Genomic DNA, 72,089 nt, shown 5'->3' with positions numbered 1-72,089 from the left:
TCTATTCTCTCACAAATGGTGAGGACACATACAAGCGGATCTGATGACCAAGCACCCGTGCCCCCTGCTAGAGACGCGAGAGGCCGGGGTAGAGGCCGAGGACGTCCATGTGGTGCAGCCAGAGCACCCGTACGAGCTGCTATAGAGGAGCCCCTAGTAGCTCCAGCTGAAGGGCAGACACCTGAGGCACTTGTTCCAGCACCAACCCTCCAGGAGACTCTACCCCAGTTTCTGAGCATGTTCAGCACCTTAGCTTAGGCTGGATTGATTCCACTTGCTCCTACCACATTCAGGCAGGGAGAGGAGCATAGACTCCCGTCGCCGGTACTCCAGAGCAGCGAGTTCAGGTCGACAAGGTTCCAGAGGTTATACCAATACAGCCGATAGCTCCAACTCAACCCGAGGTTAGGGCAGCAGCTTTTGAGGTGGAAAAGCTCAGACATGAGAGGTACAAGAAGTACCACCCACCTACCTTCAGTGGATTGGCTACAGATGATGCTCAGGGTTTTCTGGAGGAGTGTCATTGTATTCTCCGTACTATGGGTGTAGCGGAGACGAGCGAGGTTTCTTTTACTACATTACAGCTTAGAGGAGCAACATATCAGTGGTGGCATGCTTATGAGTTGAGTAGTCCGGCTGAGGCAGCTTCACTTACATGGACTTAGTTCTCAGACATGTTTTTGAGAGTGTATGTCCCTCAAAGCCTCAGGGACTCATGGCGCGCGGAGTTTGAGCAGCTGCGCCAGGGTGCTATGATTGTGTCAGAGTATGCAGTATGCTTCAGTGATTTGGCCCGACATGCACCGGCCTTGGTTACCACAGTTCGAGAGAGGGTTCAACGATTTATTGAGGGACTCCACCCTAGTATCAGGATTAGTATGCCCAGGGAGTTGGAGATGGATATTTCTTATCAGCAGGTCATGAGTATCGCCAGGAGATTGGAGGGCATGCTTGCCTGGGATAGAGAGGAGAGGGAGGCCAAGAGGTCTCAAGAGACTGGTTGTTATTCTGGTGCTCGTGCCCCAGCAGCTCGCCATGGTAGGGGTTATGTGAGTCGCCCCGTCCATTCAGCGCTTCTAGCCGCTAGTGGTATTCCGGTCCCTTCTAGGCCCCAGGAGACATATTATGCATCACCAGTATCTAGTATGCCTCCTGCACGGGGTGTTACTAGTGGCCAGTCCAGCAGACTTGGCCCGAGCCAGCCACAGCAGACACGCCCTCCCAGAGCTTGTTTTGAGTGTGGCGACACTCGCCATATGGTGAGGGATTGCCCCACGATTAGGAGGGGTGCACCTCCACAGACTTGTCATCCACAGCGTGCTCCACCGGGTCCTTAGGCTATGATTACAGCACCAGCTGCCACCCCACATGCTCAGCCAGCTCGAGGTGGAGGTCGGGGAGGTAGAGGTTTCCCTAGAGGGGGAGGCCATGCCAGATATTATGCTCTTCCTGCTCGTGTAGAGGCAGTTGCTTCTGATTCTGTCATTATTGTTCCAGTCTGTCATAGAGATGCGTCGGTATTATTTGACCCAGGCTCTACATAATCCTATATGTCCTCTTATTTTACCCCATATTTGGGCGTATCGCGGGATTCTTTGAGTTCCCTTGTTTATGTGTCTACTCCTGTGGGATATTCTCTTGTCGTAGACCGCGTGTATCAGTCGTGTTTGATTGCTCTTAGTGGTTTTGAGACCAGAGCCGACTTATTATTGCTCAGCATGGTAGATTTTGATGTTATCTTGGGCATTGACTGGTTGTCGCCCCATTTTGCTATTCTTGATTGTCACGCTAAGACCATGACGTTGGTTATGCCAAGTTTACCGCGGTTAGAGTGGAGAGGTACCTTAGAGTATACTCCCACCAGAGTTATTTCATTTCTTAAAGCTCAACGAATGGTTGAGAAGGGGTGTGACGCGTATCTAGCTTATGTGAGAGACGTCAGTATTGATACCCCTACAGTGGAGTCAATTTCGGTAGTGAGGGACTATCTAGATGTGTTTCTAGCTGATCTTCCGGGCATGCCGCCCGACAGAGATATTAATTTTGGCATTGATTTGTTGCCGGGCACTCAACCCATCTCTATTCCTCCATATCGTATGGCTGAAGGAGTTGAAGGAGCAGTTACAGGAGTTGCTTGATAAGGGCTTCATTCGGCCCAGTGTGTCACCTTGGGGTGCTCCTGTCTTATTTGTGAAGAAGAAGGATGGTTCTATGCAGATGTGTATTGATTACCGCCAGTTGAACAAAGTCATGGTGAAGAACAGGTATCCATTGCCTCATATTGATGACTTATTTGATCAGTTACAGGGTGCCAGAGTGTTTTCCAAGATTGACTTACGTTCAGGATATCATCAGTTGAAGATTCGGGAACCAGATATCTCGAAGACTGCTTTCAAGACCAGATATGGTCACTATGAGTTTCTTGTGATGTCTTTTGGGCTGACCAATGCCCCAACAGCTTTTATGCACTTGATGCACAGTGTGTTCTGGCCCTATCTTGACTCATTCGTCATTGTGTTTATTGACGACATTCTGGTATACTCCCGGAGTTGGGAGGATCATAAGCAGCACCTGAGGACTGCATTTCAGACCTTGAGAGAAAAGAAGTTATAAGCAAAATTTTCAAAGTGTGAGTTTTGGCTAGACTCAGTGGAATTCTTGGGTCATATAGTATCGAGTGAGGGGATCCAGGTGGATCCAAAGAAGATTGAAGCAGTGCAGAGTTGGCCCAGACCGTCCTCAACTATAGAGATCCGGAGTTTTCTTGGTTTGGCGGGGTATTACCGTCGATTTGTAGAGGGTTTCTCGTCTATTGCAGCACCTATGACCAAGCTGAACCAGAAGAGTGCTCCGTTCAGGTGGACAGAGGAATGTGAGGAGAGCTTTCAGAAGCTCAAGACATCTTTGACTACAGCCCAGTATTGGTATTACCTACAGGTTCGGGGTCTTATACTGTATAGTATGATGCATCGCGGATTGGTCTCGGTGCGGTGTTGATGCAGGATGGTAGAGTGATTGCCTACGTATCCAGACAACTGAAGGTGCACGAAAAGAATTATCCTGTCCACGACCTTGAGCTAGCAGCTATTGTTCATGCCTTGAAGATATGGCGACATTATTTGTACAGTGTTCCTTGTGAGATTTACACCGATCATCGGAGTTTGCAGCATCTGTTTAAGCAGAAAGATCTTAACTCACGTCAGCGGAGGTGGTTGGAGCTTCTTAAGGATTATGATATCACTATTTTGTACCACCCTAGGAAGGCCAATATGGTGGCCGATGCTTTGAGTAACCGGGCAGAGAGTTTGGGGAGTTTAGCATATCTACCAGCAGTAGAGAGGCCATTGGCGTTGGATGTTCAAGCCTTAGCCAGCCAGTTTGTGAGATTGGATATTTCTGAGCCGAGTCGAGTATTGGCTTGTGTGGTCTCTCGGTCTTCTCTATATGATTGTATCAGGGAGCGTCAGTATGATGACCCCCATCTGCTTGTCCTTAAGGACACGGTCGAGCACAGTGATGCTAAGAAGGTCACTATTGGAGATGATGGTGTATTGAGGATGCAGGGCAAGCTATGTGTGCCCAATGTAGATGGTTTGCGTGAGTTGATTCTCCAGGAGGCTCACAGTTCGCGGTACTCTATTCATCCGGGTGCCGCAAAGATGTATCAAGACTTGAAACAGCATTACTGGTGGAGGAGAATGAAGAAGAACATAGTAGAGTATGTGGCTTAATTTCTGAATTGCCAGCAGGTAAAATATGAGCATCAACGACCAGGTGGATTGCTTAAGAAGTTAGAGATTCCGGAGTGGAAATGGGAGCGGATCACTATGGATTTCGTTGTTGGACTCCCACGGACTCCGCGGAGGTTTGATGTAGTTTTGGGGATTGTAGATAGGCTGACCAAGTCGGCTCATTTCATTCTTGTGATGACTACCTATTCTTCCGAGCAGCTAGCTCGAATCTACATCAGTGAGATCGTCAGGCTTCATGGTGTACCAGTATCTATTATCTCTGACCGGGGTACACAGTTTACATCATAGTTCTGGAGAGTTGTACAGCATGAGTTGGGTACTCGGGTTGAGTTGAGCACAACATTTCACCCTCGGACGGACGGGCAGTCTGAGTGTACTATTCAGATATTAGAGGATATGCTATGTGCGTGTGTGATAGATTTTGGGGGTGGTTGGGACCAGTTCTTGCCACTTGCGGAGTTTGCTTACAACAACAGTTATTAGTCCAGCATTTAGATGGCACCATATGAGGCTCTGTACGGTAGGCAGTATCGGTCCCTAGTGGGTTGGTTCGAACACGGCGAGGCCAGATTATTGGGTACGAACTTGGTTCAGGATGCCTTGGAAAAAGTGAAGGTGATTCAGGATAGACTTCCCACAGCCCAGTCCAGACAGAAGAGTTATGTGTACCGGAAGGTTCGCGATATGGCATTCATGGTTGGAGAGCGAGTCTTGCTCCGGGTTTCGCCTATGAAGGGCGTTATGAGGTTTGGAAAGAAGGGCAAGCTGAGCCCAAGGTTCATTGGTCCATTTGAGGTGTTGCGTCGAGTTGGGAAGGTTGCTTATGAGCTTGCCTTGCCTCCCAGTCTAGCAGGAGTTCATCCGGTATTTCATGTTTCTATGCTCCGGAAGTATCACGGCGATCCGTCCCATGTATTGGATTTCAGCTCAGTTCAATTGGACAAGGATCTATCTTATGTTGAGGAGCCAGTGTCTATTTTAGACAGGCAGGTTAGAAAGCTAAGATCAAAGAACATTGCTTCTGTGAAGGTTCATTGTAGGGGACAGCCGGTCGAGGAGGCGACTTGGGAGACCGAGTAGGATATGCGTAGCCGTTATCCTCATCTTTTCACCACTTCAAGTATGTCTCTATGCTCGTTCGAGGATGAACGTTTGTTTTAAGAGGGGGAGGATGTAACGACTTGACCAGTCGTTTTGAGAGTAATAGCTCCGATCCCCTATTTACTATTTCCCCCGTACCTTTTTCTGCTTAGGTGACTTTACGGGAGGTTTTGTTTTTGGTTTCGGGGTGTTTTGGGACACTTAGTCCCTAAATGGAGGTTTAAGCCTTAGGATTTGTACCGTAGTCGAAACTGTGTGAAGACGACTACGGAATGAAATTCCATCAATTCTGTTAGCTCTGTTAGGTGATTTTGGATTTAAGGGCATGTCCGGATTGTGTTTTGGAGGTCCGTAGCTCATTTAGGCTTGAAATGGCGAAAGTCTAATTTTTGGAGTTTTGGGCCAGTAGTGGAATTTTTGATATCGAGGTCATTTTCCGATTCTGAAAGTTAGAATAGGTCCATAATGTTGAATATGACATGTGTGCAAAATTTGGTGTCAATCGGACGTGGTTTGGTTGATTTCGGCGTCGGTTATCGAATTTGGAAGTTTCAAGTTCTTTAAGTTTGAATCAGAGGATGATTTGTGATTTTAGTGTTAGTTGACGTGATTTGAGGGCTCGACATAGTTCGTATGGTATTTTATGATTGGTTGGTATATTTGGTCGAGGTCCCGGGGGCCTCGAGCGTGTTTCGGATGCTCAACGGGTCATTTTTGGACTTAAGGAGTTGGCAGGTTTTGCTAGTGTTCTGCAACTGGTTTCCTTCATCGCGATCGCATGATAAGGCTCGCGATCGCGTAGAGTAATTGGGAGACCAGCTGGGTTATCTCTTTGCGTTCGCCAAGAATGGGACGCGATCGCGTAGATTCGTCAGGTTATGCACCGCGAACGCGTGGGGTAGGCCGCGTTCGCGAAGAAGAAATAAGGCAACAGTGGAATTTCTTCGCGATCGCGTGATGTCAGTCGCGATCGCATAAGTCTGAGGAGCTATTTCATCGCGTTCACGTGGAGAGTTACACGTTCACGTAGAGTAAAATAATGGGGCAGCAAAGTTGTTCTTCGTGATCGCGATGAAGGAAACACTGGGCAGTGTTAAAGTCTCCAAAAAACGGGGGTTTTGCCATTTTATCAAAAACTTGAGTTGGGAGCTCGGATTTTGGACGAGGTATTGAGGGATTTTCAGAGATATCGATTGGGTAACGATTCTTAACTCCTTTATGGTTATATTCCAGTAATCTATGGTTGATTTTATCATTTAATTTCGGATTTTGGGGTTGAAATTGGGAAAATTTTGGAAGAACTTTTTCAACAAAGATTTCGAGTTTTGAAGTTGATTTGTGGTCGGATTTGAGTAAATTTTATATGGTTAGACTCATGAGCGATTGGGTGTTCGTATTTTGTGACTTTTACCCGATTTCGAGACATAGGCCCCACGGGCAATTTTTGAGTTAATTTTGGAATTTTTATTAAAGTGTTGATTTCATTAATTAGAGGAGTCTATTATGGTTGTATTTATGATATGTAATTTCTTTTCGATAGATTTGGGCCATTCAGAGCCGGATATTCGTGTGAAAGGCATTGTGACCGATTGATTGAGCATGGTTCGAGGTAAGTGGTTTGCCTAACTTTGTGTGGGGGAAATCCCCTTAAGATTTGGAACTATTGTGATATGTGAGCACCGTGTACGTAAGGTGACGAGTACGTACACGGGCTAGTTGTGGTAAAACCTGATTTTCTTACTGAGCAGCAACATGTTTTCCTGTTATTTTGAGTTATACCATTTTAATGAGTACTAATCTATTTTCATTCTTAATTGAGTTATTCCAATATGTGTAGCTATCATGTTTAGTCTAATACAACATGTCTACGTGTCTTAATTGTTTATGTGAATTCTGTGCAGCATGCTTAGTGAATTTCCTACTTTTTCCCTGACTGGTACTTAGTCTAAATTGTAAGAATTTTGTGATGTAGTTATATTTCTATCATTTGCGCTGCATATTTACGTTGGGACTACGGAACGGTATAACGGGAGATCCCCTTGTACTGCATATTTACTTTGGGACTACGGAACGGTATTCCGGGAGATCCCTCTGTACTGTATATTTACTTTGGGACTACGGAACGGTATTCCGGGAGATCCCCATGTACTGCATATTTACTTTGGGACTACAGAACTGTATTCCGGGAGATCCCAATGTCTTGCATATTTACTTTGGGACTACGAAACGGTATTCCGGGAGATCCCCCAGCACATTTACGTTTTGGACTACGAGACGGTATCTCGGGAGATCCCCTGTTGTATTTTCTGTGTACTGAGCTGTTACCTTCTATGATTTTATTGTTGTTAAATTTCAGCCTTTATTTTATTGCGGTATTATACTCTATATTATTTTTATTATATATTTGTCAGTAGGGCCCTGACCTGACCTCGTCACTATTCGACCGAGGTTAGGCTTGGCACTTAATGGGTATCGATTGTGGTGTACTCATACTACTCTCTGCATATATTTTTCGTGTGCAGATCCAGGTGCACCTTATCAGCCTCACTACAGTGAGCCGGGACTGCTTTGGAGACTTCAAGGTATATATACCACGTCCGCAAACCTCAGAGTCCCCTTCTACTCTTTCTCATGTCCATTATCTTCTGTATTTTTCTTGTTAAATTCTGATGTATAGAGACACTAGATTTTTCCTTCTGTAGTTTGTGATTCACGATGTTCCGGGTTTTGGGATTTGTTGTGTATTTTTGAATAGTTGGTTAAATTTATATTTTTATTTCACTATTCCGCAAAAATATTAGGCTTACCTAGTTATAGAGATTAGGTGTCGTCACGACGTCACACGGAGGGAAAATTGGGTCGTGACACCATGTAGTAAAATCTATCATAAAAATAAGTAAATAGAAATGATAAGAATTATTATCAATAAAAAAAATGATGGAGTACAAACTCGTGTACTAGTATCCTACATATAAACATGTCAATACAGAGAGTCACCATGTAGCATTATTACTATGTGATCTGTTACTGCAAACTAATGCATGATGGTTATATAAAATGTACGCAAGAATTGAAACACATCTCTAAATATACTTAACTTCAGAAAGCAAATAATCTTAAGTAATAACTATTGCTGGCATATTCTGTTTTTATACAGAAGAAGTCAAAATAGGCTAGTAAAACATAATGATACCACTTTGTCAATTATCAACATAAAAAAATATTTCATCTAATTAGATTAGGCCATCGATCTTAAAATCCTCGTTCACACACAAGATGATTCTAAACCAAATGTTACATTATACTTAACATGACCAGAATTTCTTTTTTTAATGTTTCACAGAGATCTTTTAATATCATGGCAAATTAATGATAGCATGATGTTATAATTGTATAAGATCAATCTTAGAACTAGGAACAAAATTAGCGGCCATATACAACCATACATGCATGAAAACTTAAAATCAAAGCTTACTGTTGTCTAACCAAAGCAACTACAAATCTTAAATTTTAACATAAGCTAAATACATAATTTATGGTAATAATTAAAAATAATACTCACTGCTGGACAGTAAGAAGCAAACTAAATATTAATATGATATACAAAATGCCCAGGTTTTATTTGACTCAACCAAATTGATTCAACATTGTCGGTTATTCATAGTTCCATCATGAAATGGCTATCCTTTCAATTTGGTTAGAGTTTCGTGCTGATAACGTATTATAAAATAAAAGTAATTTAGTAAAACATGAATAAGAAATGTTGTTATGAAATAAAAGCAATTTAGTAAAACATGAACAAGAAATAGAGATAGAGAGAAGGAAGAGATTTTCTACTTCAATTGTGTGTATTTTCCTATCTATTACAAGGCCTTTATATAGGCATGAAAAGTGAAGAAAAATATGTCATTGAATATGTCATTAAGCATAGAAATATATTATTGAATATGTCATTAATCATTTGAGAAGATCATGAAGGAAGAGTAGACATCCACCATAATTTAATTTTTCTTGTAACACTAGCAAGTGACATCTTGTTTCCTTCTCTTTTTAGCTCCAATAAAACAAAGAATACGAGGACTTCGAAATACAGTGATCAAAAGTCTCGGTTTCAATCACGATCTCGAGTTCGAACTTGGAAAATAAATAAGTACAAATAGGGTGTGCGTCCCTTTGGTGAGCTATATATGTTCGGTGCAAATATATATATGTGCGGTGGATGGAGGCCTGGTTGGATGTAGGTGCTTCGCCTTCAAAGTAATGGCCACTCAGTCAGATTTTATAGGTTCGCCTACAAAGGTGCTTCGCCTTCAAATTTTATGGGTTCAACTTTCAAGATTTTTAGTTGAGGTGTCAAATGGGCGGGTTAGGTCGATTTTTGATGGGTCAAAATGGATTGAGTCAATAATTAGGCGGGTCGTTAAAATTTATTTGGGTTAAGATGAGTTGGTTCAAGATGGGCTAAAATCCGGGTCATAATCCAACCCGCCCAACTCTTATTAAGTTTAATTAATATGTGTTATTTTCTTATAAATTGTATAATTACTAAATAAGACTTTTTTTCTTTTGTTATGGTCATATATAACATATCAAACAAAAAAATAATAATAATTCTAAGATATTTTGACAAAGTTACTTATGGATCAATTTGGGCTAAATATTAGCCCAACTTTAAATGGGTTGAGATAAATTGGGTCAAGATGAGCTAAGTTCAACAAAAATGGGCGGGTCAATAACCAACCCAACCTTAGGCGGGTTGGGCGTGTCATTTGGATTTGGGCCAAATTTGACCGCCATAGTTTTAGCATTGAACCAATTATAATTTTAAAGTTATGAGTTCATATATACTATTTTTGTAATTTAATAAATTTTTATATATAAATTTTTACTTTGCATCGAAAATTATGAGTTCAATTGAATCCGTCGCTTGAACACTATGTTCGCCCCTGCACTCAATGCCTATGTCTTACACATTTTACTGCACAAGATTTTTACCTGAAAATGTTTGGTATGGTTTCAATTATTGTCATACAATTAAGGATTTGATGCCTCAAGTTGCTGCTTTTAACATGGATGACTATATCAAGTATCTGGTTTATATGCGTAGTATTCTGGCATACAAGTGGATAAAGTTACGTCGCACCTCTGCTAATAAGGGATAGCAGTACTGGTGGATTAGCCGAGATGCAAGCAAGATGATCTAGACATAGTCATTATTGAAAAAATTAAATAAGGTATATGTTCTATTGTTGGGACCAAACACACTCACGCAAGTATACGTGGTCGTCAAGTAATAGAGTAGTGAATAGAGTATCGTTCCCACGAGGACTTATGATTAACTTTTGACTAATTCAAACTCAAATAGCTTATCGGTTCAAGCGATTTCTTATAAAATAGATAATTGTCTAATTTACTACCTAAAGACTATCAAGTAATGGAATACCAGAAATCAATACAACACTTAAATAGTTTTAAATAACAATCAATGGGAGATAATATTCCAGGGTCACGGGTTATCTAACAATCATGTTGCATTCTTAAGTTAAAGCAACTAATTGATTTATCTGGATTGTTGATTCACAGGGTTGATATTGCTCGTAAGCATCTGTCGAGTCCTTACTCGCCTATTCAAGCTAACTTAATACCTATATGTCTATGGAATTAAGTTTAACAAGAACGCATTTACAATTCCTGTATTGCAACCAAGTAAGGCAATTGTCTATCCTAATTGCGAATCCATTCCCCGATGCCCGGATTTAAGAACTTACTCTATTTAATTCTATATACAATCTATAGTTCCCACTTTCGAGTTCAACTATAGATTCGTAGATAGTATTTCATTGTTAGTTACTCAGCAAAATAATTTAAAACAGAATTAAATAAATAACCCAATATGATAAAATCAACTTCGTCAATTTAAACTTCAAACATCAACATTCATGTATACCCATGACCCTAGAACAATAGGGTTCTTAGCCACTCATACTCATACAATCATCAAAAATTATATTTTCAAACATAAAATCAATGAATACTAGGGAAGGGATGGAAGAATTGATCAAATCCTCGCTTTTTAGTGTTTTGTGCCTCTCCTCTTCCTTTCAATCCGTTTCCTCCCTTCAAAAATAGGCTTTGGTTGGCTTTTATATGAGTTGGGGGCGTCTAGGGGTCGAAATAACTAAGTCCTAGTCAAAAAAGGAGAATTCCCGTTGTGAGCGTCCAGGCCAGCGTAGGGCGCTGGACCTGGTGCTCAAACTTCTTTGCTTCTGTAAAGTGCGCCACAGCGAGCGCCCCACGCTGGCTGTGGCGCTCAACTTCCATTTCTGCAATTTTGTTCCGATTTCGCTCCAATTCGCGCCCTTTCGTCCCAAATTGCATCCGAATGATTCCTACACATAGAAATACCAAAATTTAGCACAAACAATCATATTAAACACCTCAAATCGTCGAGACATGAGCAAAATGTGAGGCAGTATATATCAAAATATGCATACATTAAGCCGATTATCAACACCCCACACTTAGACTCTTGCTCGTCCTCGAGCAATGGAACTATATTAGCACCCCCAAAACGTACTTAGCACTATGAAAGAGGACCTCACAATTAACTCAATTAAACACTCTACCTTTTGACTATGATCGATGTCGGCAATGGCAATTAAGCATGAACACACAAATTTTACATTCTTCCCGTTTTTAAATAGCCCAAATATATTCAATGTTTTTCAACCAACTCAATCAACTCAAGCAACCTCTCCACAACCACCTTACCTCAAGAGACGAATCGTTACCACTAAGCATCCTCAACTCACGTACTCACCCGACACAAGAAAGTGTACAATATCACCAATCCGTCATGAGATCAAGTGCCCTCACCACAAGCAAAATAGTGAATATCAAAGTAGTCCACAAATTTAAATATGTCATTGAACATAAATTAAGGACATCACACAATTGAACAACATTCACTCACTCTCCCAAAGAATTCATGTGCATCCCGTGGTCGTACCATAAGCTTGCCCGTAGTGTACATCTCTACTAATCTAAGTTAGCTAACTCTAGGATCAATTAGGACTTTAAGGTTGTAATGTAGGCTAAGGGACGGGTAGGATACATTTGGGAGTAGTGACTAACCCTCTTAAGCACTTTAATACACTATCCTCATAATTCAAGCGCCATATCTTCTCAACCCATTCACTTGTCATACACCATAAATAACATAGCCTCTTTTCCATCAGGCATCTCTATAGATTCACTAGCACTAGTGAGAAATATTAGGAGGTGTGTATCTTTCTTCATTATTTGAACCTTTTTTTTTTTTTGAAATTTAACTAACACACTCCATACATTGAAGTTCATAAACTAGTGACCTTTATTCACAATTTTAGTGCACCTTAGGGACCCTTTCATGGTTCCACTCGGAAGCCACTTCCTAATCTCTCATCTTACTACTTTTAGCGACTAAGTGCCTTAGGAGGTTAAGGTTCAACAATCTCACCTTAAGAACAATTAGGATTACGGCTTGTAATGTGGTTGCCAAGGAAACGGTTTATAGGTTCAAAGGGGCTAGCAATGGGAAAATTTTATCTGTCAGTGACAAGCACTTTTATGGTCAAGCAAGAAACGCCTATGTCATCTCCTAGACTAGCAAAACTTAATGATTTCGCGTTGATTAACACACGGGGCAAGTTCTAGACTACACAGGGTAGCACAGAATATTAACAATCCTTACACACACATGGCACTTGACTCACTCAAGACGGTTTTGTGCGACTCTCAAGTCAAGCAAGCATATCAAGTTGAGGATCTTTAAGCAACATTGCGCTAGGTGGTATACAAGTCAATCAACTGAGAAAACGGCGTCAATGAGTAAGCTACTTTAATTTACTTGGGCATTACAATTCAAATCATATACGCAGGAAGACAGAGCGCATGCCTTAACTTACTTTACCAACACTGAAGATGTCAACAGGTACCTCAGATCAATCTCAGTTTTCTCCCTTATCCTACTTCTAAAAAGAAATAAAACAAAACACCCGGTTCGAGCTACACCCTTGGAAAAAAATTGGCGTCCAAAGAAAAACCAAGGGATACTACCTAACTATCAAAAAATAAAACAAAAGAAAATCTTTATTGGTACTTTTAATCGGACTTTAATCCCTCAAGAAAATTGTCCAACAGATCCATCGTCGGGAAAAGTCCAAAACAAAATTTCAATTTTTTTTTTTAATTACTACTACTACTATCTACACTATTAATTCTACTAACTATGCTATTAAAAATAAGAAGCTAGCTAACTATAAAAAGATAAGAAACTAACAATACTCTAATATAATACTATAGAAAGAATAGAGAATCTTCCACCCCACACTTAAAAAAAAGCATAGTCCCCAATGCTAAATAAATTCAAAAATAAAGTAAGGTGGAAAGAAAGAACTCCCTGTTAGTCGGAGTCTGCCTCATCAGGATGCCAACCAGCGGCGGCAATGTGCGCATCATCATCCCCAAAGGGTACCAAAGCCATTGGTCCCATATCGTCATCATCATCCGCATTATCAGATTCTTCGTCAGTGTTTTCATCCTCAGATGGATGAACGGGACTGCCTGGTGCTATGCCCAACATCTCCTTGGAAGAACTGGAGAGTTCACCTCGCATCTGCGCGCGCTCCCCATCTGACACCCCAAGCTTGCTCATAATAACATTGAGGGATTTGTAAAGATACCTGTTAAAATTTTCGTCCCTCTCATTCCTAGCGCTTGGGTGAGCTTGGATGTGGGTTCTAGCATGGATGTGATGTCTAACAATGCTGTGGGTGCCTCCACTACCTCATCATAACTAGGGTACTCGGGCACCCTATGAGAGAGCATGTATTGTGTTAAGGTGTTGCCGAAGAAAAACCTTTTTATCCTTCCTCCAAAACGGGTGCGGGCCATTTCCCTAAGCATGAGCTCACCCATATTTATAGGGCGCCCGGTCATCAAAAAGTAAATCACACACACTCGAGCTCAAGTGCACTCAGTATTATGTTCAACGGGCATTAATCTAGCTTGCACAAAATTTTGCCAAACCTTGGCCGTTTTGTTGAAGTCGAAACGGAGCATTTCAAGGTGAATATTGCCCTTAGTTCGCGTCCATCTTGCATTAGAATCAACGCCACAAAGAGTGTGATGTATTGCTTGGTAGTTTGGACTTTTGACGAACTTTCGAAGCCTTCGTGTATTAGGACTATCCACTCCCAAAAATTGACATAAGGCTTCCCTATCCATTGGAATTTCCTGACCTCTGACCCACGATATGTCATTTTTCTCGTTCCAGTTAGCATACAACTCTCTTACCATGCTGAGATTTGTCGGGCCCGGACATTCGAGGAGCTTATCCATCTTCTTTGCAATCAATGTAGCAAGTATATCTGGGAAGTTCCGTTCTAAAGCTTTCACATTTATCCCCATTTCATATGAAAATGGCGTCCTCCCGAACAAGTTCCACTCGAGGCCGTGGTGGCCTTTCAGACCCACTAGCCTGTTGCTTTCCTTTGGCTTGTCGGGAGGAGCTCTCGCCTTGCCTGCGTTTCTTTGGAGGGGGAGCAGTAGTGGAGGATTTCCCCACCCCTTTTCCTTTAGCGGCATCGTCACGAGCCATAGCAACCTACACATGATAAACACAAAGATGAGAATGAATCAAGAGACGTTGCCTAAGGTCATCGTGAGAGGCAAGATGACCCCACACTTAAAACCGAAGGTTATGTATAAGCGAATCATAATATTGATCCAATGTGCACCAATGTGTCATCACAAGGCTATAGGTACTTAGACTTCCCTATGCCATAAAATTCAATTAGCCTATCATGGCCGTAACTTAACTATAGTGCAAACATAACAAAGTTAAAATCTACATTACTACACTAACTACACTTACAAAAGTTTACAACAAGAGACAATACCCCCACAACACCCCCACACTTCACCCAAACTCATATATAACTACACTCGGCTACTTAGACTTCACCGGTGTTCAAATTTACTCTCTTAAGCTTTTTAGCAAACACCTTGTGGGCATTAATTTTGCTCTTCTATTTCAATAATGGTGGGCGAAGGTGGGCCTCCCAAATTTACATGAAGTAGAGGGAATTATAGTTTACTACTTCAATCACAAATGCTCAACCAAAGTTTTGCACCAATTTTTCGTGTATAATAATTCCACCTACCATACCATCCAAATATGTTTAAGAACCTAGGGTGTTGGAAGAAAGGGGGGGAAGTAGATAAGACTACACTACTCTAAGAACTTTCAAAATATAAGAAAAGAGATAAGAAGAAGAACATACCTTAGATTCTTGAGATGGAATTGAGCAAGATTTATTGAAGAATATTGAAATTTTGAGAGAAAAGGGGAAGAAGAAGGTGAAAGCGTGAGTGTTGAAGAATGGGGTTTGTTTTTCGGTTGTGAGTGTGTATTTAGGTGGGGGAGTGGATTTGGGTTATTGGGTATGGGTTGGGATGTTAGTGTATATAGGTAAATGGGTAATTGGGTAGGGTATTTTTAATTAAATAAAGAAAACTAAAAATAAAATAAAATAAAATTTACCTGGACCGCCAGCCCAGCGCCCCACGGTGGGGCTGGGGCTGGAGCATTGAGGACACTGTAAAGTGCGCACCAGGCAGCGTGGGGCGCTGGCCTGGGCGCTCACTTCGGCGAATTTTTTTTATTTATTTATTTAATTAAAAAAAAACTATGCTGCGAAAGCGGTAAAAAAGAATTGGGTTGCCTCCCAACGAGCGCCTAATTTAACGTAGCGGCACGACTCAACACATGTTTAAGCATCAGCTAAGTTCACTGAGGTCTTGTGACGTGCAATGTCACCACCCCAATAATGTTTTATTCTCTGGCCATTTACCAAGAAGGTACCACTTGAGTTCTTATCACGTAGTTCCACTGCTCCGTGAGGCCTCACACCTACCACAACAAAAGGACCTGCCCAACGGGACTTAAGCTTTCCAGGGAATAGCTTCAACCTTGAATTGAACAAAATAACTTCTTGACCCGGCTCAAACTCTCGATGTTGAATGTGTTTGTCATGCCACCTCTTCGTCTTTTCTTTATATAATTTGGCATTTTCATATGCATGCAATCGAAACTCATCAAGCTCGTTGAGTTGCAGCAGCCTATTCTCACCAGCTGAGTCCATATCCATATTTAGCTTTTTGATCGCCCAATAAGCTTTATGTTCAAGCTCGACTGGCAAGTGACATGCTTTCCCATAAACTAACCTGTACGGAGAAGTACCTATGGGAGTCTTGTATGCAGTTCGATATGCCCATAATGCATCGTCCAGCTTTCCTGCCCAGTCTTTTCTATTTCCACTTACTGTTTTCTCCAGAATCTGCTTTACCTCTCTGTTTGAAACTTCTACTTGACCACTCGTTTGGGGGTGATAGGCAGTGGAAACTTTGTGCTTAACTCCATATTTTGCAAGAATATTATTCAGCAATTTGTTACAAAAGTGAGTTCCTCCGTCGCTTATCAACACTCTTGGAGTCCCAAAGCGCGTGAAGATGTGCTTCTTTACAAAACTTACCACTACCTTTGCGTCATTAGTAGGCAGAGCAATGGCCTCCACCCACTTAGAAACATAGTCGACCGCCACCAAAATGTACCTGTGACCATTAGAGTATGGGAATGGTCCCATGAAATCAATCCCCCAAACATCAAAAAGCTCTACTGTCAGAATATTTTGCAAGGGCATCTCGTACTTCCTTGTGATAGTTCCGGTTCTTTGGCATTTGTCACAATTTTTAACAAAGGCATGTGCATCCTTAAATAATTTTGGCCAATAGAAACCTGATTGCAGCACTTTTTGGGCGGTTCTATCCCCACCGTGATGACCTCCATATGGCGAAGCATGACAGCTATGCAATATTGCATTCATCTCTTCTTCAGGAACACACCTTCCCACCAACTGATCTACGCATTGCCTATATAATAATGGCTCATCCCATATGTAGAGCCTCACATCATGTAAGAATCTTCTTCTATTATCAGGTGTTAATTCTAGTGGTGTCACCCTACTTGCAATAAAATTTACATAATCCGCATACCATGGGGCTTCACCTGATGTGACTGCTAATAGCTGCTCATCAGGAAATGTTTCTTTGATTGACTCTCCTTCAGCTATATGGTTCCGACTTTCTAATCTGGACAAGTGATCAGCCACTTGATTTTCTGTCCCTTTTCGATCTCGGATCTCTAAGTCAAATTCTTGCAAGAGGAGGACCCAACGAATCAGCCTCGGCTTGGCATCTTTCTTTTCAAACAAGTACCTGATAGCTGAATGATCTGTTTAGACGACAACTTTGGTTCCCACTAGATAAGATATGAACTTGTCAAACGCCCATACCACTGCAAGCAACTCTTTTTCAGTAACTATATAATTCATCTGAGCTGGATTCATAGTTTTGCTCGCATAATAAATGGAGTGAAATATTTTATCCCTTCTTTGACCCAAAACAGCTCTGATTGCTATGTCACTTGCATCGCACATCAACTCATATGGCAGTCCCCAATCTGGGGCGATGATAATTGGTGCAGTCACCAACCTCTCCTTCAGTTCCTCAAATGCTTTCAGACATGCATCATCAAACTTGAAGGTGACATCTTTCTCTAAAAGCCTGCATAATGGAGAAGAAATTTTTGAAAAATCTTTAATGAATCGACGATAAAAAACTGCATGGCCCAAGAAACTGCGAATGCCTTTGACGGATGTCGGTGGGGGCAATTTTTCAATTGCCTCCACCTTTGCTTTGTCCACCTGTAAACCATCTTTTGACACCTTGTGCCCCAAAACTATACCTTCACGTACCATGAAATGGCACTTTTCCCAGTTGAGTACCAGGTTTGTCTCTTCACACCTAGCTAGCACTTTATCAAGGTTCGTTAAACAATTATCAAAAGAACATCCAAACACAGAAAAATCATCCATGAATACTTCTACAAATCTTTCAACCATGTCAGTAAAAATAGCCATCATACACCTTTGAAAAGTCGCAGGTGCATTACAGAGACCAAAGGGCATTCTCTTGAATGCATACGTGCCATAGGGACATGTAAATGTGGTTTTCTCTTGGTCCTCTGGGGCTATAGCAATCTGATTATACCCCGAATAACCATCTAGGAAACAGTAGTATTCTTGTCCTGCTAACCTATCAAGCATTTGGTCAATAAAGGGGAGGGGGAAGTGGTCCTTTCGGGTGGCTTTGTTCAATTTTCTATAATCTATGCAAATCCTCCACCCAGTGACAGTTCTTGTAGGAATTAAGTTATTATTTTCATTAACCACTACAGTCATCCCCCCTTTCTTTGGCACACATTGAACGGGGCTTACCCATTTGCTATCAGAGATTGGGAATACAATACCTGCATCAAGCCACTTAATCACTTCTTTTCTTACCACCTCTTTCATGATTGGATTTAGGCGGCGTTGTTGCTCTACACTTTGCTTGTGTCCATCCTCCATGAGGATTTTATGCATGCAGAAAGCTGGACTAATGCCTTTGATGTCAGACATCGTCCACCCAATTGCTCGCTTGTGCTCACGTAGCACTCTCAACAACTTTTCTTCCTGCAATTTAGACAAGTCAGAAGAAACAATAACAGGTAAAGTGTCAGAACTTCCCAAATAAGCATATTGAAGGTGAGGGGGTAGGGGTTTAAGCTCCAATTTTGGAGCTTCTTCAATTGACGGCTTTGGAGGGGGGCCTCTTGGCCTATTCAGGGGCTCGAACGGGTTTATTCCTTGCATGTAAGCACATGATGCATCTAGGATATGCATCATCTCCTCAACCTCATCATCAATCTCCAAGCTATCAAACATCATGATTGCTTTTTCTAGAGAATCGTCTAGATATACAATCGTGTCAAGAAGTTTCTTATCCACCTCCACAACAGATATCATAGAGAGCTCCTCATAGTGGCGGGGAAGTTGGATCGCTTTGTATACATTAAAAACTGCTTCCTCGTTGTCCACCCTCATAATCATTTTTCCCTCTCGCACTTTAATTATTGCATCACCAGTAGCCAAGAGAGGTCGTCCCAATATGATTGGAACTTGTTCATCAGCCTCAAAATCAAGAATAATGAAGTCAGCTGGGAAGATAAATTTCCCAATTTGCAGCAATACATCTTCAATTACTCCTTCAGGGTAGGCTATGGACCTATCAGCTAATTGCAACATCACAGTGGTTGGTCTTGGAGCTCCCAGACCCAATTGCTTAAATAATGACAAGGGCATTAAATTTATGCTTGCCCCCAAATCACAAAGGGCACGACCCACGTTAATATTACCTATTTGTACAGGGATGGTGAAGCTGCCAGGATCCTTAAGCTTTTGAGGAAGATTGTTTTGGACCCTTAAAGTGCACTCCTCAGTAAGTGCAACTGTTTCGAACTCAGTCAATTTCCTCTTGTGAGCCACTATATCTTTTATGTACTTAGCATATTTTGGGATTTCACGAAGTACATCCACCAACGGAATATTCAATTGCACTTGGCTTCACATAGAGAGAAATTTATTGAACATGCGATCATCATTCTTTTTCTGCAATCTCTGAGGCAAAGGTGGTGGTGGCCTTGCAGCCTCCACTGGCTCTGAACTTGCATCATTTTTCTTTGACTCGTGTATTGCCTTAGGGATTAGTTCCCTCTCAGGTATAGGACTGTTCTTTCTCTTCTTTGGCACTTCTTCTAGTTCCCTCCCGTTTCTGAGTGTAACTGCATTAACTTGAGGGTTCTTCTCTGTATCACTGGGAAGCGCGCCTGCAGGTCTAGTATTTTGAGTTGCTGCTAACTGTCCCATTTGCCTCTCAAGATTTCTGAAATCGGTCCTGAGTTATTGATTATCAAGCAACAACTTCTTCAGCAAGTCATTCGTACTCTCTTCTGTTTGTAGGGGTGGTCTCTGAGGTTGATTGAAATTTCCTTGGGGCCTATACTGGTTCTGATTCTGTTGATTTCCTTCCCATGAGAAGTTAGGATGATTCTTCCAATTTGGATTGTAGGTATTCCCATATTGCACATGCTGATTCATTGGACCCCTGCTCTGTTGTCCCACATAGTATATAGACTCGGGATTCGTGGGGCACATGTCACTCATATGACTGTCACCACATAGTTCGCAACAAATAGACATCTGCTATACATGTTGCATTTGTTGTGTTTGTTGCGTTGTCATTATATTCATCTGATTTGCCAATTTTGCTATATCGGCTCTCATGGCGGAGAAATCATCAAGCTCAATCAACCCGGCTGCCTTCTGTTTAATTGCCCTTCTTGAATCTCCCTCTCCTTGCCAATTATGGTCATTGGCAGTGAAGTTATTTAGCAAGAGTTGTATTTCACTATACGGCCTCGCCATGCAACTACCCCCACAAGCTGAGTCAAGATTCATTTTTGATGCTTCATCTAACCCATCAACAAAAGTGTGACCCAATACCTCATCAGTCTGACAATGATGCGGGCAGTCTCTGAGTAGCTTCTTGTATCTTTTCCAAGCTTGACGAAGTGTCTCGCCGCCCCGTTGTTGGAACCCAAGAATTTGGCTCCTCAGGGACTTTGTCTTCTTAGTTGGGAAAAACTTGATTAAGAATTTCCTTGCTAGATCATCCCAAGTGTGGATTGAGTTCGCGGGCTCCTTTTGCAACCACTCCTTAGCTTCCCCCAACAGTGAAAAGGGAAATAGTGTCAGCCTGACATAGTCCTTGGAAACGTTCGGATAATTGTAAGTGTCCGTAATTTTCAAGAAGTTCTGAATGTGCCTCTGCGGGTCCTCATGAGATAGACCCACATATTGTCCTGTGGACTGAATCAGCTGTACCATGTACTGTTTGAGTTCAAAATGCCCAGTGATATCAGGCTTCACAATAGCCTGAGTCATATTCGCAAGATTGGGCCTTGCGGCTTCAATCACCGGACGCTCTTCATTACCTGCCATCTCTATTGGCTGTGGTTGAACTACGATGTCCAACTCTCTTTCTATTCTCGTTCTAGCTTCGACTTCCTTTCTCACTCTATGAAGTGTTCGTTCAATTTCTGGATCAAAGGGAAGTAGGTTGTTTGTACTTCTACTCCTCCGCATTCAAGAGAAGAACCTGTGAATACAAACAAGGCAAACTGAAAATTAAAACTTGAACAAATAAGTACTAACAGCTTAACTCAGTCAAGTAGCTAATTTCTAGGTCCCCGGCAACGGTGCCAAAAACTTGTTGGGACCAAACACACTCACGCAAGTATACGTGGTCGTCAAGTAATAGAGTAGTGAATAGAGTATCGTTCCCACGAGGACTTATGATTAACTTTTGACTAATTCAAACTCAAATAGCTTATCGATTCAAGCGATTTCTTATAAAATAGATAATTGTCTAATTTACTACTTAAAGACTATCAAGTAATGGAATACCAGAAATCAACACAACACTTAAATAGTTTTAAATAACAATCAATGGGAGATAATATTCCAGGGTCACGGGTTATCTAACAATCATGTTGCATTCTTAAGTTAAAGTAACTAATTGATTTATCTGGATTGTTGATTCACAGGGTTGATATTGCTCGTAAGCATCTGTCGAGTCCTTACTCGCCTATTCAAGCTAACTTAATACCTATATGTCTATGGAATTAAGTTTAACAAGAACGCATTTACAATTCTTGTATTGCAACCAAGTAAGGCAATTAGGTATATGTCTATCCTAATTGCGAATCCATTCCCCGATGCCCGGATTTAAGAACTTACTCTATTTAATTCTATATGCAATCTATAGTTCCCACTTTCGAGTTCAACTATAGATTCGTAGATAGTATTTCACTGTTAGCTACTCAGCAAAATAATTTAAAACAGAATTAAATAAACAACCCAATATGCAACTTTGTCAATTTAAACTTCAAATATCAACATTCATGTATACCCATGACCCTAGAACAATAGGGTTCTTAGCCACTCATGTTCATACAATTATCAAAAATTATATTTTCAAACATAAAATCAATGAATACTAGGGAAGGAATGGAAGAATTGATCAAATCCTCGCTTTTTAGTGTTTTGTGCCTCTCCTCTTCCTTTCAATCCGTTTCCTCCCTTTAAAAATAGGTTTTGGTTGGCTTTTATATGAGTTGGGGGCGTTTAGGGGTCGAAATAACCGAGTCCTAGTCAAAAAAGGAGAATTCCCATTGTGAGCGTCCAGGCCAGCGTGGGGCGCTGGACCTGGCGCTCAAACTTCTTTGCTTCTGTAAAGTGCGCCACAGCGAGCGCCCCACGCTGGCTGTGGCGCTCAACTTTCATTTTTGCAATTTTGTTCCGATTTCGCTCCAATTCGCGCCCTTTCGTCCCAAATTACATCCGAATGATTCCTACACATAGAAATACCAAAATTTAGCACAAACAATCATATTAAACACCTCAAATCGTCGAGACATGAGCAAAATGTGAGGCAGTATATATCAAAATATGCATACATTAAGCCGATTATCATCTATATTTTTAAAAATACATATTTCCCTATCAAGAAATAACTTAAATAATAGTAAATTTCACGTAGCACCTTAATTACATCTTTCAAAAATAATAGTTATTTTGAATTATAGTTCGAGATCCAACCACAAATATAAAATTGTTAACCAACTCATACGAATATAATAAAAAACTCAAGATTTATTTCATTTTTAAATAATAAAAATATACATATGTTATTGAAAGTAATTCTCTATAATAAATATTTATACAAATGAATAATTAAAAACGATGAAATATGAAATTGTTTTTAATGGTCATCCTCATAATAAAAAATCTCATAACAAAAACTTGTGCAATTCTATTTAATATATATTTGTACAAGAATTTTAAAAAGTCATATTTAAATATAATTGCAACATATAATTACCATAAATGATTCAATGTTAAAAATCTAAAAGTTGAAGCAATCAGATATAAAATTTGCATCAGCCTTTGCCACCATCCCATCCCTGAACTTACTCTAAAAGCAAAGAAAAAAAAGTTACCCCCAACAAAAATAATACAACTACTATGAATCTTGATTCCCCTCGGCTCCCAAAATGCAATTTCGGCTGAAAGGATTTTCTAGTGTATACTTTTTGTGAGAATTTAAAAATATTCAAAACTATATGCGTATTACATGTGTTCCAAGTTAAATGAGGTAACATACGGTCTGGAAAATGATGTTAGCCTAAATCAAATTCCTAAAATACAACTTTAGAAATCATAAGCTGAATTGTTTTTACTAGTATATGGAGTAAGTTTTGTAAGAATTTCAAACATATGCAAAACGACGTTAACTTAAATCACATATATGAAACTAGTGAGGGTATGCCCGGGCCAACGACCATTTAATTTTGTTGTTAATATTATTTTCAGATGTCACTCGCTAACACATTTAAATCCGCCATGTTGGTTCTGCATATGGTGATATATTATACTTTCGAGGGCTATTTACAATAAGTTGGCCATCCATTTTGGTGAATTAATGAGCAACCCTATCTATAGGTATTACAACATCCAGACTAGACCATAAATTCATACAATATTTTAGACAACACAAATAATATGTATCACATTACAAATAACCCCACATAAGTGGGAGAAGGGGATTGCGCTTGCCGTCATAAGAAAAACTTAGTGAAAAGGTAGATAAAGTTTCTAAATTATAAAGCGCAGTACGTTAATGTTGTTTTCATATTTGTAAATCATAAATACTGTATTTACTCCAACTGGTTTGACAATAAAAGCACTACTTTACTACAAGTGACAGAAGAAAACAATGCAAGCAATTAGGTAAATTTGTAGTAAAGCTATCAATACTAAATAAAAAAGAACTTTGGTGGATAAGAGAGACCCAAGAATGTTGAATTTGCCTTGTAATAATACCAAACACACAATTCAAGATTCAAGCCTAAAATCTACGGTACATCCTAGCTATATACACACTTTATTTCCTCCAAATGTGCTCCGTAATTTCCTTCCTAGCTGTATATACACTTGATCTCATGGAAGGTATATACAGAGTTAAATGTACTACATCAAACTCCACTCCAAAGAACAAGTATAGTATGTCTGCAAACCACTTTCTGCTTTTTTCCTCCTCAAAAGTCAAATAAAGAAACAAAAGCATAACAATGAAGAATCTGAGTTCTATATATGTAAAATCATCCTCCTTAGTCCGGCCTTGGGACCAGCTGTGATACAATATAAGTCAAACACATGTGAAGTTAAAAGCTTGCCTTTTTTGGTTCTTAAATCAATGTTAAGGCTGGCAAGTGGGCCGGTCCAGGACCGAGACCGGCCCAGGACCGCGGCCCACGTGGGTAGTGGGCCTAAACGGGCTGAACCGTTTAAGACCGGGATCGGACCGGTCCTAGCGGGCCTAAACGATCCCAACGACCATAATTTTAAAAAATAAATCTGCCCGTTAGGGCATTTAAAATCTAGCTGTTTCTCTGCCAAAATAGCCATTTAACCCCCCCAACTTGCGGAGGATGCTGCTTCGCCCGGAAGCGGTGATGACCAAACTTCTTTTTCTCCACCACCAATGGAAATTTCTCCGGACTTTGAAGGATTTATGAAATTTATAAGATATGCCATGTAACTTGTATGAACAAAAATTAATATGTAACTTGCATTTTGACACATCTTGATTAGTTTCTTTTTCTTCTAAATGGTGGTATTAACACCTTGTTGTGCTCATTCCATAGGGGGGAGGAAGACTAAGAAATATATTACCATATTTTTTTAATGCTATAATAAAATTATAACGCATTATTTTGAATATCTCTTTACAATATTTTTATCTTTAAATTTGAATTAAAAAATTTAGGTCACAATTCTATAATATAATTTACAAGAAATTGTCTTAGATATTTTTATTACCATTTTTTTTCTCTAACTTCTATAAAATTTAAAAAAATTAGAAAGTATCCGTTGGGCCCACTTAGGCCGGGAACTGGCCAACTTAGACCGGGACCATTAGTTCGTAGGCTCGGTCCCGGACCGGTTCCTACAAAAAGCCCGTGAAGCCCGGGCCCGCGAAATCCATTTAAGTTGTGATCGGGCCCACTTAGATTCGGCCCACTTAGGACCGGCCCATGAAGCCCACTTAGGACCAGGTCCGGCCCACATGCCAGCCATAATCAACATCAATCAATTTGGGAATGACAAGAATCTTAATATTTTGTCAAATCATTTGTAACATTTATTTTTAATAAATATCTCAGTTGTTCGTGTTGTAACCAACTAATGAGCATTATATAACATAAATTCTAATGTTCTTTTGAATCTTCAAAGAAAAAGAAACAAAAGAAAAGATAAATGCAACAGAGAGAGACATAAATGAATCTTACATGCCAGTTTGAATGACTTGCTCCGACATTTGAACGTAAATACTAGATAAAAGTCTGTTACCAGTAGAAATATGTAACTTTAAGAAGTAAACAAAATAATAAAATCTGCACCGCAGGAAAAATATATATCCGGGATAATAAAACGAAAATGGAATAAAGTTCTTAGTAAATCACCTTATGTCAACAACATCACAGGAAGGCAACCTAAACGATTTTTGATTTTACAGTTGCGACAAGCATTTTGAAGACCATGTCAGCCTACATCTAGCATCACTTCTTTAACTCCCGTGTTTATATACTGAAACAACCAAAAGAAAGAGCTCACTGTTAAAATATCATTTGGTCCTTCTCTAGAGATAATATTTCCTTTATAATGCATTAATTAATCTTTTTCCACAAAGGCTTCTCACTACAGTCAAAACTATGGGTGTTCCCAAATAACTAAGGTATAAGAATATGGTGTGTTAGAAAAAAGTATACACAGTGATACCTAGCTTGTCAAAGAAGTGAATCTTTGAAATATGAAACATGTAAACTGAAATTAATAATCAAGACAAAGTTTATCAATAATACTATAAGCAAATATGGTATACACGACATTTCTTGCACTTTCTAAAACACTTGATACTCCATGTACAAAATTTAGCAACTCGTTTTGTCATCTACTTCGAATTAATGTCCTCAACAATCCTTCATAAGTGATGATGTGTTATTTTGTATCATTTTGCAGTCTGCTCATTAGGAAAGTAATTTTTTAGCTCATCAATTTGTGAGAAAAAATATAGTCTACTAACATACTTGATATATGAGGAATACATCACATAAGCAGAAGGTGAGCTATCTATTGTTGGCTTGTGTAGAATTTACAGATGAAGCAACCAATCATTTCTAAGGCATACAAACTTCAAAAATCAGTGCATTCCCGTTTTTCTTTTGTATAATAAATGATATATATTTTAAATTTTTACGTTCACCTAATAGCCCATAATAAATACAGTATTATGCTGGGTAAATTGGCTAGCAAGTGCATGATAAATTGCTCATTTTATAGTAATAAGTTAAGTTACGATCCAATAGTTTATATTTGAATGCAATTCTTATCCAATAACATTTTCTATGATGAAGCAGTAAGAAGTTATGTACTTATTTTGTACTTTTGTTCAAGAATTAAAATCTTTTAAGACATAACATGCCGATAAACTAAATTTACCGAGTATTCCACCGTATATTCATTCTTTTGCCTTGATAACAAGTTCCAACCGTATGAAAAATTCACCACTAAATTTGTCTCAACCAATGTGCTCCAATTTTTTCTTTTTTCCTTTTTAACATCATGTAGCATAGGTTCAGAATCGCAATATGGGAACAACTACACAATGGAATAATTCATTCAGACAAATGAGAAAATACCTTATGGCCATCTCTTTACATTTACCTATTTAAAAAAGAGAGCTCACGTTCTTCTCAGAAGATAGATTTTCAGATAAAGGGAACCAACATTAATATTAAAAAAATAAGCACATAGATATAAATCATCTTCCCAAAATCACCCATTTACTACTTTACCTGATTTAAACAATTTTAATTCAACAGTAGTTTCGGAAATTGAGAAATTAAGAATAGCAAATGCAGATGATCTGCAAAAAAGGTGAGAAGATTAAGGCGAAAATAGGGAAAACATAATTCATCTAATAACTATACATGCAACTCACATAAACCGAGCAGGGCGAGAGTAGAGCGGAAAATGGAGGAGTACGTTGAGAAAGCTGGAAAATAAGATAACAGTTCAAATTGAGTTCTGCAAAGACAACATCAAGCAGATCAAAGCAAAGCGAGAGACAAAATCGACAACGATCAACGCTGTACTGTGAGAAAATTTGGTTGCTTTTCACGTTTTTATCAGAGCTACACGTGCTCCTCTGTGCAAATAGTTGTCCACTTGGTGCCATACAAATACCAGCTCTCCAATGCAGCGTAAGCAAGTGAAAACCATCGGAATTTACCAAAATATTCTCAGACGACCCTAAGCTCCTCTCTTATCCGCTTCTATAATAGTAGTAATGCAACTTAGAGCCCGTTTGGATAAACTGATTATAGATAGCTGATAAACTTGAAGTGCTGGTTTTTTAAATAATTATTTATGTGTTTAGATAAATGTGCTGAAACTAATAATAAGTAATTGATGTGTTTGGTAGAAAAGTGCTGATAAGCTGTTATTTTGTTAAAATGACAAAAATATCCTTAAAAACTTTACAAAAGATTATAAATTAAAAAGTTTTTTTGTAAAGAAAATGATGAACAACGAATATGGAATAAAGGGAAAGTTAGAAAATTTATTTTGGGAAAAATATTTTGTGAATTAAAAAATATTATTAAGGATAAATTAGTAAAAACTTTGGTCAAACTAAAACTGCTTATAAGCTAAAAAGCCATAAGTTGGAGTTGACCAACTTATGACTTATGGTTGATTTTAGCTTATAAACACCTTGAATATTTAACAAACGCGTAGATAAGCCAAAATGTGCTTATAAGCCAGTTTGACCAGCTTATAAGCTTAGCCAAACACCCTCTTAGAAATTTCAAAAAATCGACTTATAAATGGCATATATAAAAAGGAATTATACGACTTACAAGTGCAGTCTAGCAATGCAACTTACAAAACGCATTCGTGTACGCGACTTACATAAATCGCATACATGCCTGCTTAAACCGAACGTCGTCGTTTTACCAAGCAGATGTTCTATCTAATCAGGAAACGAAGCAATCCTTCCTTCTTCCACCTTCTCCTTGTAACCTCTCCGATCTAACCTTCACTTCTTCCAATGGAAATGGAAACAATTCCCAACGGCAGTTCGCCTACATCCACAACCAGCAGCACCGCCGTCACCCCAACCGCCGTCACTCCAACCTCCGGCATCTCGCCTAACGCTCCGTCGTCAAAACTGAACCAACTCTCCGAATCTCTCAAATTAGAACACCAGTTCCTTCGTGTCCCTTTCGAGCATTACAAAAAGACGATTCGATCCAATCACCGTATTGTTGAGAAGGAAGTGTCCGCTGTTATCTCTGGCGTTTCGGATGCCGCTGCCGCCACTGACTCTGTTATGTCCCGCGATGATGCCGTAAATCGACTCAATTCACTTGTTTCCAGGTTGCAGGGGCTTAAACGGAAGGTACTTAGAGTTAGAGTAACTTAATTATGATTTTTCTGTTCTACTGTATTAAGTTTGGATAAAGGAACCGAAACTTCGATCACACACAAAACAGACACACACACACACACACTCAAATCGAAGGTACTGAGTAGCTCAATCATATTTTCTTACAGTATAAGATTGGACGAATGAAGCGAAACTTCTTCTCAAAAAACAAATAGACACACGTGTGTGTATCATATTAATATTACCGTATAAGAGTGGATATTGGATCAAGGAAGCAACTTTTCTCTGTGTATTGTGTGTGTGTATCATATTAACAGCAATAACATACCCACTATAGTCACACAAGCGGGGTCTGGGGAGGGTAGAGTGTTGCGGTAGACCCTTGGTTCAGGAAAATTTTCATATGGTTGTGTTACCATAATAGGCAGCTCCCACTAGCTGTGTGTATCATATTATATTACTGTATAAAATTGGAGATTGGATTGGGTGTGTTAGCAATTAAAAAAAAGATTGGAGATTGGATGAAGAAAGCAAAACTTTTCTCTATGTATTGTGTGTTTGTGTATATGTGTGTCTGTATCATATTATATTACTGTACAAGAGTGGATATTGGATCAAAGAAGCAAAACTTATCTCTAGGTACTTTTTTTTTTTTTTTTGTGTGTGTGTGTGTGTCTGTTAGAGAGTGTGTGTGAATTTCAGTTCTTAATTGGATGTTGAGATGTATCACATATGCTCATTCAGTTTTCAGCTAGTATTCAAAAGTGATTAATCTGTTTGTAAGGTTAATAACAGTCAAATATGAAATTCTTGGTTTTGTATTGTGAGAACAATCATTTTATTGTATAAGATTGGATAAAGCAAGAGAAACATCTATATGTGTGTCTAATTTCTCTATTTTTTGCTGAATATTGGATCCTGAAATGTATCCCAATTTGCTCATTTAGTTTATCGGCTAGTCTAATATGTTTGAAAAGCTAAATTCAACTCAACACAAAGCTTTGAAAAGCTTCAGTCATCCTTTGATCAGTTGAAAATGAGGTAACATATGGTTTTATATTGTGTCAACAATCAGTTGGAAGAGGGGAGTCGAATAGAGAACCTGCAAGCGCAAAGATGCAGAGCACGGCTAGATCATCTAGAATCTGCTGATCCAGAAAATTTATCAGATTGGAATGATACCCGTTTGAAGCGGATACTGGTAGATTACATGTTGCGGATGTCATATTATGACACTGCTATGAAGCTTGCTGAAAGCAGCAACATCCAGGTGGGTTTTCTTTTAGTTCTTTTACTTTAGCATGTGGTATCATTTATTTGGTTAAATGGTCATGTTGTTCCAGTTTTTGAGTTGCATTAAGCTCCCCTTAGCTGACAGCTTTCTCTTATCTAGCATATAATTATACATAAAGTGCTTAGCTTTCAATGGTTGGCTTTTGTTTAGGAGTTACACTAGAACTATGTTTGAAACCATCAAGGGAAGAGGAAGGGTAAATAAACGAAACTTTATTGTATTACTTTTCTTAGACGGAGGATTAGTCATTTACTTTTGGAGGTTTGGTGCGATTGGAAGGAAGTGATAGATGTATAAATCCTCTTTAAATCTTTTCTGGAGGGGTATCTAATTCCTCCATTTACTTTCTTCATCTGTAAAGCAATACTTCTTATATTTGAGAACTCCACTGCGGTATTATTAAGAACCCCATTATGACATTCAATATAGACATTTAAATCAAAACCCATGCAGCAAAACGTTGAATCATTGTGATTTAGTTTGATCTTTTCTATTCCAGGATCTTGTTGACGTTGACGTCTTTCATGAAGCAAAAAAGGTCATTGATGCTCTTCAAAACAAGGAGGTGACTCCTGCTTTAGCCTGGTGTGCTGATAACAAATCCAGGCTAAAGAAATCAAAGGTTCATTTATCTTTGTTTCTTTGAGCTTTTGTCTTTTAAGATTTTTATTACTGATTTAACAATTCCTTCATCCTATAACTGTATTGTAATTTGTGATAAAATTGATAATTCATTCTAGTCTTATATATATTTGTGGTGCAGAACCAGAGTATTCATCAATATAACATCATTTTCATATAACTTATTTTCTTCACTGGGCTAACCACTAATTCTGGTTTCAATGTATTGTTATTCAATCGTGTAGCTGAAATATGAAAAAGCATGAAAAGTTTCAGATCAGCCTCTTATCATGTTAACTGGGTTGAGTGGATCTACTTCTGACTACTATGATGGACATAAGACTCTGTCGGTGCATGTCACAGAATGCTAGAACTTCGATGGCTCAGATGTTTTGGGCTGCCAATGTGCAGCACGTAAAGAAAAGTTAGTGAAAGAGTGAAAACTGATGAGAAGCCTGATGTATTTTTTTTGAGAAAGGCATTTACACTGTGTGCTTGATGGTTTATTAGCGTTTGTAAAGCCTTCAATATGTCGTTTCTGCAACCAAGCTAGGGAGCGGAAATTCTGCTTGGGTCCACTTTTTTGGTTATAATTGTTCCCAGTAAGGGATATCTCAGGCCTACTTGAATGAAGAAGGATATTTCAAGCATAATATGCTTAAAGTGATGTGCCGGTTTCTAACTTATTTGCTGTGCTTTTAACGGGTTAAATCAGCTTAGGATATGTGCTAACAAGATTATGTGACGGGGGGCATATTAATTGAGATTTTTGATTTAGGTGAGTGTCATATTATTCAGCTTTCTCATTTGCAACGGGTTGCAGATATTAATTGTACCATCCTTGCTTTGCTGTTGACATTGCAATGTCCATTCCGAACCACATCTTCTGCGAGCTCATGCAAACCTTAATCTGATAGTCACCTCTTGAAGTTTCTTATGTGTCATGGATTCTAGAAGAAATGTTAGTTGCCTCATACATGCTTTTGCTGTATGGATTAGGTTGTTCATTCAAATCCTTCCTCTGCTGAGATCATGGATGCTTTATTCTGGGTATTATTTGGAATAGTTAGGGAAGACTTTCAGAAATCTGCCAATAGGCATATAATATCATTAAATTGAGTTGCAGTGATTTATGTGGAAAAGAGGTGTAGATGGAGAGTGTTCTGTTGTCGGAAGGCTGTGATGCTGCATAGATTGCTGTCACTCAAACCAGAAAATATTAGTCTTTCTTTATAGTATGGTATATTTCTGAATCATGAAGCTAGATCATTACTGTACTGCTTCTGCAAAGATAGAAACATTGATGACTGTAGTAATGGATGCATATGTCTCAATGGGTTGATCAGGAACTACATAATCACCCGAATAGGTTCTCCTTGAATTCCCTGGAAAAGTGGGATCGTCTGATGTGTTTTCTTGAAGAAAGGCTTGAAAAAGGAGGAAAGTTTATTGGCAATTGGAAGCACAATTACGTGTTGATATATCAGTATTTCCTCATTGCCCTCTTGATTAACATAAAAAAGGGTAGCCTGGTGCAGAAAGCTCCTTTTATAACATACTGATTAGAAATTCTTTAGCATGACCTTGCAAAACATGTAAACTGGTGTTATATGTTTTTTACCTTGTCAAAGGAAAAAAAGTTCAGTGCACTGATATTCTTCATAAATAAACTAGTGCTTAGAATTTGTAATTTCAACCCTTCTTCCCCATGTTGATTGACAAAGATCTAAGCGACCACGAGAATATTATTCTTCATCTTTCTGAAGTATCATCAATAGCTTTTCAACTTTGAATTGAGCTTGCAAAAGGTCATAGACAGCCAGCTGATTGGGTGATTGATTTTATTCTTCACATACTAGATCTTTTACTCAAGGGACTGGATGTAGGAAACTCAATGTGCTGTTCATTGACCATCTAAATGGATTTTAAATTCTGTTACTTAATGAAATGTATCCGTGCTGTGGCTTGAAGCTTGAAGCAACACCAACCTGAACAGCCAACCCTTGGCATGAAGCTCTGTATTTACTGAAGGGGAAGAAAAACCAGAGTGTGTGTGTGTGTGTGTATATATGTAGAGTGAGAGAGAGAGAGAGAGAGAGAGAGAGGAATTGATGGAAGTTTTTTAATGCGATCTGGGGCAGGCAACTCTCTGTTGATATGCTATAATCAGATGGGTCTCTTTGACCTGGTATATCTTGTGGAGATTAGATGTACAAGAGTGGTGTAACAGCAGTCCCAACTCCCAAGGTGCCACTGGTTCCAGTTTCCCTTTTGATCATTGCATATGATGTGAAACATGGCATGCTAAGCATACATTAGCATGCACACGACCCACGAGTAGAATTGGGTATTTATTCTTGGATATTCTGAAGTCAGTCAGAGGTAATCTTGTCCAATATGTAGGGTATGATCGCTTTCAGATTTAAGTTAATTTGGTAAGTATGCGATGAGGACTCTGCATCTGCTCTCTAACTGTAGCATAGCTCATCAGATTGTGATGAGATCCACAAAGGAAAGAAAATGGGTTTGGGGTGATATCAATATCTCTATGCATTACCTCGTTTACACAGTTCTGGACTAAAACTGAGGGATGGATTGCTGCTTGCACTATTTAAACATTATGGTTCGTTATTTTGTTAACGTCTCGAGTTTAAAGCAGCATTCCAGTGGGCAGTACACTTATCTTCTCTTATCAATAGAACCGTTTTGTACATGTTATGAGCTACTTCATGCTTCAGGAGATCAAATCTTAAAAAAGAGTATCTGACATGGATGATCCATATTATTTGCATTTATTGTTGCTACTATGCTATACCTTTTGATTTGAAATGTTCACTATTGTAGTAGCCATAGCAGAGTTGTAAATACCCATTATAGTTATAATACCAATAGCCATTGGATAGTAGGGCAAAGCGTGACTGCAGTTGGTGAATCCTGTCTTTGTCTTAATTGACTGGTTGAATAATACGGAGCCCGTATTATTTTCCCGCCTGTCATTCAATGATTATAGGATGTACTGGTTTAAATACTTGGGATTCATTTTATTGAGGTGTAACTGGATAGCTGTTTGACTATGGCTACATTATCCTGGATATAGAGGTGGATGAGCTGTGAGCTTGAAATGCTGAAAGTCAGCCCCTTTTTATTGGATGAAGTTGCTTCAGAGAACCATGTTCATGCAATGTCTTATGTCTGAACTCTGGATACTTTGAAATGAAAAGTCAGATGTATCCTCAAAGTTTGCTCTTCCTTTTGTACCAAGTTTCATTAAAGTTTTGCACGTCAGAAGGATAAATCATCGTGAAACTTTTCCAAAAAAGGGATAAATGGTCGTGAAAGTGACCTTTCTAATTGACTAGGTCCTATGAATCACTAAATTGCGCACTGTTAGTGGATAGTGATTGGATGGCTACTGCAGAATGTTGTCACAAATAATATATCACTGAGCAAAAACTAAGTATCTGCGTGTATAACTACTCCCCTTGTGCCAATTTATTCTACATGTTTTGCTTTATTGATGATCAATTTGACCAATTTTTGAAGCTAAACGAACTATTATTAAAATTTAGATACTAAAGCTTTACAGAAGGATAAATAAATTGCAATTTATTCTCGTATCAAAATGGTGAAAGAATACGTTTTACTTGGTTTTAATCTTTTGAAGCGGAACACGTCAGACATTTTGAGACAGGGCGTACTTATTTTCAACCCCAATTTGTAGTTATATCTTTGGGTCAGTGCTTTCTTAGGATTTGGTAGAAGTAGTGCTACAATTTGGAACATTCTGCTGCAAATATAATATGCTGATTGCTTCTCTTGTTGACAGAGCAAATTTGAGTTCCAGCTGAGACTGCAAGAGTTCATAGAGTTGGTAAGAGCTGAAAACATGATGCGGGCCATTACATATGCTCGGAAATATCTTGCACCTTGGGGTTCTACCCATATGAAAGAGTTGCAGCGGGTCTTGGCGACACTTGCTTTCAAGAGTAATACGGAATGTGCAACATACAAGGTTATGGTCTATCGTGCTAGCTTTCTGCATATTTGAAATCAAGTGTTTATTTGCACTTTTATGTCGAAACGTTTATGAGAGTTTAAAATACTTCAGTCACTTCTTCAATTTGGTGTGACTCTTTCACCTTCAATGCTTTCAAGCATTATTGTAAAATAGTTCAACTTTCTGACTCATTACTGGACGGAGTATAAGTTTGTGCTCTATATGTTATACATTTAAGTATGTATATGACTTGGTCCATGTATGCTTTTGCGTGTATTCAAAAAACACAAAAGTAAGTAGTTCAGTCGGAAAACATTGAAAGGAAAACAAGAGGAAAATGAACATGAAGAGTAATGTGTACTATTTTTGTTATTGTGTTATTCAAGTGTTTTAGTGATGGCAATGCAATACTTTGGCATTGATTTACCTATAAAAAGAAAAAATGTATTTAGGCATCAATTTTGGAACTCTCAGTTATCATGTATGGAAATTCTTCTTGATTCAAGGGTGATTTTTTACCTGCCTTTATCTTGATTTGATTGTATCTTGTTGATGTCAGTTTGATTTCGCTTTCCCTCCTTGGTCTTGTGTTTCTTCACGGCTTTGTGAGATGGATGTCTGCGGTATATGAAGAATCAAGTTTGAGTAGAATAAAAGCAGTAAAAGCTGATTTTCCATCTATGTAGAATTATTTGACAATTGTCAGTTTCTGTTACAGGCTTTATTTGAACCAAAGCAGTGGGATTACTTAATTGATCAATTCAAACAGGAGTTCTGCAAGTTATATGGCATGACTCTCGAGCCTTTGCTGAATATATATCTCCAAGCAGGGTTGTCTGCATTGAAAACTCCGTATCCACAACAAACAATTGGTTGCTAGGAATTTTTTTGCTTACAAATGATCACTACACAGACTGGTATTTTACTATTAAGAATCAAATTAATATAAATCAATTACATAGTGACAGAATAATCTGGCCGGTCTTCTTTATATGCTTTTACATGGGGGAACTAGGAATAATCTCAGCTGGTAATGATTTTCAGATTTACTAACTACTGATATTTTCTTTTAGTAATTGAGATTCTGTGCGCTTCTTTTCATTACTTTGCACTACTTCAAGCTCCCTCTCCCCCCATGGCCAAAGTTCCATGTGGTCATTGGGAAAAGAAAAAGAGGAACCAAAGGAAAATTATAAATTTATCTGCTCCATGACTTCTCCTTGACCAAATCTATAGATTCTGTTACGAAGATGATTGCACAAAGGAGGATCCTTTATCACAGGAGAGCTTTCGTAAATTAGCGACGCCACTACCATATTCAAAGCAGCATCACTCGAAGCTAGTTTGCTACATAACCAAAGAGCTGATGGATACTGAAAATCCACCCCTTGTCTTGCCTAATGGCTATGTCTATAGCACCAAGGTTTGTGTGTAGTTGCTTACGTGTTTGTGCTTCCTTCAGTGACAATGTGACTTACATCTATGTGATGGCAGGCACTTGAAGAGATGGCCAAGAGGAATGATGGCAGAATCACGTGTCCCAGGACAGGCTTCACCTGCAACTACACACAGCTGATTAAGGCTTACATTTCATGAGTTTCTGTTTTTCATGGGACTGTCAATCACCAAGATCGTAGGTAGGGATCAACTCCCAAGCAAGAAACTTGCTCTGGGAGCTTTCCGGTGCCCATGAATTCATGTTTAGGGGACTGCTGTATATATGGAAATCACCAAGTTCTTAATCCTTGTGTGAGCAAAAAAATTTATGAGGATGTTAAAACTTTAAGGTTTGACTTGTACATCATATCAGTTAGTTGCACGTATTTTACATGAGAGCATGCTCTCCAGGAAAATTGGTCTCTGAGAAGTATCCCTATAGTAGTACAGTATGCTATTACCTCCCCCTCGCCCCGCTCCCTTGCCTTGCTCAGTTTCAATTAGTAGGACATCTCAAGTGTATTTGCATATATTGAGCAGGAAAGTACCTGTTCACGCTTGCTCAGTGGCATACCCCTGGCACCTAACGGTGTGGTCTATCAGTCAATAAAGTATGTGAAAACTATAAAAGGTCTTAGTTCAAGTTTCCATATGGTATTCCCTTTCCATCCGCCTAGCTTTGATGAACACAGCTACGATGAAAAGTAGCACGTCGCTAAAACAGTCAACGTGTGCACAAGTTAGTTTGAACATTGCTCTTTTTTTTTGGAAAATTTACGGGTAACATGCAGTCGCTATCCTTCGGGTGCGCACTGGGTAATCTGTTCACTGTGCAATAGCTCGCAAATCACACATGAGATGTAAATCGTATTAGGCAAGTTCGGTATAACGAGCTTTGACTAAGGAGTTTGTTGATGAGGGGAATCTGTTCACTGTGCAATAGTTCGCAAATCACACATGAGATGTAAATCGCATTAGGCAAGTTCGGTATAACAAGCTTTGACTAAGGAGTTTGTTGATGAGGGGAATCGATACTTCTGCATTATGCCTTTTAAAACACTAATGACTAATTAATGAGTTGTTTTAGAGGTCATCCACTGGTAATCATTTGCTCTTTGGAACAGCTGGATGGAACTAGGCCTTAAATTGAGGCGTCCCTTTCCAAAACAAGAAATGAGAAAGGGCTAAATTAGCAATAACGCAATAAATGTGGAGATCCTGTCACGATCGCACCAAACAAAATAAGAGCTGAATAATCCCACCAGCGAGAAAAAGGACAAAGAAAAGTATACGCCCACCAGAAAGGTTGAACAATTCAACTCAAAGTTCAATTACTTAGCTGTTTCCAGTAGATTGGGTCCACCAGAAATTGTAGACCTCTAAAAAATCTCCCATGTTTTGATCTTATCTTCTTATGTGTCTTTTATATTTTAGAACAAAATACAAAATTGATCCGGCGAAACTAATTGTATTCGCTAGCCGAAAAATATATAATATACGTATATTTTATATATATATATCTATCTTGTTGGCTATTAATTTTGGAGTGGCTAAAAATATATATTTCTCTATATTTTATGTTGGTAAAGAGGTGAGATATGTTAGAGGAAAAAACTAACTAATTAACTTATGATATGTGTACTTTTTTCAGACGAATATTTTAACTTTAGTCATGATTACATTACAAGTTCAAAAACTATTTACACGTATCTGACACATATATTAAACCAATAAGTATATGATACTCTTTTTACTTAAATTTGACTACTTAACTATAGATTTTACTAATTATTTTAACATATTTATTACTTAACTATGATAATATAGTTTGATACATAAACATAATCCAGATAAGTATTTTTTTATATTTATAAATTCACTCAAAAGTTAATGGTTTATGATAAAGTTGGGAGCAATCTTACTTCCAGATTCTCTACATATGCATATATGTTCACACTATAAATTATTTAGGGATCATTTCCTTGGGAAATAAGTTATTCCATGATTAATTATACTGAAAATAGTTATCTCACCCTTCCATAGGAATAAAAAAATATTATAATTTTGGGATAATTAATTTAGGAATTAGTTATACCATGATTTTATACGAACTTAATATGAGATAAACTCATCTTAAATTTAGTCCCAAAATTAATTATTCCTTATCTCTGGTACCCAACAAGCCCTTACACTTAATGGTTGATGATAAAGTTTGAAGCAATCTTTATTCCAGATTCTGATGTAATTTGCAAGCAAATGTAAAGTCTATGGAGCAAACATGGGATGCCACCTACACTACAACTTCTTCAATTATTGTATTAAGGAAAAGCAAGTCAAAAGTGACATTAATAAAAAATCAGGGAAACGAAAATGATAGATAGAGAGAAAATAAAGGGCCTTTAAATAAAGGAAGTTATTGCAATTATTGAAAAGTCCACAAAACCCTAACCAACAACAACACCAATTCCAATTCCAATCTATCTATCAAATAGTACGAAAAAACTCACCACCAAAAGTCTTTCTCCCCTTTTCCCCTCTATTTTTCACTCTTTTTTCCTCCTTCATTATACTCTCTTTTGCTGTCTAACATCAGCGAAGGTTCTCGTTTTTATCTTTGTGCTTTAATTTGGGCGTATGATTGAATTTTTGACAGGTGAAAATTTGTTTTTGATGCTTGAATTTTTCGGGTTTTATGGATTGTTTCCCTGAAATTTGGATCTGATGAGTGATGAATATGCTTTTTCTTTGGTTATATATGGGAGGTTTTTGGGATTAGATTTTGACTATTTTACTGTTATGAATCAAATAAATGTTGGTGTTTTGTGTTGTATTTTAGAGATTGATTTGTTTCCTTTATGATCAGATTATCCGATTCAGATAGAACTAGGTCTTGAAAAAATTTAGAGCTAGAAAATCTTCGTAATTTTATCCCATGGCACCAAAGGATAGAGAGGGTATTTCTGGGATTTTATATTTTTGTGTCTGGCTAAGTTGTAACTAGATTGGAATTTGTGGGTGATATTCGGATTTTTGGATTTTTGGTGATTTCTTCCCATCTGCCTGAGCTTAAGTTTTGGTGGTCAGAGTTGACTGGTACTTGTGCTTGCGGAAGGCAATAGGTATTGGTGGAATAGTCGAGATGTGCTTAAGCTGGCCCGTACACCGCCATCCTAAAAAAATATTGAGGGTTTTGATGGTCAAAACCTGCTAGTTGTTAATAGATGGAGTAACTATTTGTTACGTTATTTTGGTCAATCTTGTTTACTTGGTAGTGTTTATGAGGTTCAGATGCTTACTTTTTTCCCTTCGTCATCTGGATCTGGCACTTGATATCACCAATGTCTTGCCTTTTTCTTTTGTGTATATAATGTGATATGTGTGTGTATGTTTGATGATTCTGACTGTTTGTTTCTCTTCCTTTGTATTATAATATTTTGGCATATCTGGTTGCAGGGTGCTATTAGAGGGCTGTGATCTAGTGTTTCAGATGTGTTCTACGACTTGATTGTAACATTTGTACTTGAGTGAGATTTTCTGGAGATAAATAAGCTTTAGCTGATTTTGGAACCATGCCAGTTTCAGGGAACGAAGAGGTCTCGATCTGATTTATGATTTGCTGCTGAATTGGTCTAACTGTGTAATACTTGCTTGGTTTTAATATCGTTCTATTTCGTCATGTATTTGCAGCCTGGGGTTCTTGCCCGGCAGCCCAGTAACTCGTCATCAGGTATCCCTATTAAGAAGAGGTGGTACTCTATGGTCCAGTCTCCTTCACCTACTCGTGCTGAGCCATCTTCTTTGTCTAACGAAAGTGAATCCAAGACCAAAGATTCTTGCCTGGTCCAGGTCTCGACCTTGAGTTCTTGTGATAGTGCAAGTAAATCTGATACTATCAAGAATACTCTTCTAGAGGTAAAAAAGGAAAATCCTTCTGGTGCAAATGTTGACTCTCCGCCTACTTTGCAACCATTTTTAACCATATCTCGGGAAACAAACCCTGATACTAGCTCTGGTCCTTCGGGAAATGTAGATAATCAAGTGAAACCAGCTTCTGCCAAAAAATTAGCTAGCCAGATAGTGAATGTCAAGAAGGAAGTTGTTGCCAAACAAGGGGAAAGCCAATGTAAACTTGAACTTCCTGCTTATTCTGGACATGTTGAACTGTCATTAGGCCCAAAGGAACCACATGTTTCTTCTTTGGTTGATCCAACTAGGGAGCGGAGTTGCCTGATGAGTGGAACTGTAAATCCTTCATTGCTTTCTCTGTCTTTGAATAAAGGGAAGGACATTTCCCAGGACAAAAGTTGCAAGAATGGATTGAGTAACAATGATTCTGATGATACTGCACACACTAATAGATCTAACTGGGATCTGAATACTCCCATGGACTCATGGGAGGGTTCTGGTGACGATGTTCCTGTTCAAGATGCTAGTCATATTGATCTGTTACATAAGACTTCTAGTTCACTAGACAGAAAGCCTTCTATTAGTTCTACTTCTGTTGTTGGTGCTAATGTTGATAAAGGGAAACAAGTTGTTGGAGCTAGTGAGCAGGAATTTAATTTTCCCATCTCATCAATACAGCCTAGCCTACCATACAAGTCTGCCGATGTGCTTCCTCTTAGTCTTGGTAGTACTTTACGAGGGTTTGACTCCCCAATACTGCAGTCATTGGCTAAAGTGGACTCTAGCAGGGTTAGTCCGAACTCGAGTTTGCTGAAAAATCTGGCATTGAATAGTAACATGAATTCCCCCACTCGCAAAACTGTTAAGTCTGAACCTGTTGAGGAAGCCTTGGTACAAGCCAATGCTGGAACTGCATGTCGTCCAGCTGGAACATTGGATGTTAATGTAGTAAAACCTGAAGTTGTGAGGCAGAATCTGCAACCTACTGAGGTGTCGACTAAGGGTCCTCAGAAATTACTTGAGCAAAAACCAGTGAAATTCGAAGCACTCCAGGAGGTTAGTCAGGAAATATCCATGACGTCAGATGTGATTGCACACCAATCAGTTGGAAGGGTTTTACAGCTTCAGGAGAGTTCTTCTTCATCTTCGTCTACACTGCCAATGCCTTTGACCCCTCAAAAGGGATGCACTTCTAGATTGTCTACCTGTTCAGATTTGTCTGTGATGAGTGGGGACTTGTCTACTCAATCTGAGTACTCTGTTCATACTGAGGAAGCTAATAGAAATAAAAATGCTCTAGATCAGGCAAATGCTGATATTGCTGCTAAACATGCAAACTTTGACCTCAAAGAATCAAATGTGTCCAGTGGTAAAGTGGAGCCATCTGTGTTGGAGGGCATCAATGTCGAAGATACACGAGAGCCACATCAGTTGGTTGCAAGTGGTGTGGGATCGGCAAATGATGAGGAAAAGATAAGTATATCAGCTGGTACAGAAGAAGAATGTTATGGTTCTGATTACGAATCTGATGGCAATCATGCTTTTGCGGGACATGTTGATGCTGAGAGTGTGGGGTGTGGCAGAGAGGATGAGGAATATGAAGAAGGTGAGGTCCGAGAGCCAATGATGCAGTCAATTGCAGAAGACCCAATTGCTGAGGGGATGGATTCGGAAAAAAATAGCAAAAATGCTCACTCTGCTGGCTCTTCTGGGGTTGAGGAATCTCACTGCTTCAATTATGATGAAAAAGATAACATGTTGCCAGTTCATACTGAGACTAATGATGACATTGTGAAAGGTTGTGATGAGAAAGCTGACAAAATTGATCATAAAGACGGTAATTTGCAGAGTCCATTATTGGATAAAGAGGAAACAACAGGAGCTGATGAGCAGAGGCCTATTGGTGCTATTCAACAAGGACCAGTTGATCAATCAGGAATAGCAGATCTGCAGGAGGGATGTGAAAAGGATGTCTTATGTGACGAAGTGCCTGCTGGAAGCAGTGGGTCTGGCAGAAATGTTGGCGAGACTAATAACGAGAATATTGGAGGATCTGATATGGCACCAACAGTTGATTCATCTTTGCAGAATGCTGAAACATCTATTAATGCTAACTCTAATAAAGATTTGTCAAATGTTGGAAGCAAGAGCCGGATTATCAATTTACCTCGTGCATCTAATGTGACATCTCCTAGTAATGTCAGAACTATTACAGGTAGGTCACTGCCTTCAAGAAGTGGAAGAGAAAGGTATTCTGATATAGAGGAGGAGAAATTCCATCTACGAAAGAATAGGTGATTTTTTCTTTTCATTGCTGTTTGATTTGTAATTTTTTCTTTTGTATCTGAATGCTGCTCAACTATGACTTTTTCTTCCTGCATTTTCCAGAGATGAAACTTATGCTGATGGTCCTAAATTTGTCCGGCATAGGAATGAGGACCGGTCATTTTGCAGCTCACGGGGGAACTTCATGCGTGGAAGAGGGAGGGGTTCGGGCCGGTTTGATAGTTCGCGTAGTGATTGGGATTCTGGACGTGATTTTGAAAGCTATGGAGGTGGTACTGATTATCGTTTTAGACGTAAACGTACTGCTGCTGTTGGGGAATCTGAAATTGAGCGTAATGACTATGATAGACTCGATGGTGCTGCTTTTGTTAGTAATAGGAGGAGGAAGCCATTAAATGATTCCTTCTCTTCATTTCGGCATCCACCTGCACGGCGGCTGTCCCCCAATGGAAGAGAAGATGCTGCCATGATGGGTATTCAAATGCTTCGTAGAGCTCCTAGGAATACCAGCCCAAGTAGATGCACTGGTGAAGATGGCTCTGATGGACCAGATGGTCATTTCATTCGGGGTAATACAAAGTTTACCACGATGCAGAGAAGAGGTTTCCCTCGAATGCGGTCTAAATCTCCTGCTAGATCCCGTACACGTCCCCCTGGCCCTTGGTCATCTCCTCGGAGGAGACCGGCCGAAGGATTCAATGGTCTTCCAGATTCATCTCAGCACAGGTCTCCAGCTATGTACAGGGAAGATAGGATGAGGTCTTCCCCACGAACTTCTTTTACCGATGAGATGGTTCCTCGAAGGCGTGACTCTCCATCGTATACTGCTCGGCGTCTGAATGATATGAGGGATGTGGACGCTGGACAGGAGCATGGGCATCCAAGGTCTCTTTCTATCAGAAGAAGTCCACCTGATCGGGTATTTACTAGAAACAATAGGAGACTTGAGATGTTAGATCGTCGGGAGAGGGCTGATGGTGATGACTACTTTGATGGGCCGATACACACTGGCAGGTTTCCTGAGCTTCGTAGTGGTGGAAGTACTGATGAGAGAAGGAAGTATGGTGAGAGGCGAGGAGGACCTGCTCGTTCTTTTCGTCCTTATAACAGCGAAAATGACACTTTCCGTTTCAACCAAGATGGTGGCCCTAGGCCTTTTAGGTTCTATCCAGTAGCAGATGAAGAATTTGTTGAAAGAAATAACACTAGGGAAAGAGAATTTGATGCAAATATCAAGGATCGACCTTTACCTAGACGAATGAGAAATGTCGAGGAGCAAGAAGGTAATTTTAGACAGAGTGGGCAAGTTTGGCATGAAGAGGGATTTGATGTCTCTAGATTGAAAAGAAGAAGGTTTTGATTTTATGGCTCACTGAACCTGGAATATCAGCAGCTGTGCGGTGGGAAACACTGTTTCTGCATCGCTCAGATCCTGTAAAAGAATTCTTGGTCCTTACAGGTACAGGTAATTTGCTGCGTGTAATGAGGAACAGAGATCGACTTTTGATTGCATCTGGACGAATGAGAAATGTTGAAGTATAAGAAGGTGGCTCTAGATACAGTGGAGTCTTGCCTGAAGAGGTGTTAATATCTCCTTTTTGAAAAGAAGCAGACTTTCACTTAATATCTCAATGAACATCTCATCTTTTTTTGGAAGTATGCATTTATGCATTTTTTTTTGCTCCAGGAAAAGAAATCTTGTTGCTAGTAAAGCCGTCCAAGGAACGTGCTTTTTACCTTTGCTGCCTGCAATTTGTTCTTTTGGAGGAGAAAACTACTTGTTTAAGATGCTCTAGTCTGCGCTGACCTGAAAACTAGTTTATGGTGCTACTACTATGCCAGCTTGAACACTACTAGTTTATGGTGCTACGCTTGGCCTGAACACAACTAGTTTAAGGTGCTAGTATGCTGGCTACTACTACTAGTTTAAGTTGCTAATGTGCTGGCTTTGTAAGGCTTCTGGGGTAAATGACACTCAGTTTTGTGGTTTACAAGTGTTTAACCAGCACTTGGGTTCTCTGATGTCCAAGGTGAATTATGCCAGGTTAAGTATGGCATATCAATATGAGACCAAATATCATTGAGATGGATGTGCATCCTACATTTAGATTTCTTGAGATGTCGTCCCTGTCCTCTTTTTAACTTCTTTTTGGTTTAACTATTCGTATCTGAAGCCACCGGCTCAATTAATCCTGATTTGCGCGTGGTTTACAAGTTAGAGAAACTGATTGATGATGGAAAATTGTCCAAGGTGAATTATGCAGGTTTAAGGCATATGGTATAACAATAGCACCATCTATGAGACCAAATATCATTGATATGGATGTGCTTCCTACAGCTTTTTCATCTCCTGAGACGTCATCCATTTCCCTCTTTTAACCTTTTTTGGTTTAACTATTTGGCATTTGAAGCCACTGGCTCAACTGCTACGGATTTGCTCCGTCGACTCATTGAAGGGGTAAATTACTATTCATCAAATAGTTTTTCATTCTCAGGGTTCGAATATGGGACCTTTATTATTCCACATGTGAGGGTCGAGAGATCCCAATTGATGAATCCATTTCAAATAACTAGCGAGGATTCGTAAACAAATAGCTAAAATTGCTCTTGGAAAACTAAAAAGTTTGCAGAAAATTGAAATAGAGAAATGTTAACAGAGTTTGAGATGGACCTTTTCTGCCTAGTTACGAAACCAATTAAGAAAATCTATATGATGGTATCTAATTATAGAAAGATATGTTTGACTACTATCTACTTGGTATAACTGGACGAGGGAAATTCCTAAGTTAATCAACTTAACATTTCAGCCTGAACCTGGAATATCAGCCCTCTCTCTTTTTGATCCCATGTCCTATACATTGGTAATTTGTTTGAACACAAGAGGATCGCTCTTAACTGGATTATGAACTTCAGGTTCCTGTCTCCTCCTGTTATACATAGGGCTAGCTTTTGTTGTTTTCGTGCACTTTCTTTATTAGTTTTAGGTTACCCGTTACCTATAAGATAAAAAACCTTCTTTCTAGTTTGGTTCTTGCTACACGTTAATTTAGAAATAAAATTGGAAATCATTCACTTGTATCCAGTGTTTTAAAAGGCGTTTTCGGGGTGAGTCCCGGGGCGATGGCATGGGGCGAAACTCCCAAGAGGTGTACGTCCAGTATAAGCCCCAGAGACTTTTTCAAATTAAAACAAAATTTGTTGAATAACTCCTTCATATAATACCTAAATTCTCAAAAGTCAGTTTGGTAATTACTCAAAAGGTTTAAAAAGGAACTCAAAAGTATTAAATTTAAAAGTCAAGATCTTTTTTATTGATTGAAGCCCTAATTCATGGTCTTTCCCAATTCTTTATCTTGTCCGCTAGTCTGCTAATATCTCCCAAAAGCAACGAATATTTAATTTTTTTTACAAATACAAAGAGAACTCCATTAGGCTTCATAGCAGCAAGTTCAAAGTTCAAATTGCAGGTTAATCATCCTTTTGTTCCTCCATGTAGAAAACTTTATTCTTTTAGACTCAAGTTACTTGTGCTTGTAAATAGCGTATAATAGATTGTTTTGACTGTTTTTTTGTGGGGATGGAGTACATCTATATATATATATATATATATATATATATATATATATATATATATATATATATATATATATATATATATATATATATATATATATATATATATATATATATATATATATATATATATATATATATATATATATATATATATATATATATATATATATATATATATATATATATATATATATATATATATATATATATATATATATATATATATATATATATATATATATATATATATATATATATATATATATATATATATATATATATATATATATATATATATATATATATATATATATATATATATATATATATATATATATATATATATATATATATATATATATATATATATATATATATATATATATATATATATATATATATTTATAAAATATTAAAAATTAAATACCTATGGGGCTAACGCCCCGTGCCTCGGGGCTTACGCCTCGCTAAGGCATATATAAAATGCCTCGCCTTACGCCCACGCCTTTTAAAACACTGCTTGTATCTAGGGGTGGGCATAGTTTGGGCAAATCTGAAATCCAAACCGAAATCCGAATTTTTTGAATTTTTGGTTTGGATTTTCGGATTACGGATTGGATTTTGGATTTAATTTTTAAAATGTTTGGATTTCGGATTGGATATTGGATTTGGTACTTCGAATTATTGGATATCCAAAAGTTTATACTTTATATTTAGTCCATTATCCATATGCGAATAGTAATAAGTTCAATACCCTACCTATTAGATATTATCTCATACTAGTATAGTACCCGCGCAATGTGCGGTCTGTATTAAAGCATAGTAATACTTGAAATATCGTGATTTGGCTCGTTTAATTATATTAGATCATATTAGCATAATAAAATTTCAATTGTCATCCAATTTTTTAATATAATATACCTAATAATAAAATCTCTATGATATTAATTGAAGCGAATCATATGGCCATTGAATAACTTTTCTGTTTCATATTTTTATTATATTATCTACTACTTAGTATTATTATATTACTAATATGACTTTTTATTAGTTTGTCACTTGAAATAATATACTTGTCGACTAATTTATTTTTTCTAGAATAAATGGAGAGTAATGGTAAGGACGTTACGTCAGGTGGGAAACCATACGTGTTTTTATTAGCTTTTCACTTGACTTAGCTTCCTTACCATTACTCTCCGTTTATTCGAATACGTGTTATTAGGCATTATCTTGTCCAATTTTAAATGAAAATTTAATAATTTTATCATAATTCTTTCATGTCTTATTGATAATACTCTACTTGACTTAATCACAATGCAAACTATTTTCCTTATAATATAGATATGTAGTTATCTCAAGGTTAACTTTTTTTTGTGTAATCATTATCATAACGATTTTGATGGAGATGTAATCCTAGATCCTACAATTTTAATGAGCTTAACATATTAAAATTAAATGTGGTATTTGGAATAAATTTAAATTTATTCTGAATAAATCATAAATTTAGATTATAAATATATTTAAATTAAATGTGGTACTTGATAATAAATAACTCTTTAAAAATATATATATCTTTGATTTTGATACGTCCCATAATTAGAGAATAATGTTATGGCTAAAAATGAGAAGTTGTATAGGTATATATTTATTTTTTAGTTTAGAAAATCTATATTAAATCTTTGTCTTAATTCTTATTAGATTTGTCTTAAAAGTTTTAGATTTTGTCCTAAAAATAACAAATGGCTTGTTCTCATTATGTCACTTGGATATAGATATAGGTGTTTACATTTACTATTCATTTTTACCATACACATTCTAGTGCAATACAAATAAATATAAAAGTTATTCAATAGTAACTTTGACTCTATTATTCATATTTCAAAGTGTGTGTTTTTATCATAATTATTTATAAAAAAAATCTTATTTCAAATTTGTCATGACCCAAAATCAGCATGTCGTGATGACGCATATCTCAATACTAGACAAGCCGACAACCTTAATAAAACCATAATTTTTTTTGAGTTTGAAAACATAATATTTAAATTTCATAGGAAAAACAAAACCCACGATTATAAATACAAAACACTCCCAAAACTCGGTGTCACTGAGTACATGAGCATCTAAATGATAACAAGTCTAACCGATAAAAATACTGTCAGAAAATATAGAACAGTACAATAACTGAAAGGAAGAGAGAGTCAAGGTCAGCGGACGCCGGACAGCTACCTTGATAGTCTCCAACTGATAACACTCTGAGATCTAACAGTCACTGTGTATGAAAGCACCTGGATCTGCACACGAGGTGCAGAGTGTAGTATGAGTACAACCAACTCAATAAGTAACAAGACTAACCTTTGGGCTGAAAGTAGTGACGAGCTTAGCAGGTACAGTCCAGTATAGAAATAACAGTACATAAATGTAGGCATGCTTTGAAGTTCAATAGTTAAACTCAACACTGTATATGGGCAATCCAGCCCAGGGAAGATCCATCCCATATATATATACATCAACTTCCAGTCAGTGACTCAGTACCGTACAAGGCCAATCCATCCTAAGGGTAAATTTATCCCCAAATATAAATGACTCGGACAACATCCATGTCCAGGAAAAATTTATCACAATCATAAATAAATAAGGCAAGTTCCTGCCCTGGGAAGTCCATCCCGAACATATATAAATAAGTAAGGCAAGTCCATGCCCTGGGAAATCCATCCCGAATATAAATCATCTAAGTAAGGCAAGTCCATGTCCTAGGAAGTCCATCCTGAATATAAATCATCTATGCTCACTGTGGGGGGTGCAGACTCCGGAAGGGCTCCTTCAGTCCAAGTATGATATAAAGCCGATATGGCCTGCTACAGGTGGGCAACCCCAATCCATATAATAATAAAGCCTGTAAGGCCTGCTGCAGGCGGGCAATTCCGATCCACATAATAATAATATATATAAAGCCAATATGGCCTACTGCGGCGCGCAACTTGATCCCATACATATCCTCACAATGGATGAACATGACTGAGTATGAAATGTATATTTTTTTAAAACAATTAAATTCAACAACAACACGACCCTATGGTCCCAAAATATCGACACGTAGCCTAAACATGATCTTTAATACAAGTTTCACCTTAATTCCTCTAACACGAGGAGAATATGCGGATAATAACAAGATTCTTCAATTTTACAACTCCCCAGAATTTATTTAAGTCACAGTTTCTATGGTGCACGCCTACACGCTCGTCACCTAGCATGTGCGTCACCTCGAACAATTCACATCACACGTAATTCAAGGATTTATACCCTTAGAACCAAGTTTAGAAGTGTTACTTACCTCAAATCGTGTAATTCTTTACTCCATTATGCCTTTGTCTCGCGAATTGGCCTCTAAAAGTCTCGTATCTAGTCACAATTAATTCGATTCAGTCAATACAAATTATTGGAATAAATTCCATGTGAAAATACTAATTTTCCAACAAAATCCGAAATTTAACTCAAAAAGTGCCCATGGGGCCTATGTCTCGGAACTCGACAAAAGTTACAAAATATGAACGCTCATTCAACCACGAGTCCAATCATACCAAATTTACCAAATTCCGACATCAACTCGACCTCCAAATCTCAAATATTATTTTCAAATCCCAAGACCCCAAATCTTCGAATTTCACCTCAAAAACATGTAATCTAGTCGAAATGCTCAATGATAATTCAATATTATTGACTAACAATGATCACAAGGGACTTACCTCAAGTTTTCCCGTGAATTCTCGCTCAAATATCGCCTCAACCCGTGTTCTTTTGCCTAAAAATATTGAAATGAGCTAAAAAAATAAAACTGCTCAAGACCCGAATCTGTTCCTAAGCCTTTAAATCACTGTTCCACCTTACCATGCACAACCCGGAGGTGATCCCACGTCACTCTATTCTATGTAAGCCTGATAACACAACATAATTGAAAGTCATTAATTTAACCTTAGCCCAAAAACTTAGAACTCAATTTCCAATATGCATAATTTCTTACAAGACCCGAATCTCACAATTACACACTGTATTAGTCTGGACAAGCTGTATCAAGTCATAACCATAACCCCAAGTATAGTCACATAACATACTACACAACTCGCATACTCGCAACACCATTTACGATCACAGTAACTACTCAAAACTAACCAGGTACTAGTATTAAACCCCATACCAAACAAAACTTCATTCTAAAACCTTCGTACACTGCTGATAATGAAAGAAACACGCGAAATCTCATAACCACTCATCAGATCAACAAGTCATGGAGATCTCTCGCACTAACAAGAACCATAATCACTTTCTAAACCGACTTTCAATATTATCCTCCCGAATATACCGTAATCAAACCTGATAGTACCCATTCTAGGTCCGATGACCTTATATTATCAAACACAACTATTTCACAGACACGCCCCACCGATATAACTCAAGCCACAAAATGCGCAATTCGTGTACCCAAAAATGAAAAATGTCTCAAAGAATTGAACCGTATTGCAAGGTCAACAAGCACTCCCACAACTACAATGCTATAAGCTCATAATATATAGTAGAACCAAGTTACACGAATCTAATTAACGGTAACCAGCTCTTCTAGAGTTCACATTAACATCAACCGCATGGACAACTCACGTGCTATAATATCAATATTTGGACCCGCACGGATAACTCACGTGCCAATAACATAAATGTCTGTACCCGCACGGATAACTCACGTGCTAATAATATCAATCGCCTGGCATGGTCACAGGCCTCTAGTCCAAGCGTATCATACAAGAGCAATCAAATAAGTACACATGAATCACCGTAACCGGTCCCAACTCAGCACTCGAATGACTAACACATCTTTCATGCACGATCCTCCCACTAGGAATACTTCCAAAATTCTCCCGTGCCACATATCAATAATTTGAATATCAGCAGTCTATCGATCAGGTGAGTACCGCAATACCAATGAATATCCGTAAGTTAAAACACAATGCGCCTTCTGAAATGCGCACCCCTCTCAGGGATTATCGAGCATTTATAACATTCATTTAAATATCTAAAACTGCTCATGTTATCCAAAATCGGGATCTTCCTTTCAAGAATGATCTGTCACCTTGTACATGTAAATGTAAATCCCGCACAACACATCACATCTATCATGTGAAAAGCACGAGAATCTCATTATAAAATCTGAGTCACCATCAAATTAAATACCCGGTTAGTTAGAAACCTTTCTCTTGCTTCTTTCCAAGAGAAAATCACAATACACAACACGTTCCCCACACCGGTAAAAAATAGCCGGCTCAAACCATGGTAGAAACCATCAAGAATACTTTGAAATCCATTTGCACATAACCAAGCTATTAAAACTGAATTCATCTAACTTGACCAAGCCACATAGGTCACCAAACCCAAGAATATTACCACCAAAACATTTGTAGAGCCTCACCACATCATATTTACCCAAAAGAACCGAGCATACCATTACCATACTGGTCTAATCTACTACCCAGTTGTCCTATTTTCTCCGAGTTTCTTCTGAATTACCCTCAAGTTGGCACTTCTCCTTGTCAGAACACTACGATCCTTACCCAAAGCTCACTACAAGACATCCTAATATAAAACGACACTGCCCTAAGGCCCATAAGCCACTGTATTCTTCTTAAGCACCCCATAAGTACCACAACTGAAACGCCCACTCTGAAAATACCTTATGTGAATTTAAAATTGTTCTTTTACCTTTCTTATACTGGAATGTAGAATCTATAGTCATACAAAATTATCGCAAGTCTCGGCACCATCAAATGCAAATTTCGAATTTTATCTATACACAAGTCCGGAAAAATTCTCAATTGATATATATAAATGGGAAAAGGCTCAAAATTGCCCTCGTGGTCTTCGAAATGGCTTATCTGCACCCTCCATTTGAAAATGAGGTCACATGTAACCTTGCCGTTAAACAAGTGGTCCACTGATACCCTTCTCGACTAACGGCTCCGTTTTGGGCCCTTTGTTTTTCCTAAACAAATCCACATCACAACACGTGTCCTCCAAAATCACCCTCAATTTTGTTTTACATGCCCCCTCACTTATTTTACTCACTTTTCCCACCCCCTTTAGCCCATCCGCATCAGACCCCAAACAATACTTCACCACAAAAATTACCATTAATTAGTAATACGTAGATGATGATTGCGTTGTTAAAATTTATTATCATGTCTAAATTTATTAGTAATCGAAGAATTTAAAAAGTAAAAAAGTAATACATAATATAAAATTTAACCCAATAAAAAAATATCTGATCGACATGTAAATGATGATTGCATTGTTCTCAATCTTACGTTCTTCGAGATGGCGAGGAATGGTGTGATAGTATGCTTTGATTATAAAAGCTAAATCTAACACTGCCAACGGTCACCATGTCTGCCCAACCCTCCCCCCATATATGTCCATTATGCCCCGTTGAATTATATTACATGCAATTTCACTTGCAAATATTTAGGTCTCATTAATTATCAAGATAAAGTAACCAGTGCCGGAGCCCGAATGTTTATCAAGGAGTGTCAAAATATAAATAATTAGATATATCAAAAAATCAAAGGGAGTCAACGTATAGTAAATATACATAATATAAAAAAAATTATCTAGCAATATAGTGTAATTTTCCGGCGAAGGGGTGTCGCTTGACACCCCTTGGTTCAATGTGGCTCCGCCATTGAAAGTAACTCTGCTTCGACAAAAATGAAATACTAATGAATGGTAATTTTTGTGGTGAAGTATTGTTGGGAGTCTGATGCGGATGGGGCAAAGGGGGTGGGAAAGGTGGGTAAAATAAGTGGGGGCATGTAAAAAAAAATTGAGGGTGATTTTAGAGGACACGTGTCGTAATGTGGATTTTTTGAGGAAAACAAAGGGCCCAAAACGGAGCCGTTAGTCGAAAAGGGTATCAGTGGACCACTTGTTTAACGGCAAGGTTACACGTGACTTCATTTTCAAATGGAGAGTACAGATAAGCCATTTCGAAGACCATGAGGGCAATTTTGAGTCTTTTCCCTATATAAATTTTGAACCCATTAGAACCTTCTCGGGAGTCACCCACTTTGCTCAAATCTAAATTGTACTACCCAAACGGGATGAAATACACGTGCCCCATTAGCATAACAACACTCAAAGAAGTAAACCTGCCTTAACACCACCGGTCAATTTCATACTCCGTGTGCACTACATACTTCGCAAATAATAACTCACTCCTCCCATGATTTTCATATACTCATAAAGTGCAATATAACCCGTATCTAGGAATTTTCTTACTCGACTCATCCTCTATCTCAACCTCTGCAAGTCATAGCTAATCCACAAGTATGCCTCAGACCAAAACCAATACAACACATAATCGTGCAATCAAATCGTAGATAACAGACTCTCCCACTTGGCTCAAAGTCACATAACAAAACATCTGATAGCTCACCATACCCATACTCTATTACTGCTATAATACTGCAGTCAATTCAACAAAAATTCTTCACAAGCTTAGGTAACACAAACCATAAAATACCTCAAATCATCTACTAAGCTCGCCTTCATTCTCGTGACGGTCAGGTCTACTTCCTTGACCATTTCAAATTCAAATCTCCACACATAGAACCTAATGGTAGAAAAGAAATTCTCCACACAATATTGTAAGGGCCACACATTCGTAAATTATTTCGCAGGAGATAACCCACATACTAAGCCTAAAATTGGCATCTTGATACGCACTTCCGCAACTACAATTACTATGCAATCGCTTAATCTCCATGGGTCTGAACTCACCACAAGACATGAAAAATCTACTTCGTTCCACAATAAAACAACATGAAAAAAAAAATCTTTCAACACACTCATAACTCGAGACTGTACGTCACATCAAGATAGAAATCAAACACCCAATAGTCCTTTTACCATCCCAACAAACTCATCCCGTCATATCTGAACCATCTGGACACATTCCGCAGTCATATCATACTCATCATATGGTTATTTCACCGCTCATCGAGCTACAAATTCCACTCATAGGGACACTTCTGGACATATGAGTCCAAATGTACAACTTCACACAACTGAAGCTACCGAGCCTAAGTTGCGGTCTAAACCTGGCCTCACGTCCTCCGGACTAGCCCATCACCAAAACAAAAAATACACATCTCGAACCTCGTTCATTTTATCACAAGCCGGCGATGCACAGCTGATACCGAGCACTCACATGCGCACATGAATGCGTGGAAGGAAATCAAAGAGTTATATTTCAAGCTGAATTAATTCCGCACGATAAGGAGAGAAAGATGGGAATTATCCTAAAATGCCTTGTAGCCTCTCGAAGATAAGTATGGACGTCATCATACCGATCGGCAAGACTCTGCTAGACACTTGCTCATGACTCGTGAGTCCTATGTAACCTAGGTTCTGATACCAACTTGTCACGACCCAAAATCAACATGTCGTGATGGCGCCTATCTCAATATAGGCAAGCCGACAACCTCAATAAAACCACATTTCCTTTGAGTTTGAAAACATAATATTTAAATTCCATAGGAAATAAAACTCACGATTATAGATACAAAATACTCCCAAAACCTGGTGTCATTGAGTACATGAGTATCTAAATGATAACAAGTCTGACTAATAAAAATACTGTCTTAAAATATAGAACAATACAATAACTTAAAGGAAGAGAGAGTCAAGGTCATCGGGCGCCGGGAAGCTACCTTGATAGTCTCCAACTGATACACTCTGAGATCTAACAGTCACCGTGTACGGAAGCACCTGTATCTGCATACGAGGTGCAAAGTGTAGTATGAGTACAACCAACTCAATAAGTAACAAGACTAAACTTCGGGCTGAAAGTAGTGACGAGCTCAGCAGGTACAATCCAGTATACAAATAACAGTACAGAAATGTAGGCATGCTTTCAAGTTCAACAGTTAAACTCAGTACTATATATGGCCAATCCAGCCCAGGGAAGATCCATCCCATATATATATATACACATCCATCATGTATATATATATATATATCAACTGCCAGTCAGTGACTTAGTACCGTATAAGGCCAATCCAGCCCATGGGTAAATTTATCCCCAAATATAAATGGCTCGGACAAGATCCATGTCCAGGAAAAATTTATCACAATCATAAATAAATAAGGCAAGTCCCTACCCTGGGAAGTCCATCCCGAACATATATAAATAAGTAGGGTAAGTCCATGCCCTGGGAAATTCATCCCGAATATAAATCATCTAAGTAAGGCAAGTCCATTCCCTTGGAAGTCCATCTCGAATATAAATCATCTACACTCACTGTAGGGGGTGAAAACTCCAAAGTGGCTCCTTCAGCCCAACGCGATATAAAGCCGATATGGCCTGCTGCAGAAGGGCAACCCCGATCCATATAATAATAATGCATGTAAGGTCTGTTGTAGGCGGACAACCTCGATCCACATAATAATAATATATATAAAGCCGATATGGCCTGCTGCAGTGCGCAACTCGATCCCATAAAAATCCTCACAATGGATGAACATGATTGAGTATGAAATGTATATATTTTTTAAATAATTAAATTCAACAGCACCACGACCCTATGGTCCCAAAATATTGGCACGTAGGCTAAACATGATCTTTAATACAAGTCTCAATTACAAAATATGAATGCTCATTCAACCACGAGTCCAACCATACCAAATTTACCAAATTCCAACATCAACTCGACCTCCAAATCTCAAATCTTTTTTTCAAATCCCTAGAATCCAAATCCTCGAATTTCACCTCAAAAACATGTAATCTAGTCGAAATGCTCAATGATAATTCAATATTATTGACTAGCAATGATCACAAGAGACTTACCTCAAGTTTTTTCGTGAATTCTCGCTAAAATATTGCCTCAACCCGTGTTCTTTCGCCTAAAAATGTTGAAATTAGCTAAAACATAAAACTGCTCAATAAAAACACTAATCTGGTCACTAAAAGCCCATTTTCCGTTACTAAAAGTCTACTTCCCGTCACTAAAGGTCCGCACCAGAACCTGCTTGCACCAACAATTTATTTATTCACTAAAAAGGCTCTAACTTCATCATATGAACTCGGAATTCAGCGATTCCTGTTCCTATGAGTCAAAAATAATTATACGAACCTAGTTGTTCAATTGAAACTCAATTCGGAGCTCATTTTCTTAATGTAATACCAATTTCGCTCATTAAATAATTAACTCATGTTTCGCGCTAAAAACCCAATCGCAACTTGATGAAATCAGACCAAACATTTCAGATCATTCCTATAATTCATTATCAAACTCTCGGAAGTCTCGAAATCGAATTTTGATCTCTAGAACTATAAATGGACTTTTAGATCATTACATGTTTATGCTCAAAATACCAAACTCTTCCAAAAACCCTTCCCCGATAGCCTGTAGTGTATCAACCATAACGTTTTGTACCCAACTCCAACTGCCAAACGATTTAAATTTCTGAAAACTAGATACAAAGAGCTACAACTTTAATTTTTGGATCATCGCCAAATTCCTTATAGATTACGATATATAAGCTTCCAAAATCAGTCTTGTGCAGCAGAAATTTCTGCGATGCACACTGCCAGGCAAAACAACTATAGTACCGGACTTCAGTTAATCGATCATAACTTTTTGTACAAATCTTCAAATGATAAATTGTTTACATTTCTGGAAACTAGACGCAAAGGGACACAACTTTCATATTTGAATCATCTCCAAATTCCTTACAGATTACGAGATATAAGCTTCCAAAGTCAGCCTTGTACAACAGAAATTTCTGCGATGTACACTGCTGTAGCCAAAAACCAGCAGTTAAAAATGGCCTAGAAATAGTCTGAAACCACTCCAAAACTCACCCGAGCCCCACGGGACCCCGTCCGAGCATAACAACAAGTCTCAAAACATATTATGGACTTAGTAGAGGCTTCAAATCACATCAAACAACACTAAAACCACGAATCTCATCCCAATTCAAGCCTAATGAAACTAAGAAATTCCAACTTCTACATTCGATGCCGAAACCTAACAAATCAAGTCCGATTGGCCTCAAATTTTGTATACAAGTCATAAATGACATAACAGACCTAAAAATATTTTCAGAACTGGATTTCGATCCCGATATCAAAAAGTCAATTCCCCGGTTAAACTTCCAAACTTAAATTTCACACTTTCGCCATTTCAAGCCTAATTTAATTACGGACTTCCAAATAATTTTTCGGACATATTCCTAAGTCCAAAATCACCAAACGGAGCTATTAGAATCATCAAAATTTTATTCAGTGGTCATTTACGCATAAGTAAACATCCGGTCAAGATAATGTCCCAAACCTTCCCCCACCTCCACCAAGAGCAGCGCACCGGGTGTTGCCGAATGAGGGCTATGCAAGTGCAATAGTCCCGCTCCGGATTGGGGCGGGCAACTTCTAAATTACCAAGGTGATGCTTACACTTCTTGAGCAGCGGGGTTTCTTCACCGGAGCTCCACACCAAAATGCCTACAAGCATCTCAAGGGTTTCGTCGATATTTGTTGGGGGAGCAAGCAAACAAATGTCACCGAGGATGCACTGCGGTAAGGCTATTTCCCTTTTCTCTACGGGGAAAGGCTTTGTGCTGGTTAGAGAGATTGCCCAATCATTCCATCCACACTTGGGATGAGTTGGCCGAGAAGTTCATTGCCAAATTCATCTCTCCGGGGCACATAGCTACACTAAGGGATGAAATTTTAGCTTTCAAACAAGAGCCCAATGAGCCATTGCACGAGATTTGGGAAAGATATCGCACCATGATCAAAGAATGCCCGAACAATGATATGACCGAGGCCATGATCCAACATACCTTCTACAGGGGGATCAACACAACAAATCAGTGTGTGGTAAATCAACTCGCTGGGGGTAAATTCATGAACACGCCTTATGCTGAAGCTTGTGAAATCTTGGATGAGATGGCGGACACCTCTTCGGCGTGGAAAAGTAGAGCCAATATTCCTCAGGGTGACCCAAATGTTATTCACCTACATAAGGAGCTACATGATCATGGGCAAGCTATTGCGCAGTTGACAACCACCATGAACCAATTGGCCAAGGCTCAGCTTCAACAGGTTCAAGGGTCGAAATAGGTGAATGCTATGGAAGGGGTGAACATGATGGTAAACAAGATGCGGCAACGAGGTCAACAAGTACAAAACCATCCGGAACAATTTGAGCAAAGTAGTAGTGGGTATAACCAAGATGATTCATATGATGAGCAAGATGAAGAGGTTCAATATGTCAACAATTATCAAGGTCAAAGAAGCAATGCTCCAAATCAACAACAATGGAGATCATAAGGAAACCAAGGAAACTGGAACAACCAAGGCCACTAAGGAAATTGGAGTGGTGGCAACTACAATAATCAAAGCAATTGGGGTAATCAAGGCAGTTGAGGAGGAAATAATCAAGGTAATTGGGGTGGCAACAATCAAAATAATTGGGGGAACAACAATAATCAAGGGGGTTAGAACAATAGCAATCAAGGAAATCGGGGGTCGGGCTTTCAGAGGCCCCCGATGTATCAACAACCAAACAACTTGCCTCCATATCCGTTGCAAGGTCTTAGTTCTTCCAATAGTGAAATGGGACAGATTGAAAACATGTTTAAGCAAATGATGAAAAAAAACACCGACTCCGATGCCCAATTAGCCTCCCACAACACTTCTATCCGCAACTTGGAGGTTCAACTTGGCCAAATTTCTCAACCTTTAAATACTCGCCCAAAGGGGGCACTACCTAGTGATACGGTGGTGAACCCGAAAGGTGGGAATACGGGGCATGCAATGGCCATGACAACAAGAAGTGGGAGAGGTGGAGTTGCTAGTACCTCAAACCAAAGAAGACATGTGGGTGATGATGTGTTGGTGCAAGATGATGATGAGACAAGCAATGATGTTCAAGCTAATGAAGAAGCAAGGATTGATATTGATGAAAATGTGGAGGAGACGCAAGAAGAAGTGAACCCGTCTAGGGAGCACGTGACTGACATGTGGGAACCGATAGTGCCAAAAGCTAAGGTACCAATACTAAGGCCTCCTCCTCCATACCCTCAAAGACTTGCAAAGCAAAACAATGAGAATCAATTCAAGAAATTCATTGATATGATGAAAAGTTTGTATATAAATGTGCCGTTGGTTGAAGCCTTAGAACAAATGTCGGGATATGCCAAGTTCATGAAGGATTTGGTAACAAAGAAGAGATCAATGAACTGTGAAGCGATCAAAATGACACATCAAGTGAGTGCTATGGTGCACTCCATGGCTTTAAAGTTGGAAGACCCCGGTGCTTTCACAATCCCGTGAACTATTGGGAGTGCCGATTTCGCCAAAGCTTTATGTGATTTGGGGGCAAGCATTAACTTGATGCCCTATTCTGTGTACAAAAAGTTGGGGATTGGGAAACCAAACCCATATCCATAAGGTTGAAAATGGCGGATCGGACAATGAAAAGGCCATTGGGATAATCGATGATGTGTTAGTTAGGGTCGACAAGTTCATCCTTCCAGCATATTTTGTGATACTTGACTGTGAGGTTGACTACGAGGTGCCAATCATTATGGGGAGACCTTTCCTTGCTACATGGAAGGCCTTAGTTGATGTGGAAGCTGGAGAGCTCACCTTCCCGGTGGGCGATAAAAAAGTGGTGTTCCTTGTTTGTAAATCAATGAGGCAACCAAATAGCAACGAAGTGTGTTCGTTCGTGGATCTTGTGGCCGAAGTAATTGTTGATGACACAAGTGCTGTGATAAATGTGGAAGATACCTTGGAAATTGTGTTGTTGAATCATGATGAGGATGAGAAGGAAGGCTTTGTAGAATGTGTCAATGCTTTGCAAGGAATGGGATCATATACTTATATGCCCCGAAAACTTTCCTTGGATCTCGAAAACCGGAAGACTCCACCAACAAAGCCCCAATCGAGGAGCCTCCCACCTTGGAGTTAAAGCCTTTTCCTTCACACCTCAGGTATGAGTTTCTAGGCCCTTGTTCCACTTTACCTGTTATTCTTTCCTCGTGCTTAAGTAACGTGCATGTAGATGCCACCCTTGCGATGCTTCAAAGGAGGAAGAAAGCAATAGGTTGGACATTGGCAAATATTTAGGGTATAAGCCCCGCCTTTTGCATGCTCAAAATCATTTTGAAGGAGGATTCCAAACCCTCTGTGGAACATCAAAGACGATTGAATGAGGCCATGCAAGAGGTAGTAAAGAAAGAGATCATCAAGTGGTTGGATGCCGGGGTGGTTTACCCCATTTTCGATAGTTCGTGGACCTCGCTAGTGCAATGTGTCCCAAAGAAATAGGGCATGAATGTGATCACAAATGACAAAAATGAATTGATCCCCACAAGAACTGTCACCGGGTGGAGAGTGTGCATGGATTATAGAAAGCTTAACAAAGTTACGCGGAAAGACCATTTTCCGCTTCCATTTCTTAATCAAATGTTGGACAGGTTAGCCGGACGTGCTTATTATTGCTTCTTGGATGGATATTCCGGATATAACCAAATGCTTATTGCACTTGAAGACCAAGAGAAGACCACATTCACTTGTCCATATGGCACTTAAACATTCTCGCAGATGCCATTCGGGTTATGTAATGTACCGACAACCTTTCAGCGGTGTATGTTGTCCATCTTCACCGATATGGTAGAGGACTTTCTCGAGGTTTTCATGGATGATTTCTCTGTCGTGGGGTATTCTTTTGAAGTGTTCTTGGATAACTTGGATAAGGTATTGGCACGTTGTGAAGAAACTAACTTGGTGCTGAATTGGGAGAAGTGTCACTTTATGAGGGCATTGTCCTCGGTCACATGATTTGCAAGAATGGTATTGATGTTGATAAAGCAAAAATTGAAGTGATATCAAAACTCCCTCCCCCTACTTTCGTAAAAGGAGTGAGAAGCTTTCTAGGTCATGAAGGGTTTTACCGCTGATTCATCAAAGACTTTTCTAAGGTGGTAAACCCCTTGTGCAAACTCTTGGAGAAAGATGCCAAGTTCCTTTTCAATGAAGAATGTATGAAGGAATTTGAACTATTCAAGTATAAGTTGACTACCACTCATATTTTCACCGTGCCAAATTAGAGCTTACTATTTGAGCTCATGTATGATGCAAACGATGTGGCAGTTGGTACGGTATTGGGGCAACGAATTAATAAGATCTTTCATCCGGTCTACTATGCTAGCAAGACCATGAACGAGGCCCAAGTCAACTATATGGTGACCGAGAAAGAACTCCTAGCCATTGTCTTTGCTATGGAGAAGTTTCGCCCATACCTAATGGTACAAAGGTTATTGTTCACACAGACCATGCGGCACTGCATTATTTGATGAGCAAGAAAGACTCTAAGGCAAGGTTGATGCGGTGGGTACTTCTATTGCAAGAGTTTGATATAGAGATTCAAGACCGAAATGGTAGTGAGAATCAAGTGGCGGACCACTTGTCCCGATTGGAGGAGGAGGGGAGGCCACATGATGGCCTTGAGATCAATGATTCATTTCCTGATGAACAACTCCTTTCCATTTCTATGACTGGGATGCCATGGTTTGCCAATGTGGCCAACTATCTTGTGAGTAGCATTGTTCCGAATGAGTTCTCCTCAAACCAAAGGAAGAAGCTCAAACGGGACTGCCTAGACTACTATTGGGATGAGCCATATCTCTTCAAAATTTGTACTGATGGTGTTATCCGAAGATCTGTACCAGAAGAAGAACAATTGGGTATTCTTGAAGCTTGCCACTGTTCGCCATATGGTGGTCACCATAGTGGGGCGAGAACTGCTACAAAGGTCCTAAGCCATGGATTCTATTGGCCTACCTTGTACAAAGATGCTAGCGAGCTCGTTAAGCGTTGTGATGATTGCCAAAGGGCCGGTGGGATCTCCAAGAAAAATGAGATGCCTCTCACCACCATCCTAGAGATTGATATTTTCGCTGTGTGGGGCATCGACTTTATGGGTCCATTTGTGAGCTCGTGTGGGAACACCTATATTATTATTGTTGTGGATTACGTTTCCAAATGGGTTGAAGCTGTGGATTTTCCCAACAATGAAGCACGAAGTGTGGTGGCTTTCTTGAAGAAAAATATATTCACAAGGTTCGGCACCCCAAGGGTCATCATTAGTGATGGGGGTTCACATTTTTGCAATAAAGCCTTTGACACTTTACTCTCCAAGTATGGTGTCACTCACAAGGTGTCAACCCCCTATCACCCCCAGGCAAGTGGACATGTTGAAGTCTCCAACAGGGAGATCAAGAGTATTCTATCCAAGACTGTCAATGCAAATCGGACTGATTGGTCAAGGAAACTTGACGATGCTCTTTGGGCCTATAGAACATCATACAAGACTCCAATTGGTATGTCTCCGTATCGGTTGGTGTTTGGGAAAGCATGTCACCTTCCGGTGGAATTAGAGCATAAGGCCATGTGGGTGTTGAAGAAATTGAACCTTGAGTGGGATGTAGCTTCCAATCTTCAGGTGGAGTAATTGAATGAACTTGAGTTCCAGTTCCATACTTACTCCAGTTCGTCCTTGTATAAGGACAAGATGAAGTACCTATATGATAAGTATATCCGGAACAAAGAATTCAAAGAAGGTGATCTTTTTCTTTTATTCAACTCTCGGTTACGGATGTTTCCGAAAAAGCTTAAATCAAAGTGGAGTGGTCCTTTTGAAGTGGTACATATGACTCCTTTTGGTGCTCTTGATTTGAAAAATAAGAATGGTGAGATCTTTAGAGTCAATAGGCACCGGGTGAAGCACTACCTTGGTAAAGTTGATGATGGTCACATTGTGGCATTGCTCCATTTCAAATGAATGATGGTAACATGCGTCGTGTCACGACGTTAAATCAGGCACTTCTTGGGAGGTAACCCATATGTTTTTCTTTATTTTGATTTTCTTGTTTAGATTAGGCATTGTTTTGGACTAACTGGTTGTGAAGTGTATGCAGGAATTGGGTGTGCAGTGCAGAAAATTGACAAGACAAAAATTGGCCAAGTGGTGAAATTGTGCGGACCACGCCAGAATTATGCGGACCGCACAAGCCCTTCACGGCCGCACAATTCTGTGTGCGGTCGCACAATTAAAAGTTGGAAAATGCCAACTCTCTGAAGTTTGGCCTGACAAAATCCTTTAAGGATTCGCGACCGCGATCAAAATTTCGCGGACCGCACAGATTGTGTGGCCGCAACCATTTTTATGCGGACCGTGTCACTGAATCAGCTGCTAAGTTAGAAAAGGTAAAGAGTGTAGACCGCACCAAAATTGTGCGGCCGCACTCAGGTAAGTCGGTGGGCCAACATCGTCAGAGTATAAATAGGACTTTTTGAGACTATTCACACTTTACACCCTCTGACCTCTCAAGCTAAACTAAAGCACAGTGCACTCTTTCTTGTTTTCAATCTCATCCCATATTCATCAAGTGTTGATTTCCTACTACATTTCATTACTGGTATGTTGATTTCAATGAATTAATTTCATCTTTTTCTTTTCTTTTCTCTTTGTTTTAGTTTTCTTTTTATCTAGGGTTAGATTCTTGCCAAAACTGTCAAATTGATGCTTGATTCTCGCTTAGTAGCATGTGGGTAGTGTTTGAATGCATAATGGGGGCTGGGGTTAGTAGCTTTTATTGTTTAATTACCAAAAATCATACCTAATTAGTGAAAACCCTAGTATTAATCGTACTCCAGTGCCTCTCTGATTTGAATTTCGCGGCCGCACATATTTTTGTGCGGTCCGCGATACCCTAGGTTGAAATCACTTGTCATTGCTAAGTTTGTGCGACCGCACTCAATTTTGTGCGATCCGCAGTTGGTTTTTGCGGCCGCACTTAATTTTGTGCGGTTCGCACAATTAAACTTCAGAGACCTAACAAATCGATTATGCGTCCGCACTCAATCTTGTGCGGTCCGCGATGGGTTTTCGCGGCCGCACTCAAAAGTATGCTGTCCGCGCTGAGTTGAATTCAGAGAACGAGTAGTCTGAACCTTGGATCTCTGCGACCGCACTCAATTTTATGCGGTCCGCGATGGGTATTATGCGGCCGCACTCATTTTTGTGCGGTTCGCGATGGGCAGTCTGCGGCCGCACTCACTTTTATGCGGTATATGCTGCCCTGTTCTGAGAAGCAGTGTCTTTTTTTTCAACTGTAATTTAATAACACATGTTGAACCCCAATTCTAACTGACTTTCACTACTTGTGTGTTGCAGACAATGGTGCATTCTCGCGGTCGAGTTGATACTTCCAAAGGGAGGGCAGAATCCTACCTAGGCCGGGGTAAAGGAAAACCTAACGTGCCACTATTAGTCTAGAAAGTCTTGGGCAAAAAGACTACTCTCAGTAGACCAACTCCGAACTCCTCAGACACCAGTGAATACCTCCTATCCCGGGAAACTTCTGAGGGGGATTCTGTACAACCACAACTGGGGGCACAATCACAACAATTCTCCGATAGACTCCGTTTAGTCAATGAACCTTCCTCATCCTCTAGTTCTTCTGATGGCTCAGAGGGAGGTAGTCAGGCATCTGAACCATCTTCCCCACCTGCTACAACACCTGCCACAACAGCTACCCCAATCAATTTAGATGATGATGATTATGAGGTCCCGGATGACGGGAGAGAGGGTGACACAATTATGGAAGGCCTAGCTAGATCAAGGAAACCGGAGGTGTGGGCTGATAGATTTGTAACTGAGAAGGAGTATGCAAACTTTCGGGAATGGTGGCCCCAAAGGTCGCTCACTCTTGAGCGACAATTCATAACCAAAGACCTAAGCCAGCACAATCCGAATGTCCTAAAGTAATTTACGGAGAGAAAAAGATGGAAATGGTTAACCGGCCGGTTGCAAGATGCCAATGAATATCTCGCCAAGGAATTTTATGCCAATGTTGCCCACATCAAAAAGGGTACAAAGGTGACGAAGGTCCAGAACTTGAAAATCCGGTTTGATGGCCACGCACTGAACAAATATATAGGGTTTGAGTAGGTCGAGGCAGTGCAATACCTGGAGAAGCTAGCCTTGGGTGATGCAGTTCGCCCATGGCTAGATGAGATACTTGCTATTCTGGGGACAATACCTGCATGGCTCACATCAGGAGTTCAAATTGTCAGAGCCACCCTTAACTTTGAAGAAAAAGGGTGGCAAACATTCGTGTGCAGCTGTCTTGACCCGTGCCAACATGAGAATGTCCTTCCACTCCCCCAGGCAGTATTGGTAGCTTCTATCATAGTAGGCTATCCTATTAATGTAGGAAACTTGAAATCCTACAACATTTCCAATGCAGTCCAGAAAGAAGAAAGATCGTATCCCTACCCCAACTTCCTCATAAAGTATTTCCAAGACCAAGGGGTAAAGCCGAGACATTTTGATGTGGAGGTGAAGGCTAAAAAGCCTTTCTCATGGTACCACTTCCAGGGAGCGGACAACCCTAAATTCAAGGGTAAATCCACTACCTCCATTGGCCAGTCTGAAGAGCCAGGGGTAGTGGCCATCGGGCCAGTTACCGAGCCCTCCACAGCAGCCGGTACTTCTGCCGGAGTAGCTACCATTGTCACTGTCAGTGCCCTACCTACCCTCAGACTGCACTGCGGGTTTCACAGACACTATCCACTCTCAACAACTGGATGCAGGCAGCTACCACAAAGCTGACTGCCATATCCAGTGCAGTGGCAGCACAATCTTCAGCCCCATTAGAGCTTCAGGTATATCCATCAGAGGAGGACTCTTTGAAGAAGATTTTGGACAACCAGAAGAAGATTTTGGACGACCAGAAGAATATCCGGGAGACTCTTGATACACATGGGAGGATTATCAAGGATTTGGGGAAGCAGGTGAAGAAGATACCAAAGGCTCAGGCATCTAAGAAGTCGGTGGAGAAGTTGAGCAAAGAGGTTGAGAAGATTGCTTCTGCTGGTGATATTCCACTGGACCTTCTCATGGAGGAGATAGTCCCAGCAGCACATGTAGCAGTGCCCGAGGCATCAGAGGCAGCAGCCAGACAGTCTGAGGAGCCGACTGCCACTTCACACACTGTTGAGGAGCTGATTCAGATGCTCAGCAACCCCGTAGTACCCCAGTCAGAGGATGTGGAGATCCAGTTAGAGGATACGGAGGGTGCTGATGAGCCCATGCATGTTGAGGACCCCGTCCATGTTGAGGACCCGATGGGAGGCTGTTGACCACATAGGGAGTTTTCTATACTCTCTAACCCTTTTCCCTGTTCTTATTTGTTATGAGCATTGAGGACAATGCTATTTTTCTTTTAGGGGGTGGTCCATTTTGATTTGATGACATTTGGTATGTAATAACCATTATACTATTTTTCTTTATCTTTATTTATCTTTATTTTCACTTTTGGTATGTATATATTCTTACCATTCAATGTATATATTCATTTCCGTTATGTATATATTCGCTTTACTTCATTTTGTACATATTCAGTCTACTTTCCGTAGTTTACTTCATAACTTCTTTCGTTGTTTTTCCTTAGTGGCATAGCTTCTTATTTACTTTAGTAGCTTCTTTTTAAGTTGTTAGCTTTTTTTTACGTTTTGTGTGAACAATAAACCTTTGATTTTTTTAATGCCACGGTTCTTTCCAAAGGTGGATGTTGTGTGAACCAGGTGGCTCTTTCCAACGATGGATGGCGTGACAACCTTCTTAAGGGATTGAGTCCGTTTTCTTTATGTTTTTGTATATATAGTAGTAATGAATAAAAGTGTCTCAAGCAGGCTTCACTTGGTACTAACAGATTTACCTTCGACCTTATGGTTAGAAACAAGTTGATTGGCAAAGAATAGCTCTAGTTGTGACCTTTAAACTCTTGTGTTGACTAAAACAATCATCAAGTGGTTTCTTTGAGCCATTTATGATTTTCAAACTTAGCTAGGGTTGTTGTGGGCCCTCGACTTTGTTCTCTTTAACAATCCAGCAGCTTGAGAGATGAGGTATTGAATTGCAAGTCCAAGTTCCATGCCAATAAGTCTAGAACTTGCCCTAAATATTTGTCTAGGCAAAATTCTAAGTGTAGCTCGACTTGAGAAATGATTGTAGGCTCTCCTTGATCCAAATTGAAACTTGAAAGCTTCCGTAGCCTACCAAAGTGAGTAAAGTAGAAAGTTGAAGGGATTCAAAGAAAGCAATGATGAAAGGCATGGAGTGATTAGAAAAGGAGAAAAATGATTGTCATGAGCAAGAAAGAGTGACATTACGTCTCTCTAGTTCCCCTAAGGAAGAAGAAAATGACTCAAAGAGTCAAGAAAGTATGAGCCAAAAAGAGGAAATGAAGTGCTTAAGGAAAGATAAAACCATCATATGCTGATAAGTCCTACCTTGATCTAAAAGTTTTCATTACATTCCCGCAAAAGTCCTATATGATTTCAAGTTGAGTGAGCGTACATTAGTGGTGATTTACATAAGGGGAAAGCTTATGGTACTTAGAGTCGGACTTGTGACATTCTTTTGAGAGAGATGAGCACACTTCTTCACAATCCTTGTTTTGAGTGTTACATTCTAAAGTGAGATTTGCTCATGGAGAGTAGAGGATGGGGAGTTTGGATTCCACAATGACCTATGTGATAGAGTGAGATTCCTTGGTAAATTAAGTCAACTCTTGATGCTCTAGTGTCACATTAGAACTATGGTACTCAAAAGGTCAAAACATGGTATTGTTGATAATTCATTTGTGTTGAGGGTAATTGTTAGTCCCAATTAATGCATGATTGATTCACCTTAGGCCAGCTGAAATATCCTTTTTTTCTAGTGGAGGTGAAAATTACCTTATTTGCTTGAGGACAAGCAAAAACTTAAGTTTGGGGGAGTTAATAAGTAGGGATTTTAACCTATTATTTGCTCTCTTTTACTGGTATTTTAGGCCAAAAATGCTTGCAGGTATTCCCGGAAACTAATAAAATATACTTGCTTGTAGGAATTGTTCAAAATGAGCCAAAGGAATCAAAATCAACTCACAAAGGAGTCATAAGTTAAACAAAAACCAAGGCTGGGCAAAGAGGTCTGAAGTGCGGACCGCACAAATATTGTGCGGCCGCGAAAGCCATGATGCGGCCGCGATCATAATTATGCGGTCCGCAAGAGGGAGATTCAGAGAGTGTGATTTTGGGCTAAATGATGAGCACGGATCGCACCAGAAATATGCGTCGCGAAAGTCCCTGTGCAGCCGTAATTGAAATTATGCGGACCGCAATGACTGAGATTCAGAGAGCTGACAACTTGAGCTAAAGAGAGAAGTGCAGACCGCACCAGAATTGTGCGGCCGCGGAAGTCCCTTGTACGGCCGCGATCGAAATTATGCGGTCCGCAAGATGAAGAATCAGAGAGTTGATTTCAAGGTAAACTCAAGCAAGTGCGGACCGCATCACTTTTATATGGCCGCATAATCTGGAGCGCGGCCGCACTTAGAATTATGCGGTCCGCGAAAGTTCAGCTCAACCCAAATCCAAAAGAGAAGAACGCGGACCGCATCAGAATTATGCGGCCGCGAAAGCAAGAGTGCGGCCGCACTTAGAATTACGCGGCCGCACAACCTCCGCAGGGGCATTTTTGTCAGATATTTTCACCATAGTATAAAAAGAACTTTGTGTCATTTTTAGGTTATGTTATGTTTTGTATGAGCACGTGAGACGACTGACTTTTCTGTTTTCGGAAATTTTGTACAAGATTCACTTCTTAACATTAGATTTTCATTCCATAATTTAATATTATGGATTTTATCTTCATTTCATCTTTAATTTCTGTTATTGTCATGATTAGCTAAACCCATAGTTAGGATTGTGACCCAACCCTAGTGTGTGTATTTAATGGGTATTTGATTTTAGGGCTTGAATGTGAATGGGTTAGTGATATTTAGCCTAGTTCTTGCTAGAACTCAAGAATTAATGGTTGCAAACATTGATTCATGCTTTTATGACTTAGTCTTTATTTGAGAAAGATGGACTAAATCTAGGAAAACTAGGCTAACAAGGAATTGGGGTGAACTCAAAAAATTGAAAGCCCCAATTAAAGGGTTAAAACTAGAGATAGTAATACCCAACTTGAGCTAATATCACTTGATTTGCATGAATATCCATTTGGACTTGAGAAAGCCAAATTGGGCAAAATCACTCAAACTACCGAGAGGTATAGAGTGAGTACCCGGGTGTGATAGCTATATTACAATCCCAACTAATCAAGCTTGCCTTAGATTTTGCTACCCGTTAGATATCCACCTAGGTAGAAGTCACTACCTAAATCTCTTTAAACATTTGAAAAACAACAACAAAATTATTGTCCTTTGTTTCAATTATTGCAATCTTTAGAGTAAAGTTAGAAGTATAAATCAAACCCAAACTTGTGGAAGTGTAATTAGATTCAAAACCCGCATCTAGCTTAGATATAAACCTAATTCCAAACATTAACTCCCTGTGGATTCGATCCCGCCCTATTTGGGTTAAAACTACATCAACTACCCTCGCTACTCAATAGTAGTGTAGGCTTGGACCCGATCAAGTTCCACCTGTCGTTTGTTTTACATGATGTTTCTAAAAAAAAATTATGAAATGAAAGAAAATGAATTATGTGGTTAGTAAATAATATATTTGCAATGAAAATAGGATTCAATCTTAATTGATTTATATCTTTAAATAAATTTGATCAAATCTAATTTGCCTTAATTCTTATTAGATTTTGTCTCTAAATATGTTTGGATTTTGTCCTAAAAGTACCAAGTGACTTTTTTCAGCCACTTAACTTAATATTAAGCTTGACTACCCTCTTATTTTATGATTTTATCATAAAACTACTGATTTTATTAATAACTATTACTTTTGTATTACATTCCATAAACAATTTTTTTTAATATTTATATTCAAATATTTTTATCTTTAAATTATCACTAACTATCACGTTTAAAACTAAATTATAATTTAAAGTTTTTCAAAATATACATAGCTATGTTAATTTACTATAAAACTACTGATACCCTCTATTCAGTTAGTGCTACTAACTGAAAAGATCCTTCCATGATTTCTAGTTCCTAAACATACAGAAAATAAAACTCAACTCAAAATCATCCATAAAATCACCTATCTTAGATTAGATGGTCACCTCCATTTATGTAATTTAGTTCAAATTCATTTGTGTAATTTTGATCTTTGTGTGATTTGAAAACGGTATAAATATAAAATGTAGTTTGGGGATAACTTTACACTACTGAAATATTTTTAATTTTTTCTTCAAAAATATAAATCGATGCTAAGAGGTTTGGCTTTCAATTTGTATACATGTAAAATTCAATTAATTTGATTATACTAAAGCAATGCTATTAATTTGATTTTTTAAGTACTTAATTTTAATTGGATGAAAATCCAATTAATAAATGTACTTGCAAACAGATTCCACAATATAATCTCCTTTCTTTTTATGGTACAAAGTTACCATTTGAAAATTTCATTGATTAGATTTAAATTATCAATTCGAATTCTTTACATAGATTGTCATTAAGTTTTTCTCAATTTTTTATCCTAAAATGCCAAGTGATTTTTTCTCAGTATGCCACTTGGCTTAACCACAATGCCAATTATATATGGTAACTTTATTCCTTTAATATATACATATATATTTGATATTTTAAGTACTTAATTTTAATTGGATGAAAATCCAATTAATAAATGTACTTGCAAACAGATTCCACAATATAATCTCCTTTCTTTTTATGGTACAAAGTTACCATTTGGAAATTTCATTGATTAGATATTAAATTATCAATTCAAATTCTTTATATAGATTGTCATTAAGTTTTTCCCAAATTTTTATCCTAAAATACCAAGTGGCTTTTTCTCAGTATGCCACTTGACTTAACCACAATGTCAATTATATATGATAATTTTATTCCTTTAATATATATATAGATATTCAATATTAATTACTAAGTTACTGTCAGAATATTTTCTATTTGGACATGATTTTACTGTTGGTACTTCTTATCGACCGTATTAATGTCTCTGTTGTATTTTTTTTGATAATAATTTCATTACTTGAATACTTTAGGTGGATGATTGCGGCAAGAATGAGGAACTTTTTAGGCAATTTAACATGAGTACTTCATTTGGATATTCATTTTTGTAAAAAGTAGAAACATCTCAACTTATACGCTCAAAACCGAAAATTCATAATATCCAAACCGATTAATCCGAAACCGAACTTAAAAAATCCGATCAAATTCGAACTTATTTGGATTGGATTTGAATTGTCACTTCTTCAATCCGAAAACCGAAATTCTCATATCTAATCCGAATGCCGACTCCTACTCTTATCACTTCTTTCAAATTATAACCCTCAACTCAAAGGCTCATCTAGTTAAGGAAATGAGTTGGTGTCTACAGCATAACAGATAAAGAAAGTTACTCCCCTCATTTCAGTTCTTTTTTTTTTTTTTTCTTTTTGTTTCCCACCCGTTGTCCGGTATTCTCATTAGGGCCCGATTAAATCCGGATTCGCACCGGTAAGTCCCATATTGAAGGGTAAAGTGCTCCCTAACAAAGGCGACTCCATACCCAAGACTCGAACCCGAGACCTCTGGTTAAGAATGACAGAGTACTTACCATTTCAATTTGTCTAAATCTATTTCCCAAACTTTGTTTTATCTATTCCAAAAACTAATGTAGAAACAATTTAACATATATTTTTTATATTACCCTTAATGAGAAACCTTATACCAACACAAATGTTACGACATGTTTAAGATCACAAATTTAGAAAATCTATCTTTTTTTTGCACAAAATGAATCTAGTCATCATCTGATTTTACTGGAAGGACTTTGTTGAAAAAATTGAAATCTATTGATTACATCTCACGTATTTGGCTCATATTACTAATACAAAGTGACCAAAAAGGATAGTCCGGTACACTAAGCTATCGCTATGCACGGGGTCCGGGGAAGGGTCGGACCATAAGAGTCTATTGTACGCGGTCTTACCCTGCATTTTTGCAAGTGACTGTTTTCACGGCTCGGACCGATGATCCCTGGTCATGTGACAACAACTTTATCATGGATCGAGTCTCCCCTTCAAAGTGACCAGTGTAGGATCAAATGAGTTCACATTGTTGCAATTGAAGGACTATTTCTTTTTCTAGTTTGGTTTCTTGCTAATCTAATTCAGAAAGACTTCTAGAAATCTTTCAACTTTTGCAAATTATAACCTTCGCCTCAAATGAAGTGACCAAAATATATGTTGTTCAGATATACCAAATTCAGCGGCACCTAGCAAACAACAACAATATAGCCAGTGTAATTCATGTTCAATCTCACTAGCAGAAAACCAATACTGTTTGGAACTTCACTTCTAGAGCTCCGTCTGCCAGAATCAAAACCTTCTTGTTCTAAAAGCATGGCTCTCTCGCATCTTATTATATTGGGGTCTGGAAAGATAGTCTGTACGCAAAACCACTAGCTCGTGAAAATAGAGAAGTTGTTCAAGATAGGGTAGTT

At 38.9% G+C, this 72,089-nt stretch overlaps 2 protein-coding genes across 4 annotated transcripts; both read left to right on the top strand.

Annotated features, from left to right (window-relative positions):
* Positions 1 to 27,883: 27,883 nt before the first annotated feature.
* Positions 27,884 to 36,174, top strand: LOC107823425 (protein MAEA homolog). Its single transcript, XM_016650064.2, has 7 exons — positions 27,884 to 28,421; positions 29,485 to 29,679; positions 30,203 to 30,325; positions 34,151 to 34,336; positions 35,040 to 35,173; positions 35,558 to 35,744; positions 35,816 to 36,174. The coding sequence occupies exons 1-7, from the start codon at positions 28,071 to 28,073 to the stop codon at positions 35,915 to 35,917; spliced, it is 1,278 nt and encodes a 425-aa protein (XP_016505550.1). The 5' UTR covers positions 27,884 to 28,070; the 3' UTR covers positions 35,918 to 36,174.
* A 2,002-nt stretch (positions 36,175 to 38,176) lies between these two features.
* Positions 38,177 to 44,013, top strand: LOC107823426 (uncharacterized). 3 transcript variants are annotated; one of them, XR_001656632.2, is made up of 5 exons: positions 38,177 to 38,411; positions 39,212 to 39,351; positions 39,446 to 41,958; positions 42,053 to 43,531; positions 43,638 to 44,013. XR_001656632.2 is itself a non-coding variant. In XM_016650065.2 (4 exons), exons 2-4 carry the CDS (start codon positions 39,328 to 39,330, stop codon positions 43,308 to 43,310), a joined length of 3,795 nt encoding a protein of 1,264 aa, XP_016505551.2. In that variant the 5' UTR covers positions 38,190 to 38,411; positions 39,212 to 39,327; the 3' UTR covers positions 43,311 to 44,013. The 3 variants fall into 3 exon arrangements, 2 of the variants coding, with proteins under 2 accessions (XP_016505551.2, XP_016505552.2); XM_016650065.2 differs by having other exon boundaries at positions 38,190 to 38,411; positions 42,053 to 44,013; XM_016650066.2 differs by having other exon boundaries at positions 38,218 to 38,356; positions 42,053 to 44,013.
* The last annotated feature ends 28,076 nt before the right edge of the window (positions 44,014 to 72,089 follow it).

Source organism: Nicotiana tabacum, chromosome 23 (assembly GCF_000715075.1).
Source record: "Nicotiana tabacum cultivar K326 chromosome 23, ASM71507v2, whole genome shotgun sequence".
Taxonomy (NCBI): Eukaryota; Viridiplantae; Streptophyta; class Magnoliopsida; order Solanales; family Solanaceae; genus Nicotiana; species Nicotiana tabacum.
This window is presented reverse-complemented; position numbering and strand designations above follow the sequence as displayed.

Coding starts and splice junctions, on each gene's coding strand:
- LOC107823425 (XM_016650064.2), top strand. CDS start 28,071: ATGGAAATGGAAACAATTCCCAACGGCAGTTCGCCTACATCCACAACC. Junction 34,337..35,039: donor CGGAATGTGCAACATACAAG/GTTATGGTCTAT, acceptor TTTCTGTTACAG/GCTTTATTTGAACCAAAGCA. Junction 35,174..35,557: donor TTGTCTGCATTGAAAACTCC/GTATCCACAACA, acceptor CCAAATCTATAG/ATTCTGTTACGAAGATGATT.
- LOC107823426 (XM_016650065.2), top strand. CDS start 39,328: ATGCCAGTTTCAGGGAACGAAGAG. Junction 39,352..39,445: donor CAGTTTCAGGGAACGAAGAG/GTCTCGATCTGA, acceptor ATGTATTTGCAG/CCTGGGGTTCTTGCCCGGCA. Junction 41,959..42,052: donor TTCCATCTACGAAAGAATAG/GTGATTTTTTCT, acceptor TGCATTTTCCAG/AGATGAAACTTATGCTGATG.